Source organism: Arachis ipaensis, chromosome B02 (genome assembly GCF_000816755.2).
Source record: "Arachis ipaensis cultivar K30076 chromosome B02, Araip1.1, whole genome shotgun sequence".
Lineage (NCBI taxonomy): Eukaryota > Viridiplantae > Streptophyta > Magnoliopsida > Fabales > Fabaceae > Arachis > Arachis ipaensis.
Window position 1 is genome coordinate 55,292,412 of NC_029786.2, and position 60,445 is coordinate 55,352,856.

General features: G+C 38.9%; 1 protein-coding gene across 1 annotated transcript; it reads left to right on the plus strand.

Moving 5' to 3' along the window:
- LOC107627260 lies at positions 26,539-27,000 on the plus strand. The gene has a single exon (XM_016330110.1). It carries the CDS (start codon positions 26,539-26,541, stop codon positions 26,998-27,000), a length of 462 nt encoding a protein of 153 aa, XP_016185596.1.

The following is a 60,445-nucleotide window of genomic DNA, read 5'->3' on the forward strand; positions in this document are numbered from 1 at the left end:
GATTGAATGACTGTGACGAGCTTCAAACTCCTGAAGGTTGGGCGTTAGTGACAGATGCAAAAGGATATTAAATCCTATTCCAACCGGATCGAGAACCAACTGGTGATTAGCCGTGCTGTGACAGAGCGCGTCAGCGTAGTTTTCACTGGAAGGATGGAAGGTAGCCATTGACAACGGTGATCCATCAACACATAGCTTGCCATAGGAGGACGTGCGTGCGTGAATCAGAAGACAGAGGAAAGCAGAGATTCAGAGGACAAGGCATCTCCAAAACTCCAACATATTCTCCATTACTGCACAACAAGTAACTTTTAATTTATGCTCTACTGGTTATTCACAATTCAACTGATAAACATAATTGACTTCCTGACTAAGATTTACAAGATAACCATAAATTGCTTCAAACCAACAATCTCCGTGGGATTCGACCCTTACTCACGTAAGGTATTACTTGGAAGGATAGTAAATCCTATTCCAACCGGATCGAGAACCAACCTGTGATTAGCCGTGCTGTGACAGAGCGCGTCAGCGTAGTTTTCACTGGAAGGATGGAAGGTAGCCATTGACAACGGTGATCCATCAACACATAGCTTGCCATAGGAGGACGTGCGTGCGTGAATCAGAAGACAGAGGAAAGCAGAGATTCAGAGGACAAGGCATCTCCAAAACTCCAACATATTCTCCATTACTGCACAACAAGTAACTTTTAATTTATGCTCTACTGGTTATTCACAATTCAACTGATAAACATAATTGACTTCCTGACTAAGATTTACAAGATAACCATAAATTGCTTCAAACCAACAATCTCCGTGGGATTCGACCCTTACTCACGTAAGGTATTACTTGGACGACCCAGTGCACTTGCTGGTTAGTGGTACGCGTTGTGAAAAGTGTGATTCACAATTCGTGCACCAGTTGTATATTTTGGGATTTTGGGTAAGAAACAAGAAAAGTAAATTGCAATGAAAATTAAATGGTAAAAAGGGGTCTTGGCAAGGTTTGGTGGTAAAGGATCTCTATCCTTATCACTAACCACAACATGATAATTGCAAGGATCAATCCCATTAAGTCATCCTCTAACAAGTAAAGAAAAGTTAAATGAGTTATATCAATCCAAGTCCATAAGTCCTAGCCACTCACTAATTGAATTAATGCAAGCTAGCGTCAATGGTTACCAATGATCAATCACTTGGATATTAGTGACTCAAGAATTCCTAAGTTACCTTTCCAAGCCAAGAGCACAAAAATCTACTCTAACATCCTTCCAAGCATTTAATCAAACACTCTAAAGGCATAAAAGCAAAACAAGATAGAATTGCAAGAAAAGTAAATCTACACTACTCAATTGCAAGGAATTAAACAACAACAATTCAATTAAGCAATAAAGGAAATCAAAACATGAATTGCATTAGCAGGAAAATAGGAGAAACAAAAGTGCATCAACATAAAAGTAAAGAATTACAAAGATTAAAGTACAAAACTAGAGAGAGGAGAGATAGAGGAACAAGAATTGATAAAGGAAAAGTAAATCAAAGCATGAAATTAACCTAGATCTAAGAAATCCTAATCTAGATCTAACCTAATCCTAATTCTAGAGAGAAGAGAGAGCTTCTCTCTCTAAAAACTAACTTTCTCTCCAAAACTAAACTAAACTAGTTCCTAGTAATGTAATGTGTTGATTCCCCTTCAATCCTTGGGTTAAATAGCATCAGAGATGAGTTGAATTTGGGCCCAGGAAGCCCAGAATTCGCCCACTGCATTTTGCCTTTAAGTGAGTCACGTGCGAGCATCGACGCGTACGCGTGGCTCATGCGTACGCATCACTTGACAATTTGCGTTCCACGCGTACGCGCCGCCATGCAACTCCACAATCCACGCGTGCGCGTGCGCGTCGATCTCAACATCCCAAATCCTTGTTTCTTTATGAGTTCTCCACTTGCATGCTTTTCCTCTCCATCCCTTTGATCCTTTCCTAGCCTTTCCAATCTGAATTCACTAACAAATATATCAAGGCATCTAGTGGAATCAAAGGTGAATCAAAATTAGCAATTAAGGGCCTAAAAAGCATGTTTTCACACTTAAGCACAAATTAAGAGACAATCATGAAACCATACTATTTCCTTGGATAAATGTGAGAAAAGGTGATAAAATCCCCTAAATTGAGCACAAGATAAACCCTAAAAATGGGGTTTATCAACCTCCCCACACTTAAACCATAGCATGTCCTCATGCTAAAATCAAGAAGGAAACAAAGGGTATCAACATTTATTCAATGTAACAACTAACTAAATGCATCCTATCTAAATGCAATTGTCTATATGAATACAACTACTTGGTCAAAATAAATCAATTCTCAAGAGAACATATATAGGCACAAGGGCCAAGGGCTAGCAAATCTAATCCACAATTGAATTGAGTTATTAAATATTTTTACAAACTTGCAAGAAAATTGATGATCATAGGTGGAAACATGTAATTGAGCAATCGAACCCTCATCGGAAGTGTTTGCACTCTAGTCGCTCAAGTGTTTAGGGTCGATCCACTCAATTCTCTCCTAATCATGCTTTCCAAGATTTGTTTTTCATCTAACAATTAACAGTTATTTCATGCATACATACATATATCATGAGGTCTTTTCATAGGTTGTAATGGGGCTAGGGTCAAGGTAGGATGCATATTTGGTCAAGTGGACTTGAAATTTGAATCTTTGATAAGCTTAGACTTCCCACCTAACCTATATAGCAACCTATACAATTTCAAAGCTAACCTTACTACCCATTCTTCACTTTTTCACATACTCATGCATTCTTTTCTTGATCACAACTCATATGCATTGATTTTTTTTATTGAACTTCACTTTGGGGTATTTTTGTCCCCTTTTTATTGCTTTGCTATTTTTTTCTTTTTCTATAACTTTTTTCTTTTGGTATATATATTTTTTTCTTTTTTTTATTTTCTTTTTTTTCTTTTTTACAATAAAGCATATACAAAAGTGTCAATGCATATGGTTATACATTTAATTAACACATGAGCATGTAACCCAATTCCCAATATTTGCAACAAAAATACAACACACACCTTTTACTCAACCAATGTCCCAAGTTTTTCCACACTTGAATGTTACACACTCACTAGCCTAAGCTAATCAAAGATCCAAATAAATGACATTTATTGTTTTTTGCTTTAAGGCTTGTAATGTGCTAAAATTAGAGAACAAGTGGGTTAATCGTAGGCTTAAAGTTGGCTAACAAAGGATGATAAAAGGTAAGGCTATTTGGGTAAGTGAGCTAAATGAAATGATGGCCTCAATCATATAAATGCATGAATATACAAAATAATGGACATAGAGAATTAAACAAATCAAAGATTACATTCATAGAAAGAGAACAATGCACACAAGAAGGAAAATAAGTGGTTATAAGATGTAACCATACAATTAAGGCTCAAGTCTCACAAGCTTGTGTTCTTAGCTCAAAACATGTTCCACAATATATATATAATTCAAGCAAGTTCTATGAAAAGTTTTTACTCAAATCGATTGGAATGTTAATGCCCTATTAAGAATGTTTTTCTTGGAAAATATCATGATTTTGACTAAGCTTATTATACATATATGCAAATAAGAATCCTAAAAGACCTAAAAAAATGAAATGCACAAGTGTTGGGATTAGAAACTTATCACCCAAGAACGCCGAACGGTCGGATGACCTCCCCACACTTAAAAGTTTGCACCGTCCTTGGTGCATTCAAAGATGAGCAAGGGGGTACAACGACTCTCCAGATTACCACCTTTAGCTGGTGGATCAACTGGTTGCTGCGTGTTCTATCTTCTGCTTCCATTTTAGCTTATATTGACTCATCTTGAAATTAGAAGACAGGATAGTGAGAAAAGTAAATGCAAAAGCAAGGAAGCATCCATTGTTGGAATGAGGTAAATCACTAGAATGAAGTGAGTGAATTAGTGTGACATTAATGGAAAAAAGGTGTGTGGGTCCTAAATTGCATGCGGTAAAGAACACACACTAGCATAAAAAGCTATGTCACCAAAGAAGAATGCACTTCACTCATTCTAGTGTGCATGAGATGCTCTAAACTTGTAGTGAAGACAACCAAACAAGCAATAAAGAAGCGCGAAAGCATTCAAGCTAAAAACATATGGATGCATATGATCAAGAAACACAATGCATTAAGGTAAATGCACATCATCCATCAAGAATTGCCTAATCCAAGAATAGGATTCAAATCACATGGTGGCCAAATCATGCAATTCAAAAAAAAAAGATTTAAAGTGCATTGAAGGCAATTCTCATTCACTTGGTATTCACAAAAGTTAAGCATGAAAAATCCAAAGCCAAGTAATGAAGTATGACCTCAACAAGAGAGTCTAACAATGAAAATTAACAACAATGATGTTAAAATAATATCTTATCAGTGATTAGCAGCAGTAACAGTAAACAAGATTAGTAATCCAACACTTATAATAAAAAATAGAAATTTAAATGAAAATTAAACAAACTAACTAACTACCTAAATGGTTATACATGGTGTTTGAAAGTGTTGGATGAGGGTTAGGAGAAGGGAAGAAGAAAGGAGAAGGAAAGAAATGGAAAGAAGAAAAGAAAAGAAGATGATGAAGGAATGCAATCCACGCGTACACGTAAGTGACGCGTGCGCGTGGGTGGTGGCGAAATGGGTGCGACGCATATGCGTGGGTCACGCGTACGCGTGCGTGGCAAACCAGAGAGGCGATGCGTACACATGACGCACGCGTACGCGTAGGTTGGTTTTGTGCTTCAGGCACAATGTTCGCGCGGTGTAGGCGCAACTCTCGAGTTTTTTGGCTGGGAGGTGAAAATTTGGTATCCACACGTGCGCGTTCATGACGCGTGCGCGTGGATGGTTGAAAATACTTGGGTTATGCGTACGCGTGGGTGACGCGTACGCGTGGGTTGGTGCTCTATTTTTCAAACTTTTTCATATTTTTGCACCAAACCAAGCATTCCAAACCTCTATACAGCTACCAAAACACCACAAACCTTATCTAAAATACTAGACTACTAACTAAACTCAACAAACTAATAAAAACATGAAATTAAACTACTTTTACAAATATTTACAAAAGAGAAAAAGGAAAGATTTTACCATGGTGGGGTGTCTCCCACCTAGCACTTTTGTTTATTGTCATTAAGTTGGACTTACGGGGAGCTCCTCATCAAGGTGGCTTGTGCTTAAATTCATCTTGGAACATCCACCAATGCTTGAATCTCCGATAAGCTCCATTCTTCAAAATTAATTCTTCCAAGCTTTGATGGAGTTCTTCACAAACCATGGGCTTCCAAAGTGGATCCTCATGTATTCCCGGATCCCATATCTTGTTTCTACACCCATCTTCAAGTTGACTATCATTAATCCATGTGGGTGGTAAGCAAGGTGAATTCTCAATGAAGTAACCAAACATCATCCTAGACCCAAGCAATCTAGTCCTACACTAACCCTTGCAATTAAGCTTTGAACATTTAACCATAATGAACCTTGATTTACGATGCCAACCACTAACCATCTCCCTTTTGCTCTTAAAGCCACAAATATGTCTAAGTTGACCATCCGTCTCAAGCAAACTGTATTCAAGGGGAATCTTGAAGCTTAAGTATAAGGAATTTACCCACTTGAATGAAAGAATGGATGGTGATGGCTTGGGGAGAGGTATTTCTAATGTTCTTGCAAGCTCTACTCCCTTGTGTTCTTCCTTGGTTACCTCCACCTCTTCATAAACTTCTTCACTTTCAATCCTTTGTTCATCAATTTCATCTAACTCTTCTCCCTCACTCAAATCATAAATGGGAGGGTGAGAGAAATCTACCTCCACATCGCTTCCTATCTCATCGGGAGAAGGTTCTTCCAACTCAAAAGATTCACCACCAAGGAGGTTTGATGCATGATCTTCATCACCATGGGAACTCAACTCTTGCTTCATTCCTTCCAAGTCTTCATTCAACAATTGTTTTGGAGGTCGTACACTCTCCTCCTCAACATCAAATTCAATCTTCTTGGAGGTATGTTCTATGGTTCTAGATTCCCATGGAGGTTCCGCAACCCCTAAGTCTTCAACCACTTCTTCCATTTCTTTAACAAGCATAGGTTCCTCTAATTATTCTAATACAAAGTGGCATTCCTTATCACCCACCGGAGTTTCCAATCTCTCCTTCATGCTATGCTCTTCAATTGATTTTCCACATGTGGCCATGGGAGTGCTTTGAGTGCTCAAGCATTGGGAGGTTAACCGGCTTACTACCTCGGTCAAGGTAGCCACAAATTCTAGTGTCTCCCTTTGCATTTCTCTTTGCCCTTGAAGTAACAAAGTGAGAGAATCATCATTGAGGCTTGAGGTGGATAGGATGGTTCATCATTTTGGAGAAAGGGTTTGATGAGCAGATATTTTATACCCTTTTTGGCATTGTTTTTATATAGTTTTTAGTATGTTTTAGTTACTTTTTATTATATTTTTATTAGTTCTTATGAAAAAATCATATTTCTGAACTTTACTATGAGTTTTTGTGTTTTTCTATAATTTCAGGTATTTTCTGGCTGAAATTGAGGAACCTGAGCAAAAGTCTGATTCAGAGGCTGAGAAAAGACTGCAGATGCTGTTGGATTCTGACTCTCCTACACTCGAAGTGGATTTTCTGGAGCTACAGAAGCCTAATTGGCACGCTCTCAATTGCGTTGAAAAGTAGACATTATGGGCTTTCCAGAAATATATAATAGTCCATACTTTGCCCGAGATTTGATGGGCCAAGCTGGTGTTAAACGCCAGCCAGAGACCCTTTTTCTGGCGTAAATTGCCATAACTGGCACAAGAACTGGAGTTAAACGCCCAAACTGGAACCCAAGCTGGTGTTTAACTCTAGAAATGGCCTATGCACGTGTAAAGCTCAATGCTCAGCCCAAGCACACACCAAGTGAGCCCCGGGAGTGGATTTCTGCACTATCTGCACTTAGTTACTTATTTTCTGTAAACCCTAGTAACTAGTTTAGTATAAATAGCACTTTTTACTATTGTATTCGCATCCTTTATCATCTCTGGATGTTTAGTCCTTAGACATTTGAGGCTGGCCACACGGCCATGCTTAGACTACCTTCTCTTATGTATTTTCTACGGTGGAGTTTCTACACCTCATAGATTAAGGTGCGGAGCTCTACTGTTCTTCATGAATTAATGCAAGTACTATTGTTTCTCTTTCAATTCATGCTTACTTCTTCTCCAAGATATACTCTCATACTTAATTCAGTTAAGTCAGAATGAAGGGGTGACTTGTGACAATCACCCATTATCTTCGTTACTCGCTTAGCCAAGATCCGCGTGCCTGACAACCACAAGCGGTCTATCTGATGTTCAACGTAGTCATTGGACGACAGCCGGAGTATATTCTCTTGGGTCTCTAATACAAGGACCGAGTCCGTGAGATTAGAACCTTCGTGGTATAGGCTAGAACTAATTGGCAGCATTCCTGAGATCCGAAAAGTCTAAACCTTATCTGTGGTATTTCGAGTAGGATCTGGGAAGGGATGACTATGACGAGATTCAAACTCGCGAATGTTGGGCGCAGTGACAGTGTACAAAAAGATAGAGAGATCTTATTCTGACGCTAGTGAGAACCGACAGATGATTAGCCGTGCGGTAGCCGTACCTGGTATTTTTAATCCGAGACGAGAAATCCGACAGTTGATTAGCTGTACAGAAACCGTACCTGGTATTTTTCATCCGAGAGGATCATACAACTTGCCATGGAAGGGAGCACGCATGATTGGATGAAGACAGTAGGAAAGTAGAGGTTCAGAAGCAACAAAGCATCTCCAAGCGCTTATCTGAAATTCCCACCAATGAATTACATAAGTATCTTTATCTTATTTTATGTTTTATTTATCTTTTAATTATCAAAACCTCATAACCACTTGAATCTGCCTGACTAAGATTTACAGAATGACTGATGAGCGGATAATTTATACGCTTTTTGGCATTGTTTTTACTTAGTTTTTAGTATGATTTAGTTGGTTTTTAGTATATTTTTATTAGTTTTTAATTAAAAATCACATTTCTGGACTTTACTATGAGTTTGTGTGTTTTTCTGTGATTTCAGATATTTTCTAGCTGAAATTGAGGGAGCTGAGCAAAAATCTGATTCAGGCTGAAAAAGGACTGCTGATGCTGTTGGATTCTGACCTCTCTGCACTATAAGTGGATTTTCTGGAGCTACATAACTCCAAATGGCGCACTCTTAATTGCGTTGGAAAGTAGACATCCAGGGCTTTCCCGCAATATATAATAGTCCATACTTTGCTCAAGGATAGATGACGTAAACTGGCGTTCAACGCCAGTTCCATGTTGCAGTCTGGCGTCCAGCGCCAGAAACAAGTTACAAGTTGGAGTTCAACGCCAGAAACAGGTTACAACCTGGCGTTGAACGCCCAAAACAGCCCAGGCACGTGAGAAGCTTAAGTCTCAGCCCCAGCACACACCGAGTGGGCCCCAGAAGTGGATTTCTGCACTATCTATCTTAGTTTATTCATTTTCTGTAAACCTAGGTTACTAGTTTAGTATTAATCAACTTTTAGAGATTTATTTTGTACCTCATGACATTTTAGATCTGAACTTTGTACTCTTTGACGGCATGAGTCTCTAAACTCCATTGTTGGGGGTGAGGAGCTCTACAGCGTCTTGATGAATTAATGCAATTGTCTCTGTTTTCCATTCAAACACGCTTGTTCCTATCTAAGATGTTCATTCGCGCTTCACTATGAAGAAGGTGATGATCCGTGACACTCATCACCTTTCTCAATCCACGAACGTGTGCCTGACAACCACCTCCGTTCTACATCAGATTGAATGAGTATCTCTTAGATTTCTTAATCAGAATCTTCGTGGTATAAGCTAGAATTGATGGCGGCATTCATGAGAATCCGGAAAGTCTAAACCTTGTCTGTGGTATTTCGAGTAGGATTCAAGGATTGAATGGCTGTGACGATCTTCAAACTCGCGATTGTTGGGCGTAGTGACAGACGCAAAAGAATCAAGGGATTCTATTCCGACATGATCGAGAACCAACAGATGATTAGCCGTGCTGTGACAAAGCATTTGGACCATTTTCACTGAGAGGACGGGAAGTAGCATGGTGCACGAATTGTGAATCACACTTTTCACAATGCGTACCACTAACCAGCAAGTGCACTGGGTCGTCCAAGTAATACCTTACGTGAGTAAGGGTCGAATCCCACGGAGATTGTTGGTTTGAAGCAATCTATGGTTATCTTGTAATTCTTAGTTAGGAAGTCAATTATATTTATTAGTTGAATTGCTAATAAACAAGAGAGCATGGATTAAAGGTTACTTGTTGTGCAATAATGGAGAATATGTTGGAGTTTTGGAGATGCTTTGTGTTCTGAATCTCTGCTTTCCTCTGTCTTCTGATTCAAGCATGCACGTCCTCCTATGGCAAGCTGTGTGTTGGTGGATCACCGTTGTCAATGGCTACCATCCATCCTTCCAGTGAAAATGGTCCAGGTGCGCTGTCACCGCACGGCTAATCATCTGTAGGTTCTCAATCGTACAGGAATAGGATTTACTATCCTTTTGCGTCTGTCACTACACCCAGCACTCACGAGTTTGAAGCACGTCACAGTCATTCAATCCCAGAGTCCTACTCGGAATACCACAGACAAGGTTTAGACTTTCCGGACTCTCATGAATGCCGCCATCAATCTAGCTTATACCACAAAGATTCTGGTTGAGAGATCTAAGAGATACTCATTCAATCTAAAGTAGAACGGAAGTGGTTGTCAGGCATGCGTTCATAGGGAATGATGATGATTGTCACGTTCATCACATTCAGGTTGAGGTGCGAATGAGTATCTTAGATAGGAACACGCATGTTGAATAGAAAACAGAAATACTTGCATTAATTCATCGAGGTACAGCAGAGCTCCTCACCCCCAACAATGGAGTTTAGAGACTCATGCCGTCAAAGAGTACAAAGTTCAGATCTGAAATGTTCATGAGATGGGACTAGTAGCTTTTTGCTTCCGAACAGTTTTGGCATCTCATTTTATCCATTGAAGCTCAGAGTGATTGGCATCTATAAGAACTTAGAATTCAGATAGTGTTATTGATTCTCCTATTTCAGTATGATGATTCTTGAACACAGCTATTTCATGAGTCTTGGCTGTGGCCCTAAGCACTTTATTTTCCAGTATGACCACCGGATACATAAATGCCACAGACACATAATTGGGTGAACCCTTTGGATTGTGACTCAGCTTTGCTAAAGTCCCCAATTAGAGGTGTCCAGAGTTCTTAAGCACACTCTTCTTTCTGCTTTGGACCTTGACTTTAACCGCTCAGTCTCAAGTTTTCACTTGACACCTTCACGCCACAAGCACATGGTTAGGGACAGTTCGGTTTAGCCGCTTAGGCCAGGATTTTATTCCCTTAGGCCCTCCTATCCACTGATGCTCAAAGCCTTGGGATCCTTTTTATTACCCTTGCCTTTTGATTTTAAGGGCTATTGGCTTTGTCTGCTTTTTTTTTTTTGCTGCTTTTTCTTGCTTCAAGAATCATTTTTATGATTTTTCAAATTATCAATAACATGTCTCATGTTCACCATTCTTTCAAGAGCCAACATATTTAACAGTCTTAAACAACAAATTCAAAAGACATATGCACTGTTCAAGCATTCATTCAGAAGACAGAAAGCATTGCCACCACATTTAATTAATTAGAATTTTTCTTATTAAAACTCAAAATTTTATTGCCTCTTATTCAAAAGATCTACTACTTTATTCATGTTTGCTGATGATGAGAAAAATAAACTATAGCTTAATTGGAGAAAAAAAATCAAAATAGACACTTCTTACTCTAGCATCCTTGCAGAGCAGCGATATCACGCTTGGATAAGCCAACCTGGCTTCTTTAGAATTTTTGTTAGCAATTTTGTAGAGTTCGGCTGAGATTAGTTGATGAACTTCCACTTCTTTTCCCATCATAATGCAATGGATCATCACTGCTCTTTTAACTGTGACTTCAGAACGGTTGCTGGTAGGCAACAGAGAATGCCCAATGAAGTCCAGCCATCCTCTGGCGACTGGTTTGAGATCTTCTCTCTTGAGTTGATTTGGGACACCCTTTGTGTTGGTGGTCTACCTGGCTCCAGGGATACATATGTCCTCTAGAATCTTATCCAGGCCCTTGTCTGTTCTCATCATTCTCCTGTTGAAGGAGTCTGGATCATCTTTAAGCTGAGGTAGCTTTAAGATCTCTCTGATCTTGTCAGGGGTGGTATGAACAATCTTTCCTCTGACCATGGTCCGATATTCATAGAAAGCAGTTCCAGATAGTTTTTGCTTGTCAGTCTGCCACATATTAGCATAAAACTCCTGGATCATATTCCTTCCCACTTTCGTTTCAGGATTAGCTAGGACTTCCCAGTTCCTGATTCGAATTTGCTCCTGGATCTCCGGATATTCATCTTCCTTCAGATCGAATCTAACTTCCGGGATCATTGATCTCAGACCCATTATTTTATTATAATGGTCTGAATGTTCTTTAGATAAGAACTTCCCTTGATTCTAAAGTGGTTTTGGAACACTCTCTTTCTTGCCTCTTGGAGTGGGTTGTTTTCCTTTGGGAGCCATGATCTTAGTGATCGCGGATAAACACACCAAACTTAGAGGTTTGCTTGTCCTCAAGCAAAAGAAAAGAAAGGAGAGGGAGAGAAGGAGAGCTAGGTGCAATTGTTGATGGGAGGGGAGGGAGGCCGAACTCAAATTTATAGGGAGGGAGGGTGGGTTTTTCGAAAAAGAAGAGATAAAGATATGATAAAAGATTTATTTGGAAAAGATAAGATAGAAGATATGATAAGAGAAGATATAGTTTAAAATTGAGAGGATATGAAAGATTTTTGAAAAAGATAGATTTAGATTTTGAAAAAGATGAAGTGGAGGTTTTGAAAAAGATATTGATGAGTTGAAAAGATAGATTTGTAAAAAAAAAGTTTTGAAAAGAGTTGGATTGAATTTGCAAAGAGGCCTGGTGCTTATGGATTAAAATACATTTGATATTTTTAGGGTAGGGTTTTTAGAAATTATGGAATTTAGAAATCAAGGTTCTTAACATGTTTATGTAAGAAATCATGAATTGAAGTATGAAAATCAAGATTTAGAATGAAAAAATTTGAATAAAAATGAGTTTTGTCTCCTCCCTGCCATCCTGGCGTTTGAACGCCCAAACACTGCTTGTTTTGGGCGTTCAACGCCCAAATGCTGCTCTCCTGGGTGTTCAATGCCCAGCTACTGCCATTACTGGCGTTCAACGCCCAGTGGGTGCCCATTTCTGGCGTTGAACACCCAGATTGCTACCATTACTGGCATTCAACGCCCAGTGGATGCCCATTTTGGGCGTTGAACGCCCAAAATACACTTTTACTGGCGTTTTCTTGCCAGTGAGCTCTAAATTCTTTTTCTGTGGTTGTGTAATTTTTTTGGGCATCATTTAAAATATGACTAGCATAATAAATGACATGCAGAAGCTTGTCATGCCTCTGTCCCAATACTGCACCAATGGCGTGATCACTGGCATCACACATTAGCTCAAATGGTAACGTCCAGTCTGGTGCAGAAATAACAGGTACTGTGACCAGCTTAGCTTTCAGCGTTTCAAACGCCTGCAGGCACTCTGTGTCAAACACAAATGGCGTGTCAGCAGCTAGCAGATTGCTTAGAGGTTTTGCGATTTTTGAAAAATCCTTTATAAACCTCCTATAGAATCCTGCATGCCCCAGAAAGCTTCTGATTGCCTTAACATTGGCAGGTGGTGGTAATTTTTCAATTACCTCTATTTTTGCTTGGTCCACCTCTATTCCCTTGTTTGAGATTTTATGCCCAAGAACAATTCCTTCAGTCACCATGAAGTGACACTTTTCCCAGTTTAAAACTAGGTTGGTCTCTTGGCATCTTTTCAGAACAAGTTTTAGGTGATCAAGACAGGACCTGAATGAGTCTCCATATATTGAGAAGTCATCCATGAAGACTTCCAGAAAATTTTCCACCATATCAGAGAAAATAGAGAGCATGCATCTCTGGAAGGTTGCAGGCGCATTACATAGCCCAAATGGCATCCTCCTATAAGCAAATACGCCAGAGGGACATGTGAATGCTGTTTTCTCTTAATCAGGTATCTTGGCTTTATATTCTTCAACCTTAGTTGTTGTAGGTTTATTGCCTACAGAAGTGGTTGAAGAAGTCTTTTTAGAGGGGTTGCTTTCAGCATTTGTGTGTGTCTGATCCCTCACTGGCAATTGAGTGCCAGAGTTAGAGACTAGAGTAATGTTAGATGCCAACTCCTTCTCTGTTCCTGGCGTCTGAACGCCAGAATTGTGCCTATTTTGGGAGTTCAGCGCCAGATCCTGCCCATTTTGGGCGTTCAACGCCAGATCCTTGCCCATTTCTGGCGTTGAACGCCAGTTTTGGCCATGGTCTGGGCGTTCAGCGCCAGCCTTCCACCAATTTTCTGGCGGTTTAGCGCCAGAATTATTTTTCCCTGGGCTCTTACTGTCCTCAGGTGAATCTTGGGTGGTTTGCTCATTTCTTGGTTTTTTGCTGCCTTGAGGTGGGGTATTTAATGTTTTCCCACTTCTTAGTTGAACTGCTTGGCATTCTTCTGTTATTTGCCTTGACAGCTGCTGCTTTGTTTGCTTAAACTGTTCGTCCATATATATATTAGCCATCCTTGTCTCTTGTAGTCTATCTTTGAATTCGGCTAACTGCTTTGTTAGAAAGTCCAATTGCTGATTGAATTCAGCAGCTTGTTTTACAGGACTGAGTTCAGCAGTTGCTGTTTTAACCTCTTCTTTCATGGAAGGGTCACTGCTTAGGTACAGATGCTGATTCCTGGCAACTGTATCAATGAGCTCTTGAGCCTCTTCAATTGTCTTTCTCATGTGGATAGATCCATCAGCTGAGTAATCTAGAGACATCTGAGCTCCTTCAGCAAGCCCAAAATAGAAGATGTCTAACTGAACCCACTCTGAAACCATTTCAGAGGGGCATTTTCTTAGCATCTCTCTGTATCTCTCCCAAGCATCATAAAGAGATTCATTATCTCCTTGTTTAAAGCCTTGGATGTCCAGCCTTAGCTGTGTCATCCGTTTTGGGAGAAAGTATTGATTCAGGAATTTTTCTGTCAGCTGTTTCCATGTCTTTATGCTGGCCTTAGGTTGGTTATTTAACCACCTCTTAGCTTGATGTTTCACAGCAAATGGAAACAGTAATAGTCTGTAGACATCTTGATCTATTTCCTTATCATGTACTGTGTCAGCAATTTGTAAAAACTGTGCCAGAAACTCTGTAGGTTCTTCCTGTGGAAGACCGGAATACTGGCAATTTTGCTGCACCATGATAATGAGCTGAGGATTCAACTCAAAGCTACTGACTCCAATGGAGGGTATGCAGATACTACTCCCATATGAAGCAGTAGAGGGGTTAGAATATGACCCCAGAGTCCTCCTGGACTGTTCATTTCCGCTTATGTCCATGATGGAGAAAGGGATATGATGTAAAATAGAGAAAATATTTTTATTTATTTATTTATTTATTTCAAAAATGAAATAAATTAAAATAAAATAAATAAAAAATTGAGTGAAGAATTTCGAAAAACTGAGGAGAGAGAAAGTGGTTAGGAAGTTTTGAAAAGGATATGATGATTTTTTTTAAAAAGGTTTTAAATTTTGAAATAAAAATCTGAATTTTAGAAATAGATTTCGAAAATTTGCTTTTAAAACAGAGAGAAAAGATATTTTTGAATTTAAAGAGGAGAGAGAAAACAATAAGATAGCACAAGATTTAAAATTTTTAGATCTGATGCTCCTTGTTTTCAAAAATTTTTAAGGGAAAAACACTAAGGAACACCAAACTTAAAAATTTTAAGATCAAGACACAAGAAAAACTCAAGAACACTAAGGAAGAACACCAAACTTAAAATTTTTAGAAAACCAAACTAAAATTTTCGAAAAACACAGAGAAATCAACAAGAAAACACCAAACTTAAAATTTGGCATAGGATTTAATAGAAAAATTATTTTTGAAAAAGATTTTAACAAGAAAATAAGGATTCTAAAGTTTTAGCACGACAATAATATGAGACTCTAAACAAAAAGAGAAATTTTTCCTAATCTAAGCAACAAAATAAACCGTTAGTTGTCCAAACCCGAACAATCCCCGGCAACGGCGCCAAAAACTTGGTGCACGAATTGTGAATCACACTTTTCACAACGCGTACCACTAACCAGCAAGTGCACTGGGTCGTCCAAGTAATACCTTACGTGAGTAAGGGTCGAATCCCACGGAGATTGTTGGTTTGAAGCAATCTATGGTTATCTTGTAATTCTTAGTCAGGAAGTCAATTATATTTATCAGTTGAATTGCGAATAAACAAGAGAGCATGGATTAAAGGTTACTTGTTGTGCAATAATAGAGAATATGTTGAAGTTTTGGAGATGCTTTGTGTTCTGAATCTCTGCTTTCCTCTGTCTTCTGATTCAAGCATGCACGTCCTCCTATGGCAAGCTGTGTGTTGGTGGATCACCGTTGTCAATGGCTACCATCCATCCTTCCAGTGAAAACGGTCCAGGTGCGCTGGCACTGCACGGCTAATCATCTGCAGGTTCTCAATCGTACAGGAATAGGATTTACTATCCTTTTGCGTCTGTCACTATGCCCAGCACTCACGAGTTTGAAGCACGTCACAGTCATTCAATCCCAGAGTCCTACTCGGAATACCACAGACAAGGTTTAGACTTTCTGGACTCTCATGAATGGCGCCATCAATCTAGCTTATACCACGAAGATTCTAGTTGAGAGATCTAAGAGATACTCATTCAATCTAAAGTAGAACAGAAGTGGTTGTCAGGCACGCGTTCATAGGGAATGATGATGATTGTCACGTTCATCACATTCAGATTGAGGTGCGAATGAGTATCTTAGATAGGAACACGCATGTTGAATAGAAAACAGAAATACTTGCATTAATTCATCGAGGCACAGCAGAGCTCCTCACCCCCAACAATGGAGTTTAGAGACTCATGCCGTTAAAGAGTACAAAGTTCAGATCTGAAATGTCATGAGATACAAAATAAATCTCTAAAGGTTGTTTAAATACTAAACTAGTAGCCTAGGTTTACAGAAAATGAGTAAACCATAACAGATGGTATAGAGATCCACTTCTGGGGCCCACTTGGTGTGTGCTGGGGCTGAGACTTAAGCAATTCACGTGCATAAGGCCATTTTGGGCGTTCAACGCAAGGTTTGGATCCATTTTGGGCTGAGACTTAAGCAATTCTCCGGGGGATTTGACCCTTACTCACGTAAGGTATTACTTGGACGACCCAGTGCACTTGCTGGTTATTTGTGCGGAATTACATAGTGTGAAGTAATTTTTGTGCACCAAGTTTTTGGCGCCGTTGCCGGGGATTGTTCGAGTTTGAACAACTGACGGTTCATCCTGTTGCTTAGATTAGGAAGATTTTGTCTTTTGGGTCAGAGTCTTTTATTATTGCTCTTGTTAAAATTTTAGAATCCTTATTTTCTTTTTCAAAATTTTTTTTCGAAACTTTATTTTTTTATTTATTTTATTTTATTTTATTTTTATTTTTACTAATAATTGAGTTCTTCTGTTTGAGTTTAGTGTCATGTTTTAAGTTTGGTGTCAACTGCATGTTTTTATTTCCCTTTAAATTTTCGAATTGCATGTTCTTTGTTCTTTCTTAATCTTCAAGTTGTTCTTGTTTATTTTCCTCGTTTGATCTTTAGTTTTTCTTGTTTTGTGATATTTCTTGTTTTTCTTGTGCATTTTCGAATTATTAGCATCTAAAAAAAAGATTTATTTATACCTTGTTAAAACACTTTAAATTTATAGCTCAATTGGCTAGAGCATGGTGCTTATGTTCTTGGTAACTGGCTATCTTCTTTTTAAAACTTTTTCAAAAATAATTTTTCTTTGAATAATTCTTGTGCCAAACTTTAAGCTTGGTGTTCTCCTGTTAACTTTTCTTTAGTTTTCAAAAATTTTATTTTGGTTTTCTAAAAATTTTAAGTTTGGTGTTCTTTCTTCATGTTCTTGTGTTCTTGTGAGTCTTCAAAGTGTTCTTAAGTCTTCCTTGTTTTGATCTTAAAATTTTTAAGTTTGGTGTTCCTTGGTGTTTTCTCTCCAAAATTTTCGAAAACAAGGAGCATTAGATCTAAAAATTTTAAGTTGTGTGTCTTTTGTGTGTTTTTCTCTTTCATCATAAAATTCAAAATCAAAAAAATATCTTTTCTAACTATTTTTAAGCAAATATTTCGAAATTTTTATAAAAATTCAGATTTCAATTTCAAAATTTTAACTTATCTTAGTTTTAAAATTTCAAAATTCAAATCTTTTTCAAAAAAAAAAATCATATCTTTTTCAAAATCTTATCTTATCTTATTTCAAATTCAAATTTCAATTTTCAACTTCCAAAATTCAAAATTCAAAATTCAAATTTCAAAATTTAATTTTCAAACTTAAAAATCAAATCTTTTCAAAATTTAAATCTCTTTCAAATCCTTATCTTATATTGTTGACTTTTTCAAAATTCAAAATTCAAATTTCAAAATTCGAATTTCAAATTTCAAAAATTTAAAAATTCAAATTTTAATTTTCAAATCTAAAATTTAAATTTCAAAACTTCCTAACCACTTTCTCTCTCTTCATTTTTCGAAAATCCTTATCCCTTATTTTTCAAATCTTTTTAATTAATTAAGTATTTCAGTTTTCAATTTCCTTTTAATTTTTGAACTTATATTCAAATTTTCACTTATTTTATTTTATTTTATTTTATTTTATTTTATTTTCGGTTTCCAAAAAAAATAATAAAAAATAAAAAAATAACAAGTATTTACAATCCACATCATCTCCCTTTCTCCATCATGGACCTAAGTGGAAATGAACAGTCCAGAAGGACTCTAGGGTCATATGCTAACCCCACTACTGCTTCATATGGGGGTAATATCTGTATACCCCCCATCGGAGTCAGTAGCTTTGAGTTGAATCCTCAACTCATTATCATGGTGCAGCAAAGTTACCAGTATTCCGGTCTTCCACAGGAAGAACCTACAGAGTTTCTGGCACAGTTTTTACAAATTGCTGAAACAGTACATGATAAAGAAGTAGATCAAGATGTCTACAGATTATTACTATTTCCATTTGCTGTAAAAGACCAAGCTAAGAGGTGGTTAAATAACCAACCTAAGGCTAGCATAAGGACATGGAAACAGCTGTCAGAAAAATTCCTGAATCAATACTTCCTTCCAAAACGGATGACACAGCTAAGGCTGGACATCCAAGGCTTTAAACAAGGAGATAATGAATCTCTTTATGATTCCTGGGAGAGATACAGAGAGATGCTAAAAAAATGCCCCTCTGAAATGTTTTCAGAATGGGTGCAGTTAGACATCTTCTATTATGGGCTTACAGAGAAAGTTCAGATTTCTCTAGACCACTCAGCTGGTGGATCTATACATATGAGAAAAATAATTGAAGAATCTCAAGAGCTCATTGATACAGTTGCCAGAAATCAGCATCTGTACCTAAGCAGTGAATCTTCCATGAAAGAAGAGGCTAAAACAGTAACTGCTGAACTCAGTCCTGTAGAACAAATTATAGAATTCAATCAGCAATTAGACTTTCTAACAAAACAACTGGCCGAATTCAAGGAGATACTACAAGACACAAGAATGGCTAATCTGAATATGGAAGTATAGTTGAAGCAAACAGAACAGCAGTTATCAAAATAAATAACAGAAGAGTGCCAAGCAGTTCAATTAAGAAGTGGAAAAACATTAAATACCTCACTTCAAGGCAGCAGGATGCCAAGAAATGAACAACCGGCAATCCAAAATCCCTCTGAGGACAGTAAGAGCCCAGAGAGGAATAACTCTGGCGTTCAAACGCCAGAAACAGGCAAGGAGTTGGCGTCAAACGCCCAATGGAAGCTCAGTTCTGGCGTTCAAACGCCAGGAACAAGTAAGGAGTTGGTGTCCAACGCCACTCCAGCTTCCAGCCCTGGCTTCCGAATGCCAGTGAGGGATCAGACACCTGCAAGTGCTGATAATAAATCCCTTAAGAAGGCTTCTCAACCTACCTCTGTAGGAAATAAACCTGCAGCAACTAAGATTGAGGAATACAAAGCCAAGATGCCTTATCCTCAAAAACTCCACAAAGAGGAGCAGGATAAGCAATTTGCCCGCTTTGCAGATCAACTTGCTGATGGCTCCATTAAATACCCATCAGGCATAATTGAGGACATGATTGTCAAGGTTGGGTCATTTGCCTTCCCTACTGACTTTGTAGTTCTAAAAATGGAGGAGCACAAGAGTGCAACTCTCATTCTAGGAAGACCATTCCTAGTAATTGGACGAACCCTCATTGACGTCCAAAAAGGGGAGATAACCCTGAGAGTCAATGATGATGAGTTTAAGTTGAATGTTGTCAAAGCTATGCAACATCTAGACACATCAGACGACTGCTTGGGCGTTGATATTATTGACTCCCTGGTGGAAGAGGTCAATATGACTGAGAGTCTCGAATCAGAGCTAGAGGACATTTTTAAAGATGTTCAGCCTGATCTGGAGGAACCAGAGGAAATAAAAGAACCTCTGAAAAGTCCTCAGAAAGAGGAGAAACCTCCTAAACCCGAGCTCAAACCACTACCACCATCCCTGAAATATGTATTTCCGGGAGAAGGTGACACTTTTCCTGTAATCATAAGCTCTGCTTTAGGGCCACAGGAAGAGAAAGCACTAATTCAGGTGCTAAGGACACACAAGACAGCTCTTGGGTGGTCCATAAGTGATCTTAAGGGCATTAGCCCAGTCAGATGCATGCACAAGATACTATTGGAGGATGATGCTAAGCTAGTGGTTCAACGACAGAGGCGGCTAAATCCCGCCATGAAGGAGGTGGTGCAGAAAGAGGTCACTAAGTTACTAGAGGCTGGGATTATCTATTTTATTTTTGATAGCCCCTGGGTTAGCCCTGTCCATGTTGTCCCTAAGAAGGGAGGAATGATAGTGGTTCATAATGAAAAGAATGAACTGGTTCCTACAAGAACAGTTATAGGGTGGCGTATGTATATTGACTACAGAAGGCTCAATACAGCCACCAGGAAGGATCATTTTCCTTTACCATTAATAGACCAGATGCTAGAGAGACTAGCAGGTCATGAATATTACTGCTTTTTGGATGGCTATTCAGGTTATAACCAAATTGCAGTAGATCCTCAGGACCAAGAGAAAACAGCATTCACATGTCCTTCTGGAGTGTTTGCCTACAGAAGGATGCCTTTTGGTCTGTGTAATGCACCTGCAACCTTTCAGAGGTGCATGCTCTCTATCTTCTCTGATATGGTAGAGAAGTTTCTAGAAGTCTTCATGGATGACTTTTCAGTATTTGGAGACTCATTCAGCTCCTGCCTTAACCATTTAGCACTTGTTCTGAAAAGATGCTAAGAGACCAGCCTAGTTTTAAACTGGGAAAATGTCACTTTATGGTGACTGAAGGGATTGTCCTTGGGCATAAAATTTCAAACAAGGGAATAGAGGTGGATCAAGCTAAAGTTGAAGTAATTGAAAAATCACCACCACCTGCCAATGTTAAGGCAATCAGAAGCTTTCTGGGGCATGCAGGATTCTATAGGAGGTTTATAAAGGATTTTTCAAAATTTGCAAAACCTCTGAGTAATCTGCTAGCTGCTGACACGCCATTTGTGTTTGACACAAAGTATCTGCAGGTGTTTGAGACCCTGAAAGCTAAGTTGGTCACAGCACCAGTTATTTCTGCACCAGACTGGACATTACCATTCGAACTAATGTGTGATGCCAGTGACTATACCATTGGTGCAGTATTGGGACAGAGGCATAACAAGCTTCTGCATGTCATTTATTATGCTAGCGCATCCCTCCCTCCTACTGAGATCTCTGAAACCTTTCCGGATGAGCAATTGTTTGCTATTCAGGATGCTCTGTGGTTTGCAGACATTGCAAACTATAAGACACAAGGTTCTCCTTCTGTAACCATGGAGAGGAAGCATGAAAAGCTTCTCTCACTGTAGAGTCAACCAAAGCCCCCACAACCAAACTCTAAGTTTAGTGTTGAACCCCCACATTCAAACTCTAAGTTTGGTGTTGGGAGGTCCCAACCTTGCTCTGATTATCTGTGAGGTTCCATGAGAGCTCACTATCAAGCTATTGACATTAAAGAAGTGCTTGTTGGGAGGCAATCCAATGTTATTTAATTATATCTATTTATTTTCCATTACTATTTTATGTTTTCTTTAGGTTGATGATCATGTGAAGTCACAAAAACAAATGGAAAATCAAAAACAGAATAAAAAATAGCACACCCTGGAGGAAGATCATTTTGGCGTTTAAACGCTAGAAACAAGCATCAGTCTGGCGTTACACGCCAGAAACAGGCTACATTTGGGTGTTTAACACGAGAAACAGGCAGCAGTCTGGCGTTAAACGCCAGGATTGCACAGTAAGGGCATTTTGTACGCCTAATTGGAGCAGGGATGCTAAATCCTTGACCCCACTGGATCTGTGGACCCCACAGGATCCCCACCTACCTCACCATTCAAATTCAAACCATTTCCCTCCCAAACCCACCCATTCACACACTTCCATCTCCTCCATCTTCTCCACTTCTTTCTTCTTTTGCTCGAGGACGAGCAAACCTTTTAAGTTTGGTGTGGTAAAAGCACTGCTTTTATTTTTCCATAATTCAGTGGTAGAGCAATTGACTGCAGATCAAAGAGCTATGAGGAAAGAGCAACAAAGGCAAGAAAGAGACATAGAGGAGCTCAAGAGCACCATTGGTTCTTCAAGTAGAGGAAGACGCCACCCTTAGGAAGGTGGACCCATTCCTTAATCTCCTTGTTCTTATTTTCCTGTTTTTCGTTTACTATGCTTCATGTTTAATTATGTTTGTGTCTTTACTATATGATCACTAGTATCTAAGTATCTATGTCTTAAAGATATGAATGTCCTATGAATCCATCACCTTTCTTAAATGAAAATTGTTTTCTGAAAAAGAAAAAGAAGTACATGAATTTCGAATTTTAAAATAGTTTAATTATTTTGATGTGGTGGCAATACTTTTTGTTTTCTGAATGAATGCTTGAACAGTGCATATGTCTTTTGAATTTGTTGTTTATGAATGTTGAAATTGTTGGCTCTTGAAAGAATGATGAAAAAGGAGTAATGTTATTTGATAATATGAAAAATCATAAAAATGATTCTTGAAGCAAGAAAACGCAGTGAAGAACAAAGCTTGCAGAAAAAAAAAATGCGAAAAAAAAGAGAGAGCAAGAAAAAGAAAAAGCAAGCAGAAAAAGCCAAAAGCTCTTTAAACCAAAAGGCAAGAGCAAAAAGCCAATAGCCCTTAAAACTAAAAGGAAATGGTAATAAAAAGGATCCAAGGCTTTGAGCATCAGTGGATAGGAGGGCCTAAAGGAATAAAATCCTGGCCTTAGCGGCTAAACCAAGCTGTCCCTAACCATGTGCTTGTGGCGTGAAGGTGTCAAGTGAAAACTTGAGACTGAGATTTCAGGTATTTTCTGGCTGAAATTGAGGGAGCTGAGCAAAAATCTTATTCAGGCTGAAAAAGGACAGATGCTGTTGGATTCTGACCTCCCTGCACTCAAAGTGAATTTTCTGGAGCTACAGAACTCCAAATGGCGCGCTCTCAATTGCGTTGGAAAGTAGACATCCAGGGATTTCCCGCAATATATAATAGTCCATACTTTGCTCAAGGATAGACGATGTAAACTGGCGTTCAACGCCAGTTCCATGTTGCAGTCTGGCATCCAGCGCCAGAAACAAGTTACAAGTTAGAGTTCAACGCCAGAAACAGGTTACAACCTGGCGTTGAACGCCCAAAACAGCCCAGGTACGTGAGAAGCTTAAGTCTCTGCCCCAGCACACACCGAGTAAGCCCCAGAAGTGGATTTCTGAACTATCTATCTTAGTTTATTCATTTTCTGTAAACCTAGGTTACTAGTTTAGTATTTAAACAACTTTTAGAGATTTATTTTGTACCTCATGACATTTTAGATCTGAACTTTTTACTCTTTGACGACATGAGTCTCTAAACTCCATTGTTGGGGGTGAGGAGCTCTGCAGCGTCTTGATGAATTAATGCAATTGTCTCTGTTTTCCATTCAAACACGCTTGTTCCTATCTAAGATGTTCATTCGCGCTTCACTATGAAGAAGGTGATGATCCGTGACACTCATCACCTTCCTCAATCCATGAACGTGTGCCTGACAACCACCTCCGTTCTACATCAGATTGAATGAGTATCTGTTAGATTTCTTAATCAGAATCTTCGTGGTATAAGCTAGAATTGATGGCGGCATTCATGAGAATTCGGAAAGTCTAAACCTTGTCTGTGGTATTCTGAGTAGGATTCAAGGATTGAATGGATGTGACGATCTTCAAACTCGCGATTGTTAGGCGTAGTGACAGATGCAAAAGAATCAAGGGATTCTATTCCGACATGATCGAGAACCAACAGATGATTAGCCATGCTGTGACAGAGCATTTGGACCATTTTCATTGAGAGGACGGGAAGTAGCCATTGACAACGGTGACACCTTACATACAGCTTGCCATAGAAGGAGCCTTGCGTGTGTGGAGAGGAGTACAAGAGAAAAGCTGAAATAAAGAGGACAAAGCATCTCCAAAACCCCAATATATTCTCCATTATTGAGTAACAAGTATTTATTTTATGCCTCTTGACTTTTACAATTAAAACTAAGAATTATTATTGATATTATATCCTGACTAAGAGTTACAAGATAACCATAGCTTGCTTCAAGCCAATAATCTCCGTAGGATTCGACCCTTACTCACGTAAGGTATTACTTGGACGACCCAGTGCACTTGCTGGTTAGTTGTGCGAAATTACATAGTGTGAAGTAATTTTCGTGCACCAATGACCATAGCTTGCTTCAAGCCGACAATCTCCGTGGGATCGACCCTACTCACGTAAGGTATTACTTGGACGACCCAGTGCACTTGCTGGTTAGTTGTGCGGAGTTGTGAAAAGTGTGATCACAATTTCGTGCACCAGGGTTCATGGTAGGAAAGTGATTCATTATGATAAGGATGTGGTGGTGTATATTGAGGTGGTTTTTGGGAGTATTGATATTGGAATGGTGGTTCCATGTATGGCTCATATGGTTCAAAAGGTGGTTGGTATGGTGGATATGGGTCAAGGTCATATGGAGGTGTTTGGTGAAAAGAGGCTTGTGAGTATGGTAGATGGCTATGTTGAGGATATGGCTCATAAGCAAATGGTGGCGGTTCTTGAAAGTCACAAGGGGATTCACCATAGCCATTTGATTGGTATGCATCATATAATGGCTCTTGTTCATAGTGTATTGGTGGAAGTTGTTGCCATGAAGATTGATCATATACATATGGCTCCTCCCACCTTTGATTTTTCCATCCTTGATACATATCCACATTGTAGCCCTCATTTCCTACAACATAGTTAGAACCAAACTCATAGCCAAAGTGAGAATTCAAAATGAAAAGAGAAAATAAGAAACAAAAGCTAATAAGAAATAATGAAACAAAGTCCTAAAGCTAGCAACAACTAACAAGCAATCAAAAATCAAGCTATTCACAATATTCACATATATACAATAACCAATAACATATCACCATTGCAATTCTCCGACAACGGCGCCATTTTGATGAATGGATTTTTGACGGTTTAGAATTTCACAAAGAAGTTCTCGTTGCAAGTATAGTTCCTAAACCAACAAAGAATCCTCTCATACAAAAAATTGTTTGTCACAAGTACAAACCCCTAAAAATAACTGAAGTATTCAAACCTCAGGTCGTTCTCCCTAGGAATTGCAATAAAGTGTTCTTGTTATTTGTTATGAGTTGTATATTTTGGGGTTTTGGGTAAGAAACAAGAAAAGTAAATTGCAATGATGGTAAAAAGAGGTCTTGGCAAGGTTTGGTGGTCAAAGATCTCTATCCTTATCACTAACCACAACATGATAATTGCAAGACTCAATCCCATTAAGTCATCCTCTAACAAGTAAAGGAAAGTCAAATGAGTTATATCAATCTAAGTCCATAAGTCCTAGCCACTCATTAATTGAATTAATGCAACCTAGAGTCAATGGTTACCAATTATCAATAACTTGGACATTAGTGACTCAAGAATTTTGAAGTTACCTTCCCAAGCCAAGAGCAGAAAAATCTACTCTAAGATCCTTCCAAGCATTTAATCAAACACTTGGAAGGCATAAAAGCAAAGCAAGATAGAATTGCAAGAAAAGTAAATCTACACTACTCAATTGAAAGGAATTAAACAACAACAATTCAATTAAGCAATAAAGGAAATAAAAACATGAATTGCATTAGAAGAAAAATAGGATAAACAAAAGTGCATTAACATAAAAGTAAAGAATTACAAAGATTAAAGTAAAAAACTAGAGAGAGGAGAGATAGAGGAACAAGAATTGATAAAGGAAAAGTAAATCAAAGCTTGAAATTAACCTAGATCAAAGAAATCCTAATCTAGATCTAACATAATCCTAATTCTAGAGAGAAGAGAGAGCTTCTCTCTCTAGAAACTAACTTTCCCTCCAAAACTAAACTAAACTAGTTCCTAGTGATGTGTTAATTTCCTTTCAATCCTTGGGTTAAATAGCATCAGAGATGAATTGGATTTAGGCCTGGGAAGCCCAGATTTTGCCCTTAGCGTTTTGTCTTTAAGTGAGTCACGTGCGAGCATCGACGCATACGCGTGGGTCACGCGCATGTGTCGCTTGACAATTTGCGTTCCACGCGTACGCGTCGCCCTGCGACTCCACAATCCATGCGTGCACGTCTGTTGCGCGTGCGCGTCGATCTCAGCATCCTAAATCCTTGTTTCTTCATGAGTTCTCCACTTGCATGCTTTTCCTCTCCATCCCTTTGATCCATTCCTAGCCTTTCCAATCTGAATTCACTAACAAACATATCAAGGCATCTATTGGAATCAAAGGTGAATCAAAACTAGCAATTAAGGGCTTAAAAAGCATGTTTTCACACTTAAGCACAAATTAGGAGACAATTATGAAACCATGCTATTTACTTGGATAAATGTGAGAAAAGGTGATAAAATTCCCTAAATTGAGCACAAGATAAACCCTAAAAACGGGGTTTATCAGTAATGGAAGGACTCACTTTTGCAATAAGCAACTTGAGATAATCCTCCTTAAATATGGTGTGAAACACAAAGTGGCAACCCCATACTATCCACAAACCAATGGTCAAGCTGAAATCTCAAATAGAGAGCTCAAGAGAGTCCTTGAGAAGACCATTGGAAACTCAAGAAAAGATTGGTCCAAGAAGCTGGATGATGCATTGTGGGCCTATAAGACAGCTTTCAAGACACCCATTAGCATGTCTTCATACCAATTGGTGTTTGGAAAAGCTTGTCACCTACCAGTGGAACTTGAATATAGAGCATTTTGGGCTCTAAAGATGTTGAACTTTGATAGTCAAGCTACTGGGGAAAGAAGGCTACTACAACTCAATAAGCTGGAAGAATTCAGAAATCAAGCTTATGAGAATGCTAAGATTTACAAGGAAAAGACAAAGAAATGGCATGATCAAAAGCTAGCAAGAAGAGAGTTTGTAGAAGGCCAAAAAGTGCTACTATACAACTCAAGGCTCAAGTTTTTCCCAGGAAAACTTAAGTCAAGATGGTCTGACCCCTTTACAATCCTCAAGGTGTCTCCTTATGGTCATGTAGAGCTTATGGAGGATAAAACACAGAGGATTTTCACTGTCAATGGCCACAGGCTCAAGCACTACTTGGGAGACTCATTGGATAAGCAGAGAGTGAGCTATAACCTCAACTGAGGTGGAAAGAACGTGAAGTTAGTGACGTTAAAGAAGCGCTAGTTGGGAGGCACCCCAACACTCATATCCTTTCATGCTTTTCTATTTTCTAAGAGTAGTTATGATTATGAAATTAGGTAATTTTAATTTCAGTCTATTAGTTGATAGTTCTTTAGCTTATTTTCTTTTGTTTACTGGAAGTGCAAGGTTGCATAATTACTTAATTGAGGTTGGTTGAATGGGTTGAGAAACTAGCTAAACAGCTAAGTTTGGTGTGGCCACTAACCCACTTAATTAAGGCTTACAACTTATTGATTGAATTAACTTTGGAAGTAAGCCCAAAAATTAAGTTTGGTGTGGCCACCACCATAAGAAATTCACACAACAAGCCCAAACATGGTCTATGTTTGAAAGCATTTAGTGAATTGGTGGGAGCATAAATATGTACTTCATTACATACGTATGAATCGGAAAGTGGAAAGATGAATAGATTTATTCCAATTATAATGCATATAATAAAGTCCAATGATGAAACCAATTCACCTATGCAATGGATTTAAGTTTGGTGTCCCAAGGGACACTCATCAATTGTGTTTTAATTGTATTTAAATTGGGGGAATGTGGAGAAATTTCTTTCTCATTACTAATGGGCGGTTTTCGGATTGAATTTTCAGGAAAAGGTGGGGCCCACATGATTGATGGCTCATTAAAATAAGGAGTCAAAGAGTACTTGCACTTTGGAACTCAACATCTGAAGAAAGCAAAAAGGCAAGGATTGGCGCCTCTCCCCACGTTAGGCGCCACTCCCAAGTGGGAAAACATTCAATTGCTTTTTACTTCCCACCCATCTTTCCATACCCCCTTCCTCATCCCTATAAAAGCCACTAACACTCACACTTTCCTCACACTTCAAAACACAACCTCACATCCGAAACAAACCTCTGCACTCCCTTCTTTACTATTCTCTTCTACTTGATTAGGGACAATCAAGTTCTAAGTTTGGTGTTGTGGAGCAAACCCTTGCTTTGCTCTCCTTTCTTTACTTCTTTCTTCAACTCTTCTTCAACCTTCCAAACCTCTTTTCTCACCCCAATGGCACCACCAAGAGCCTCCTCATCAAAGAAGAGAAAGACCAAAGAAGTGACCTCTGGATCCTCAAGCTTCAATGAATACAAGTTCCTCTAATCATTCAACCAAAACCAATTCTATGGTTGGGTGAGTGAGAGGCAAATTATTTCGGAAGTGGGCTTCCAACTGGGAAGGAATGAGCACCCAGAGATTAACAGAGAGATCAATAACAGAGGATGGGCACTCTTGTGCAACCCACCAAGGAAGGTGGTGGAGAACTTGGTTAGGGAGTTCTACGCCAATGCCATGCCACAACCTGGGCAACCCTATGGCTACCTAAGCTATGTGAAGGGGAAGAATATTGACTATAGCCCTTCTAACATAGATAGGATGCTGATGGTAAAGCAAACAAACTCCACCCGGAGCTTTGAAGAAAGGGTGAAGGAACAAGACCCAGGATTTGAGGAGATCCTCAATGAAATATGTGTCATCAATGTGCAGTGGATAAATGACAAAGATGGAAGGCCTAATCAACTAAGGAGAAGGGATTTGAGCCCCCAAGCTAGAGGGTGGCTGGATTTTGTGAGAAGGTCTCTCAACCCCACATCCAACACTTCAGAGGTAACATTAGAAAGGGCTGTGCTCATATACAGCATAATGAAGGGAGAAAAGATCAATGTTGGGGAGATGATAGCCAACAACATCAATAGGGTACTGAAAAGCACCAAGGATGGCACAAGGTTGGCCTTCCCAAGTATCATCCAAAGACTATGTGATGAGGCTGGGGTGGAGAACATCATAGATGAAGTTTTGGTGGAACAAGAGAAGCCTATAACTGCTAAGAAGATGGCCAAAGTTGTGCCTGTCAACCCACTTCAGAGAGCAAGGGAGCACAGAGCTCGTGCTCATGAGCCATAAGGGAAACCACAATAAGAAGAAGAGGCTGAAGATCAACCATAATACCTACCACTTCCACCACCACCATACCCATAATTTCCTGAAGGTTTCAACTGGGAGCAATGATGAACGGATTTTTGCTAGTAAAGAATTCACAATAAATTCTTGTTGCAAGTATAGTTTCTAAACTAACAATAATCCTTTTATACAAAAATTTGGTTGTCACTAAAGCAAACCCAATAAAAATAATAACTGAAGTATTTAAACCTCGGGTCGTCTCTCAAGGAATTGCAGGGAGGTGTAGTTATTATTGGTTATGAAAAAGTATCCTTTTTTTTGGGTTTTGGAATAAGGAACAAGTAACGTAAAATAACAAGGAATTAAAATAAAAATTATGAAAAGTCCAAGCAAGGATTGATAATTAGAATTCCTATCCTTATTATCAATGTCGATTGTGAATGGTAATTACCTTTTGCTATCACTTAGTTAACCTCTAGCTATGAAAGAAAGTCAAGTGGATAAATCAATTTGATTCCTCAAGTCCTAGTCAACTCCTAAGGAAATACTAGAGTTAGTGGAATTCAAATCAACTAGCTAGTTTCAATCACCAACCAACAAGAGACTTTGATGATTCAAGAGTCTCCAATTAATCAATTCAAGATAAGAATATAAAAAGCTAATTTAGAATCCAACCAAGCATTTTATCAAATACTTGGTGGGCGCAAAATAAAAGCATAGGAAAACAATAAAGAATGTAAAATCTAAAACCAACAATTGCAAAATCAATGATAACAAATAAAGGAAGAAGCAATAAATATGAAATACCTCAAATTGCATTAAATAACAAAATTCAAATCTAACATGAGAATTCATAAACCAAATTGGGGAAATAAACAAATCAACAAGGGAAATAAGTAAACTAAAGGACTAGAACAAATTAGAGTAGAAGAAAAATAAATTAAATTAGAGTAGAAATCTAAAATTGAAAATAGCAAAACCTAAAATCCTAAAACCTAATGTTTTTTTGTGAATGAATGTTGTGTCAATGAATGAATGTGATTCCCCCATTTTGCAGCTTCTATCCTATGTTTTTCGGGCTTGGAACTGGGCCAAAAGGAGCCCAGAAATTGCCCCCAGCGCTTTCTGCAAGTTCTGCACGTGGCGCATGTCACGTGTATGCGTCATCCATGCGTACGCATCTCTTGGGAAAAATCCTTGTCACGCGTACGCGTCAGTCACGCGTACACATCGCTGTCAGCTTCTCAAAACTTTATTTCTTGCGTTCCTTCCACTTTTGCATGCTTCCTTTCCATTCTCTAAGTCATTTCTGCCCTATAAATTCTGAAAACACTTAACACACAGATCATGACATCAAATGATAATAAAGGATAACTAAAATTGACAATTTAAAGACCTAGGAAACATGTTTTCAACTATGTCCAGAATTAAGAAGGAAAATATAAAACACGCGATTTATATGCATTAGTGTGAGAATAATGGATAAAATTTACTCAACTAAGCATAAGATAAACCGTAAAATAGCGGTTTATCAATATCCCCACACTTAAACATTAGCATGTCCTCATGCTAAGCTCAAGAGAACCAAAAGGGTGAAGTTAGAATGGTGGAACTTATGCAATGCAATCTATTTAGATGTGAGCTACCTACATGCATCATGCTATTCAAATTTCCCAGAAATCATATATGCACAATCAAGGGCTAAATCAATCATATCAAAACACATTCACAATTGAGTTGAATTAATCAGAAGAGTTTACAACCTTGCAAAACAAACAATGATCAAATATGGACATATGAAAATGAGCAATTGAACCCTCACTGGATTTATATATGCACTCTAATCACTCAAGTGTTTGGGGTTAAGCCACTCAAACCTCCTCTAATCATGCTTTCTAAAACTTTGTTCTTCATCTAACCAATCAACAATTATCAAGTGTACAAATGCAAATATCATGAGGACTTTTCAAGGTTGTAATGGGGCTAAGGTAAGGATGAGGGTATATATATATATATGGCCAAGTGAGCTATCATATGAATCTTTGACTAACCTAAGTTCTCACCTAACACATACACATACTCTATACAATTCTAAAATTAAGCATAGCTACCCAAAATCTCACATTTTACATATTTTCACACACTCATGTATCAATTTTTAATTTCATTACATACGCATTGATCTTTTTATTGAACTTAATATTGGGGTGATTTTATTCCCCTATTCATTTATTCCTCTTCTTTTTTTTTATGAAAGCATATTATACCAATGCATATGTTTCTCTAATTTCACATGAGTAGGCACCCAAATTCCCAATATTTGTCAATATAAGCAAAAGCACATTCTCATTAACCATAGGTCCCACATTTCCCCACACTTAGTTGACACACAATCTCTATCTTAAGCTAACCAAAGATTCAAATGGAATAATTAATTGTTTTTCTGCTTAAGGCTAGTGATGTGATAATATAAAGAACAAAAAGGGAGTTAAGAAGGCTCAATGTGGCAAACAAAGATAAATGGGATGGTAAGCTATTTGGGATAAGTGAGCTAATAACAAATGATGGCCTCAATCACATATAAGCATGAACATACACTAAATAATGGACATATAGAATGGAACAAACCAAAGATTGCAATCATAGAGAAGAGAAAACACACAAGTCAATCAAACCAATTTCTCATATGTTAAAGGGTAAACTAAACTTAATAATCCATATTTTTCCACATCACAACTAATAGACTAAAAGTGCAATTCAAGCTAAATATCCAAGATATATACAAGCCCAAAGTGCAAAATGCAACAAAGAAAAAATAAACAGAAGTACAATAAAATAGAAATGTACAAGTACTATACGAAAAATAAAACAAAATAAAGCAAAATACAAAATAAAGCAAAATAGGATAAAAGTCTAAAATGGTTCACCAAAATATACTCCGCCGGAGACGGCGACCTCCCCACACTTATAGCACAGCATCGTCCTCGATGCTCACAGTCAAGCTGGGTGTGAAGGATCATCGCCTGCAGCTCTGTCATTGCCGGTCGAAGGATGTGCTGCTGGCTATGTCATCTCTGGCTCTGTAGGTGGTGGCTGTGCAAGTTCCTGTGGCGCTGCAGGCTACTCCGGCTGAGGCTCCTCGTGCTGTGCCTGCTGCTGGTCCTCCTCCTATGCCACCTCCTCATCATCTTCCTCCTCATCAGAGGGCTCCGAGGGTGTGTTAGGCTCAGAGAGGATGTTAGTGCACCCAGTAGTCACAATTAGCTTCAGATGGGCATAGCGTCGCTTATTGCGACGCTCAGACTGCTCATAACGCCGCTGATTGCGGTGTTCTATCTGATTAAGGCACTCAAAGAGGCAGTGCAAAAGGTGATAGACTGGCTGGGAAGCAGATGATGGTGCTGCGGAAGCAGGTGATGCTGCAGGTGCTGAAGGTGCTGCTGAGGATGTGGCTGCATCAGTAGAAGTAGCAGAAGTAGGGAGTCTGTGGCCTATAGGTCCGAACCGCTTATCGTGCGGAATGACCTTCTTGCAGTCAGCAATCGGTGGCTTCTCATCCTCTAGCGTCCAAGGTACCTCAGCTCGACGAGCCAACTGGGTGATCAGATAAGGAAATGGCAGGGTGCCTCTGACATGAACTTGAGACATGTACTTTCTGATGAACCGTGGAAGGTATAGGTCCTTTCCTTCCATAACGCACCAAATAAGGATGGTCATGGCAGCCGACACCTCTGACTCGTGAGTACTAGGCATAACATAATTTCTCAATATTTGCTGCCACAGCCTAGCCTCATCATTGAGATAAATAATCTTAATACCCTTGGGAGTTACCTTTGACTTACCCATAGCCCATGGAACAGCAGGATCAATGGCTATGGTACGCTTGACAGCATCCCAATCAAAACTCATGAATCTAATAGACTCCTCAGCCTTCTGATAACCATCTGTATCATCTGTTTTAGGCTGGAAGTGAGGGATATCCTCTATTGCCTCCTCTGTGACTAAGATATGCTTTCCTCTAAGCTGCACCGCATCAAGGGTCATCTTATAATAGTTACAATAGAACTCATGGACCCATGATGTGTTTACCTCTGCCAGATCTCTCTCCAGAAATATCCAACCTCTCTGTTTGATCTGATCTTCAGTATACTTCTTTAATTCGGTTGGTATTTTGAGCGTCCTTTCCAGGTAGAGGTGCCGTTTCTCCACAAAGACCGGAAACTTGAGTTTACAGTAGAGATTGGCAAATTTAACTAGGTCATTAACCGGCACAATTTGATCAGCTTTTCTTGCTCAGTAAAGTTCTTTTCACGCCAAGATTCATCCGAGAGAATATCCGACAGAGCGACGGACGACTGTCCTCTCTTCCTCTTACTGGAGCTGGCCATAGCCTTGCCTTTTCCTTTCCTGTCAGACATCCTAAAAAATAGAATTCCCAAGATACAGATTATCAAATAAAGCAGAGGAAAGAAAAGCAGGTAAGAAGCGAGCAGACAGGAGGCTAGGAACAAAAGAAGATTGAGACACACTCATGAGTTTCCTTAAAGAAGCAAACTCTTGGAATGCAAGAAAACAGAACTCAGAGACAATCATAACAAAAATCAAGAATTCTTGCAATAATAGTGAGAAGCTTATTTGTTAAGTAGCAACAATTAACATGCCTTAAAAGGAACCTAAAAAAGTTAGTTTAAAACTAAGAGAAAAGTTAGAAAGTCAATGAAGTCAAGAGTTAGAAAAGTGTGAAGAAGTTAGTGGCATGGAAATGTTGTTCTTAACCAAAATGAATGCACAAAGTTAAAGAACAAGCAATCTCACTCTCATGAGAGTAAAGCAAATCATTGATGAGAGATGTAATGTAAGAAGCACAAAGGATAACATAAGGTATCATCAATGTATTTCATCACTTCAAGTAAAAAGGCACCAGGAATAGCAACTTCAAAGAGTCTCAGCAGAAATAGACAGGATGTAAATCCGTCAACTAGTTCAAAATTCATTAGTCAGCAAGGCTCTAATTGACACAGAAATCCGTCAACTAGTTCCTTGTTGTCTGCAATGATGTAAATTGAACAAACAGCAAAATCAGTCCATATGAATTCAAAATAATTCAGACAAATTCAACAGCCATATTTCACATGAACTAAGGTGCATTTTCAAATAGGGGCTGCAATTTCAATTGAACAAATTAACTTACCTATGAATGCATGAACACTTAAATTCACAAAAACCATATGCATAGTTTCATAGGAAATCAAAAAGTGAGCCAAAAATTCAGCAAGAGTAGAAATAAAGAACCATAATGGCAGACAGGGATGAAAATAGTGGACTCAATTAGTATTTGCTTCATGGAATTCAACTTGCAATGATCATTTCTAAACAACAACTATTATACTTGCAGCAGCAATATCTCATCAAAACAGCAGGAGAACAACAATTTATCCACCAATTGAACAGAAAATCAACTGAGCCAAACTAAATGAGTTCAACAGCAGATTTATCAATAAAATCAATCTCAGTGTAGCAACCATCATCTATTCAAACACAAATAGTGATAACTCAGCAATTTCAGATAAGACTCAACTGCGTCAATAAACCAGTTTAGCACCAAAGTAAATCAATGAAACAATAACATAGCAGTAATAGCAATTGAAACCCATATAACAGCATCAAGCAAAGCAATTTAGCACAGGGTCAAATTATCAGCACAAACAAGGAAGGATTAACCATTCCCAAACAGCAAGAATAGGGCAATTATCAGACCTAAATCCACTAACCACATCCTAACTACCTAACTACCTAAAATCCACTAAGAACATGCATCTCTAACTATTTTAATTCTAACAAAATCTAAACTAAGCTAACTAACGCAATGGAACAGAAGAAGAGTTGAAAGGCAGAGATGGAAGCAGGGAAACCTGGGGTGAGTAGAAACGGTAGGAGTGGTGAATTGAGGGGTAGAGCGAAGTAATGCCGGCCTGGAGGTGGCAGCGGCACAGTGGCACAGTGGGGTCTGTGGCAGTGCGTGATGAAGCTGGGAAGGAGGAGAAGAGAAGAAGAAGAAGAAGAAGAAGAAGAAGAAGAAGAAGAAGAAGAAGAAGAAGAAGAAGAAAGGAGGGAGAGGGAGGGGTGGTCGGCCGCGGTTCGTGGTTGCCAGACTGAGCAGTGATGGGACGTTGGTGGTGGTGAGGGTGGCAATGGAGGGAAGAGAAGAAATTGGAACGTTGAGGGAGAAGAGATTGGGTGACGCGAATGGGTTAGGGTTCTCGCGTCAGGGGTTAATGAAATCAAATCCACGCGTATGCGTGGATCACGCTTGAGCGTGGTGGATACAAAAATGCGTCGACGCGTACGCGTCATAGACACAAACGCGTGAAGGGGGATAAATGAAGACGATGCGTACGCGTGAAGCACGCGTACGCGTCGGCCGAAATTGTGCTAAACGCACAATTCCAGCGTCGTTTTGGCGCAACTCTTTGTTCAGCTTGAAGGGGAAAAATGTACATGCGACGCGTGCGCGTTGCACACGCCCACGCGTGGTGTGCTAGAAATGAAATTAATGTGTACGCATGAGGGACGCATACGCGTAGCTCGAATTGTGCCTCTAGCACACTAGCCGCACGATTCCATCACAACTTTCGGTTCGTTGGATGGGAAAGTCAAATTGCTATCGACGCCCACGTGTGACCTACGCGCACGCGTGGGTTGTCCTCCTTTTTTTTATGGAGAATGCAGGTGATGATGCAGAAATTATGAATGAACACTGATAAAAATAAAATAAAATAAAACTAAGAATAAAAATGGATGATCATACCAAGGTGGGTTGTCTCCCACCCAGCACTTTTAGTTATTGTCCTTAAGTTGGACAATCGGCGAGCTCTTTGTCATGGTGGCTTGTGCTTGAACTCATCCTAAAACTTCCACCAACGCTTGGACTTCCAATAATCCTCATCATTCTCAAGTGAATTTGCCAAGGCTTGAGGGGGTTCTTCACAAGCTTTGAGCTCCCAAAGTCGATCCTCTTGTATGCCCGGATCCCAAATCCTGTTCCAATACCCGTTTGTAAGTTGCTCATCATTGCCCTAACCGGGTGGCAAGCAGTCTGAATTCTCAATGCGATACCAAACTCTTATCTTAGATCCAACCAAATGATCACTAGTCCAACCCTTGCATTTAGCTCTTGAAGTATCAACCTTGATGAGCCTTGATTTGCAACTCCAACCACTAACATCCTTATCTTACGCTTAATGCGATAAAGCTTCCTAAGTTGTCCATCCATTTCAAGAATACCATATTCAAGTGGGATAGTGAAGCGAATAGAAATAAGTTTTACCCACTCAAGTGACAGAGTAGACGGCAACCTAGGTAGAGAAGTCTCTAACGTTCTTGACAAAGCAAGTTCAACTCCCGTCTAACCTTTTCGAAGGACTTCCACTTCCACATCATTCTCAGACTCAATCAGAGAAGGGTCATCATGTTCAAGGAGTTCAATTGTGGATGTAGATTCATCACTAGGAAGACTTTATTCACGATCATCATCAACAAGGGAACTCACTTCTTGATCTATTCCATCCAATTCTTCATAAGGAATATGCCATGGAGGTTGTGCACTAGCCTCTTTGACATCAATTTCAATCTTCTTGGAGGAATACTCTACAACTCTAGATTCCCATGGAGATTCAGCATCTCCTAAGTCTTTAACCACTTCTTTCTCTTCAACTATTGCAGCTTCCTCCACTTGTTCTAATACAAAATCACGTTCCTCATTGTTCACTGGAGTTTCTAGTGTCTCCTTCATGTTACGCTCTTCTATTGATTCTCCACATGTAGCCATGGGAGTTTCTTGAGTGCTCAGATATTGGGAAGCTAATCGATTTACTACCTCGGTCAAGGCAGCCATGAATTCTAGTACTTCCCTTTTCATCTCTCTTTGTCCTTGAAGAAGAACACCAAGAGTGTCATGCATTGAAGGTTGAGGTGGATATGAGGGATCATTACTTGGGAGGAAAGGTTCATGATAAGAAGGTGGTTCATCATAATAAGGGTGTGGTGGTTCATCACTCTCCATCTTTTCCACTTGTTGCACAACACACTTTAATTCCTTGTTCTCAAGTTGAGATTCTTTGGCCACGAGAGCTTCGGGTGCTGTTCGGCTTATCACTCAGTCCAATTGATGAAGGGTTGCATGAAATCGATCCATTGTTTCCTTGAGACGATCCTTTGATTCTTGTTCCGCTCGGATTGCATGATTAGGATCATATGGCTTTGGGGTTGATGGATATGGACATGGTGTATATGGAGGTGGTAGTTCCTGGGAGTAATTGGGTTGAAAGTAGGGTGGTTTTATATATGGTTCATATGGCTCATAGGGTGGTTGATATGATGGATATGGGTTAGGATTATATGAGGGTGTTTGGTAGTAAGGGGCTTGTGAGTATGGTGGTTCAAGGCTATATTGAGGAGGAGGTTCATAGGCATATGGTGGGGCTTGTTGGTAACTACAAGGGGGTCTACCATATCTATCGTCTTGGTACGCACCCTGGAATGGCTCTTGACCATAGTAATTTGGTGGAGGTTGTTGTCACAAAAAGGTCCACCATAGCTATTGTCCTGGTATGCATCATAAAACGGTTGTTGGTCATAGTGCATTGGAAGGGGGTTGTTGCCAAGAGGGTTGATCAAATCCTTGTGCCTCCTCCCATCTTTGATTGTTCCAACCTTGATGCATGTTCTCATTATAGCTTCCATTCCCTATAACATAATTTGAACCAAACTCGTAGTCAAAGGGGTGAGAATTCATAGTAGCAAATAAAAAACAAAAACTAATAAAAATAAGCAACTAAGTCCTAAAACTAACAAAAACTAACAAATAAGCAAAAAGTAAATATTTACAATAACCAATAATAAGGCACACGTTTGCAACTTGCCGGCAACGGCGCCATTTTGATGAACGGATTTTTGCTAGTAAAGAATTCACAATAAATTCTCGTTGCAAGTATAGTTTCTAAACTAACAATAATTCTTTCATACAAAAATTTGGTTGTCACTAAAGCAAACCCAATAAAAATAATAACCAAAGTATTTAAACCTCGGGTCGTCTCTCAAGGAATTGCAGGGAGGTGTAGTTATTATTGGTTATGAAAAAGTATCCTTTTTTTGGGTTTTGGAATAAGGAACAAGTAATGTAAAATAACAAGGAATTAAAATAATGATTATGAAAAGTCCTAGCAAGGCTTGATAATTAGAATTCCTATCCTTATTATCAATGTCAATTGTGAATGGTAATTGCCTTTTGCTATCACTTATTTAACCTCTAGCTATGAAGGAAAGTCAAGTGGATAAATCAATTTGATTCCTCAAGTCCTATTCAACTCCTAAGGAAAGACTAGAGTTATTGGAATTCAAATCAACTAGCTAGTTTCAATCACCAACCAACAAGAGACTTTGATGATTCAAGAGTATCCAATTAATTAATTCAAGCTAAGAATATAAAAATCTAATTTAGAATCCAACCAAGCATTTTATGAAACACTTGGTGGGCGCAAAATAAAAGCATGGGAAAACAATAAAGAATATAAAATCTAAAACGAACAATTGCAAAATCAATGATAACAAATAATGGAAGAAGCAATAAATATGAAATACCTCAAATTGCATTAAATAAGAAATTCAAATCTAACATGAGAATTCATAAACCAAATTGGGGAAATAAACAAATCAACAAGGAAAATAAGTAAACTAAAGGATTAGAACAAATAAGAGTAGAAGAAAACTAAATTAAAATAGAGTAGAAATCTAAAATTGAAAATAGCTAAACCTAAAATCCTAAAACCTAAGAGAGAGGAGAGAGCGTCTCTCTCTAGAAAACTACATCTAAAACCTAAAATTTTTTTGTGAATGAATGTTGTGTCAATGAATGAATGTGATTCCCCCACTCTGCAGCTTCTATCCGGTGTTTTTTGGGCTTGGAACTGGGCCCAAAGGAGCCAAGAAATCGCCCCCAGCGCTTTTTGCAATTTCTGCACGTGGTGCATGTCACGCGTACGCGTCTCTTGGGAAAAATCCTTGTCATGCATACGCGTCAGTCACGCGTACGCGTCGCCCACGTGTACGCGTCGCTGCCAGCTTCTCAAAACTTCATTTTCTTGCGTTCCTTCCACTTTTGCATGCTTCCTTTCCATCCTCTAAGTCATTCCTGCCCTATAAAGCCTGAAAACACTTAACATACAGATCACGGCATCGAATGATAATAAAGGATAATTAAAATTGACAATTTAAAGGCCTAGGAAACATGTTTTCAACTATGTCCAGAATTAGGAAGGAAAATGTAAAACACGCGATTTATATGCATAAGTGTGAGAATAATGGATAAAATCTGCTCAATTAAGCACAAGATAAACTGTAAAATAGTGGTTTATCAAGCAAATGCAAGGAGACATTCACCAAATGAAGGGAGATATACACCACCTGAGAGAAGATGTCAACCAACTCAAGGTACAATAATAGAATTGGGACTAAGTGCAAGAGAACATACAACAACTCCAAGGAAGCATGGAGCACATGAGAGAACAGCAAGGTCAATTCAACTGGGGAGAAATGCAAAATAGCCTCAACACAATCATGGAGCAACAGCAAGTTCAACATAGGAATCTTGCTGAATTCATAGCCCTTTTTGAGGCCAGAACTTTAGCAAGAAGGCAATATGACTACTATGCACAAGCAAAATTAAACCACTTATGTAATGCAGTGGCGAATATGAACACCATGTACCCAACATACATGCAAAAGATGGAGGAACTCAGTGCAAGGCAGGAGGAAATTGCAGACAAATATAAAGAAAGTGAAATGAATTACATGAGAAGGCTGGGATTCTGAAAACCCAAGAACACTAAGGCACAGGAAGGATCATCCAAAAGAAAGAAAGATGGTGATGACTCCTTCTCCAAAAAAAAGACAAAGGAAAAGGGCCAATGAATTGAAGCTGTTCCAAGAATCAAAGGTTGTTGAGTCCCATGGTTGATAATCTCAAGTTTTTTTGTTTTAAATTCTGAATTTCTGTTAATAGTTGATAGTAGTTGCAATAGTTGTTGCTTTAATTTCCTTATGCTTAAAGTGTTTTATGAGTCCTTTATATTTTCATTTAAAGAAAGAAAATACAATATTGTTCAAGTTTCAATAACATCAAATAAAAAGTAGTTGATTTCCCTGTGAGTCAATCGTGAGTTGTGGCAAAAACAAGAGTAAAAGAGACTAAGGCCAAGTAAGAAAATTTAGGACTAAGAGGTAAGGAGCTAAGTATAGAACCTTGAATGAATCTGAAAGAAAATAAGTCATAATGAACAATTAGGCCTAGAGGATATGACAAGTAGATGCTAAGGATGCCCTTTGAATATCCATAGAACCAAGAAGTAGTAAGCAAAAAAAAAAAAACCCAAGGCTTTGAGCATCAACTATTAGGATAAAAGAAAGAAGTAAAAAAGCTCAAAGGATCCTAGTAGATGCTTGTGGTGAAGATGTGTCAAGAAGAGAGACCTGGGCAAGTAAATTTTTAGGGTTGTTTCAACACCTAGTACCCTAAAGCCAACTGGTTTGGGAGTGCTAGTTGAAAGCCTAACCTAAAAGGTCGTCTTGAGAAAAAACACTTAGAGTCCTGGTCAATTGAAAAGAAAAATGAAAAGAAAAAGGAACCATTCTTGCTACTTCAAGGTAACAATCAATAGAAAAGGCTCCTAAGGAAAACATTGGAAAAAATCCTCAAGAGTCTAAGAATTCTTTGCGATATGAAAAACAATAAGATTCATGCATGTGTTAACACTTAATCCATACTCTTAGTTATGAATGCATTTCTTTTGAGGTCAAGTCTCAGCCCATTTAAGCATAACTCATATTGATTTGCTTGAAGACAAGCAAAGCTTAAGTTTGGTGTTGTGATGACTTGCATCATCTACCCTTTTTTCTTATCTAAAAAGGACCATAACAGAGCATAATCTCATTAAATCATTGCAATTCATGAATAAATGATAAATATTATAGTACATTGCTTTGAAATGGGTTTGTGCCGAATTTCAGGTGAAAAGAGCAACAAAAAGGGAAGAAAACAACAAATAAAGATGGGTGTGTGGAACTGGGTATGCCACTTGGAACAAATGCCATGAAAGTGTATGGGCGTGGCACACCAGGAGCCAGGCGTGGCACACCAGTTGTATTTTCCAGAAAGGGTTCTCAAAGCTTTAACATGGGCATGGCACGCTAGGAGCCAAGCGTGGCACGCCAGTTACATTTTCCAGAGAGCAAAGTTGAAGGCCACAAAAGGGGGCATGGCACGTCAGGCTGGGTGTGGCATGCCAACTCTATTGTACACCATGGGCGTGCCACTTGAACTTGTGGGTGTGGCTCGCCAGACGAAGACACACACTGGGCGTGCCATTTGGTATCGAAGGCGTGGCATGCCAACTCTAACCCAACACTTGGGCGTGCCACTTGAGGTTCTAGGCGTGGCACACCAAGCTTGAAGGAGACACACCAATATGGGCGTGCCACATGAATATTAGGGCGTGGCACGCCAGTACAAGTTTCCAGAGGAGGAGGTAAAGGGCCAAACACTTGGGCATGCCACTTGGTATTGAAAGCGTGGCACACCAACTATCACTCTTCACATGGGCGTGCCATTTGAGTCTCAGGTGTGGCACGCCAATGCTAAACCACTCACTGGGCGTGCTTCGAAGGTGTGGCACGCCAGCCTCATTACTCAACAAGAAGAAGATTGGGCGTGCCACTTGAATTCTGGGCGTAGAACGCCAACCAAGGAACCAAGCACACACAATGGGCATGGCACGCCAGACCCAGAGCGTGCCACGCTAGTTCAATTTTCCAGAGAAGAAAATGGTGCACACACAGTGGGCGTGGCACGCCAGACCCTGGGGGTACCACACTAGTTCAACTTTCCAGAGAAGAAGATGAAGCACAAAGTGGGCGTGGCACGTCAGACCCTGGGCGTGCCACGCCAGTTCACTTTTCCAATGAGGAGAAGAAGAAGAAAAGGCCTGGGCGTGTCACTTGGGATCGAAGGCGTGCCACGCCAGGCTAACCAATGGTTGAAAAAGACCCTGGGCGTGCCACTTGGGCTCGAAGGCGTGGCACGCCAGGGAAGATGGTTCAAAGGGCATGCCACTTGAGGAGCTGGGAGTGGCGCGCCAAGCCAAACTTAGTGGCTAGGCGTGGCACGCCACTCAAACGCCAGCCACACGCCAAGCTTGAGAAGTCACGTTTATTGAGTTTTTCTTTCCCTCCAGTTATAATTTTCTTTTTCCTTTTGTATTTTCTTAATTCTAGTGATAGGAGTAGTATAAATAACCCCTGAAAGTATTGAAAAAGGGGTTGTTGAGTAGTTGGGTCGTTGGCAAGTAGTGTAGTTAACTTTTCACTTTATCTCTTCCATCCCTTGTACTTTTCTCTAAGCTATGAGTAGCTAAATTCCCTCTCATTGGGAGAGGGAGCTCTGTTGTATTTGATGGATTAATGATAGTGAATTTCTTCTTCTCTTCATCTTCTCTTTGATTTGCTAGAAGGAATTTCGTTTTAATGCTAGTGTTCAATCATCTTGGGAAAGAGGTTGAATGCAAAATGGGTTTCATGGGAACCTTGGAAAAGGAAACATGAAACCATGCTTGAAATCCCTTCTCACAATTGAGTAGATCTGGGTTTTGGTGATTGGATATGGTGACATATAATCCACCCACTATTTGGATCTATGAGGATGTGTGGTATAATCAGGGACCAAGAATATCTCTCTTCATGAGCAATTAGACTAAAGAATTAGCTGATTATCAAGATTTGAGAGATTGAATCACCAAGGGATTGGGGTTCAATCAATCATGATTGCCAAAAGGTCAATGAGCTGCATGATTGAAGATGAGATGAGCTGGATTTAATCCAAAGAGAATAATATCTCCTGACCCCAATGAATTTTCCCTATTCTTACCTTCCATATTCTTTATAGCTTTATCTATATTATGTTATTTCCCTATTCCCATTTATAATTCAGTCATTTATGTTTTAGCACTTTACATTCTCGCCATTTACTTTTCTGCATTTTACTGCTTCTCTTTACTTTTGAGTCATTTACAATTCTGCTCATTTAAATTTCTGCAATCACAATCTATATTGCTCATCTTGACTAATTCACCCATTGATTAAAATTGCTCAAATCTACCAATCTCTGTGGATTCGACCCCACTCTTAGTGGGTTATTTTTTTGGTGCGCTTGCCAAAAGAACGAATTTATTATTTTATATGGGGAGTGAATTCCGGTCATCAAGTTTTATGGCGCCGTTGCCGGGGATTGGTTTGAATTTGACAATGATTAAATTAATGGGTAGCTAGATTAAGCACTTTTAATTGCCTTGTTAATTCCTTTAATTTCAGTTCTTTAATTTTCTCATTTTTTTTTCATTTGATCGTTTCAGCTGTTCATTGTTTATACTTCCATTTCTTTACTGCTCTATGAACTGTTTGATTAATTGCACCAACCAAACTAACCACCAGTCTTAACAAGAGTGATTCCTTCACTTGTCCTCTATTTGCTGTTTGTTGAATGTATGACGGTAGAAGAGGAAAAACTTCAGCCTTTTTTGATAGTGAACCTGAGAGGACCTTCCTTAGATTAAGGAGGAAAGCAAGAGGCAAAGGAATACTTGGAGAGGAAGTAGTGGAGGAAGATCTGGGAGTTACTATGGAGGAAGAGGTGCATAACCATATTGGAGAGGATGCTGGCAATCATGTTGGGCAAGAGAGGAGAGTTCTAGGCTCTTACATCAACCCAAATCCAAGAAACTGTGGTAGCAGCATTTTAAAGCCAACAATTCATGCTAACAACTTTGAGTTGAAGCCTCAACTCATCACACTTGTCCAGAATAATTGCTCATTTAGAGGGAGTGCCCAAGAGGACCCCAACCAACATCTGACTACATTCTTGAGGATTTGTGATACTGTAAAGTCAAATGGTGTACACCCTGACACCTACAAACTACTTTTGTTTCCCTTTTCTCTCAGAGATAAGGCAGCAAAGTAGTTGGAAGCATTTCTCAAGGAGAGCTTGACAACTTGGGATGATGTTGTGAACAAGCTTTTAGCAAGATTCTACCCTCTGGTTAATTCTTTAATTTTGTGTTTTGAATATTGCATTTTAGGAATATGTTGTGATAATTATGTTAGGTGCATGTAAATATGTGATATGAGGCAATTGGATATGTTGGAAGTTGAATTGGAAGTTTGGTGAGAGTTCTAGTTGCTGAATTTTTGGTGGTTGAGGCTTACAACTTTTCTTTGTGGGTTACCTTGTATAAATACGTGGAAATTGACCAAGGTATGGTTTAGGATAAGTTGGAATGATCATGTAAACTGGAGGCTTAGCATTAATTATGTTGATTGATGATATAAGTATATTGTGTTGGTAACCATAATCCTTGGTATGTGAATATTATTGGCAAGTTGATGAAATTGATTGTAAATGTATGTATGGAAAAATGTTGATGGTTATGTAGATGGAGGTAAAAGAACTAAGGTATGGACTTGGTAAAAATTTGATGTTTTGATGGGTTTTGAATTGGCAAGTGGAGTGTAAAGTTGTACGGACATGCTTTGATAGGTGTTGTCTTGAATATATGTATAGAAAATGGATATTGAAATTGATGTTAAAGAAAATTGAGGTTTGAAGTTTTGAATGAAAACTTGATTTTAATGAACTTTGGTAGTCTATAACTCGAGCATCAAATTTTGGATGAAGATTAGATTTATTTCAAATCAAAGAGGGTTTTATAAGCTTGAGAACGATATAAATTTTGTAGAAAACCGAAATTCTGTAAAGGAAGTTATGGACGCCGGAAATCCTGTGCAAAACTGAAATCTTTTAAGTATAGCAAGAGCAGAATTTCTGGTTTGTGTGCAAACGCACACTCATGTGTGCACGCACCCAGCAGTAGCAATAATTTCATTTGTGCGTACGCACAGCTTTGTGTGCACCCACACCTTATGTTTTATAGAAAATGTGCGTACGCACGCCGTGGTGCGCACGCACACGCAGGGGTATGCTTACTGCTGGTAGCGCTCGCATATGTAAGGCGCACGCACACTGAGTAGTTTCTAGTTGGTGTGTGCACACACATTCATGCGCACGCACACGCTCTGCTTTTCACAAATCGTGCGCACGCACACTTGTGTGCGTCCGCACACACTTTGTTTTATTCAGCACTTGTATTTTTGTGATTCAGACAAGGTTTCGAACCTCTATTTTTATCCTTTTAAACCTAGATCTTATTAGTAAGCTTAGTAATTAGTTAAAGCTAGGAAATTGAGGTAACTTGGGAATGAAGAAAAGAGGTAAACATGATGAATTATAAGAGAATGATGTAAAGGTTAAAAGATGTTATGATGCCATGGCTATGATGAATGATTACATGATGAATATGAATGGTTATGAATATTATGCGGCTCATGAAATTAATGATATCTGAGATATGAGTTTTCCTGGGTAACAGAACCGTGGCTTGCCACCACGTGTTCCAGGTTGAAACTCGATACTCTATTGACCCTACGTCGTAAGGGTGACCAAGCACATATAAATCCCCGGGAATGGATATCCCCCATTGAGTAAGTTATATATGAATGAATGAATGTATGAATTATGAATGAAATGAGAAAATCTATGCATAGACTCATGAGGATGCGCGACGAGGGATAGTCTAAGGGTTTCGGACTTGTCGGGTTGGCTGGATAACTGACAGATGAGCCTCATCAACCATAGGACAGGCATACATCATGTGCATTCTGTTTATCTTGTTTGCTATGCATTACTTGAGATTGCCTAACTGGTGCGCAGAAATCGTGACGGTTCCTTCCTTGGTAACGGCGCTAAAAACTTAATACGCACGTTCATAATCTTAGTTCTTTGTCACAACTTCGCACAACTAACCAGCAAGTGCACTGGGTCGTCCAAGTAATAAACCTTACGTGAGTAAGGGTCGATCCCACGGAGATTGTCGGCTTGAAGCAAACTATGGTTACCTTGTAAATCTCAGTCAGGCGGATTCAATTGATTATAGAGATTTAATAATTAAAAAGATAAACAAAATGTAAAATAAAGATAGTGATACTTATGTAATTTATTGGTGAGAATTTCAGATAAGCGTATAGAGATGCGTTCGTTCCTCCTGAACCTCTGCTTTCCTATTGTCTTCATCCAATCATTCATACTCCTTTCTATGGCAAGCTGTATGTTAGGCATCACTGTTGTCAATGGCTACATCCTGTCCTCTCAGTGAAAATGGTCCAATGCGCTGTCACTGCATGGCTAATCATCTGTCGGTTCTCGATCATACTGGAATAGGATCCATTGATCCTTTTGCGTCTGTCACTACGCCCAGCACTCGCGAGTTTGAAGCTCGTCGCAGCCATCCCTTCCCAGATCCTACTCGGAATACCACAGACAAGGTTTAGACTTTTCGGATCTCACGAATGGCCGTCCATGGATTCTAACTTATACCACAAAGACTCTGATTAAGGAATCCCAGAGATATTCATTCAATCTAAGATAGAACGGAAGTGGTTGTTAGGCACGCGTTCATAGTTGAGAATGATGATGACTGTCACGATCATCACATTCATATTGAGGTATGAATGAATATCTTAGAATCGGAATAAGCTTGAATTGAATAGAAAAACAATAGTACTTTGTATTAATTCGTGAGAAACAACAGAGCTCCACACCTTAATCTATGGTGTGAAGAAACTCTACCGTTGAAAATACAGAAGTGATGAAGGTTCAGGCATGGCCGAATGGCCAGCCCCCAAACATGATCAAAGGATCAAAAGACAATCCAAAGATATCCAAAGATGATCCGAAGATGTAAATACAATAGTAAAAGTCCTATTTATGCTAAACTAGTTACTAGGGTTTACAGAAATGAGTAAATGATGCAGAAATCCACTTCTGGGGCCCACTTGGTGTGTGCTTGGGCTGAGCATTGAGCTTTACACGTGTAGAGGCTTTTCTTGGAGTTGAACGCCAGTTTGTAACCTGTTTCTGGCGTTTAACTACACTTTGCAACCTGTTTCTGGCGTTTAACTCCAGAATGCAGCATGGAACTGGCGTTGGACGCCAGTTTGCGTCGTCTAAACTCGGGCAATGTGATGCCAGGGCATCATGGCCTGTTTTTCTATACTTTTTCAGTAGATTTTAATTCAGTTTTCATGCAATTTCTGTTGATAAAGGAGCAAAAGCATGAAAAATCTCTGCATGAAACAAAATCTCAAGCATAGGTGAATTTTTAGTTAATATACATGGTAAATATGATAAAATAGATCACACTAAGTGAAGTTTTGATTTTGAGTATTATTAGCACACTTAGTATATAAAGATCATCTTGTATGTTACCTTGATACACTTTGTTTGTTTGATCTCAGGCCAAAAGAAGCAGAGAAGAGCCACGTTAGTGGCTACATTAGTTAAACTAATGTGGGCACTAACGTGGAAGGAAGGAAAGTTGGAACGTTAGTGGAAACGTTAATGGCATCAACTTTGAAGAAGGAGCAGCGTTCGTGGCAAAAGTGAGTGCCAATAACGCTAGCGAAGGTGCAAGAAGACCCACGTTAGTCTCCACGTTAGTTACATTAACGTGGGAACTAACGTGGAAGGAAAAGGAAACGCCAACGTTAGTGGAAAAAGTGAGTGCCACTAACGTTTGCGAAGCAAAAAGACCCACGTTAACTTCCACGTTAACTACATTCACGTGGGAACTAACATGGAAGGAAAGGGATATGCCAACGTTAGTGGAAAAGGTGATCTCCACTAACGTTTGCGAAGCAAAAAGACCCACGTTAGCTTCCACGTTAACTACATTAACGTGGTAGTTAACGTGGGCAAAAGTCTCACCCGGCAGCCTGCCCATGCCTTCTTCAAACAAGAATAACTTGAGCCACAAAAATCCAAATGAGGTGATTCCAGTGGCATTGAAAAGTAGGATTCCAGAGCTTTCCAAGAATATATGGCATTACATGGTGGACACTGAATTTGAGGTAGAAAACCTGCCTTGAAAGTGCAAAGATGAACATGGTATCAACCTGTAGTAAGGCCAGCTGATCTCTTCACCTTCCAAGAAGTGTAACTCGAGCTGTAGAGCTCCAAATGATGCGCTTCCAAAAGCATTGGAAAGTAGACATCCAGGGCTTTCCAACAATATATAATAGTATGGGGTGGATAGTAAGTTTGAACTTCAGAACCTGGCAATATTCATCCCCTGATCGCTAATGTTATTGCGACTCACGTTTTCCAGTAACGCTAGCAACTATGCCAGCAACCTTGTCCACTTCAAAGGAGCATAACTTGAGCTACAGAGGTCCAATTGAGGTGATTCCAGTTGCGTTAGAAAGCTAACATTCAGAGCTTTCCAACAACATATAATACTTTATAGTGGGCATGAAATTGGAGCACAAACCAGAGGCATCTTTTAAGCCCCAAAACACCAGCTGGGTAGAAAGTGTGACGTTAGCCACACTAACTTTAGCACTAACGCCACACTTGTAGCGTTAGTATGGCTGATGGCAGCAATAACGCCAAGTCACCCTGGACCTCAATTTGATTCACTTCTCTCTCAAGTCCACTTCAAAGCTCAAGCAAGCAAGCCCACAAGTGTCAACCAATCAAAGCCACAAGAAGCATCTAGAATAGGAATTTTCATTTAGTTGTAATTTGCTTTTAATTTCATTTTGTAATTTAGGAGAGCCTATATAAGGGCCTTAGCTTTTACATTCAAGGGGGGAAGGAAATTCGGGAATGGGGGATTGAAGAGGGGTCTTCGGACTCCCTCCCCTCACACACTTTTTCTTTTCTTTCTTTTCTTTGTACTTTTCATTTATGAATTTTGAAGTTTTAATTTTAGTTTTAATCTTCATCTTTACTTTTCTGCACTTTCTTTCTTTTCTATTTTTGTAGAGCAATGATCAACTAACTCTTTTCATTGGGTTAGAGAGCTCTGTTGTAATTTGATGGATCACTAATAGTTTTCATTATTCTTCTTCTTTCTTTTCTCTTGATTTTACTTGAAAGCTTTCAATCTTCATCTAATTGGATAGTTGTCTTAGAAAAGAAACTATTTATACTTGGATCTCTTTTGAACCTTGAAAGAGGAATAAAGAGATCATGCTAGAAATGCTTTCTCATGTTGGACCGAATTGGGGTTTGGGCGGATATGGTGACATATAATTCTCCCAATACTTTGATTTGGAAATACATATGGTATAATCAGTGACCGCACCTCATCTCTTCTCATGACCAATTAGACCAAGGAATTGGCTATTGATCAAGATTTGAGAGATTGAGTTACCAAGGAATTGGAATCCAATCACTTAAGATTGCCAAGGAGATCAATGAATGCATTGATTGAGGAAGAGATGAGAATGAACTTGATCCAGAGGATTACAATATCTCTTGATCCCAATGTTCATTTTATTTTTAGTTCTTACATTTACTCTTCTTGCCATTTTACTTTTCTGCACTGTATTGCTTTCTTTACTTTTATGCCATGTACAATTCCTGCTACTTATCACTCCAATATGATTCGTCTAACTAGAATAATCAGTTAACCATTGATTGCTTAATCCGTTAATCTCTGTGGGATTCGACCTCACTCTTTTGTGAGTTATTACTTGACGACAATTCGGTATACTTGCCGAAGGGAAATTTGTTGAGAGACAAAGTTTTCCGTGTATCAAGTTTATGCCATAAACTTGATGCACGGAAAACTTTGTCTCTCAACAATTTTCCTTCGGCAACTATACCGAATTGTCGTCAAGTAAAAACTCACAATAGAGTGAGGTTGAATCCCACAGGAATTGATTGGTCAAGCAACTTTAATTAGAGGAATGTTCTAGTTGAACTAAGCAGAATTAGATTTGAGATTTGCAGAAAATTATATGGCAGAAAAGTAAATAGCAGAAAACGTAAATGCTGGAAATAAAGAGCTGAATGTAACTAGCGGAAAGTAAATTGCAGAATCTTAAATGGGAATGGGGAAGATGCTCATAAAAGTAGATTGCAGAATTTATAGAGAATGGGTAAGATCATAAATGGAGAATTCATTGGGCTTAGGAGATGTTGCATTCTCCGGATCAAGTTCATTTTTATCTCTTCCTCAATCAATGCATTCATTGATCTCCTTGGCAATCTTAAGTGATCGAATTCCAATTTCTTGGTAATTCAATCTCTCAAATCTTGATCAATAGCCAATTCCTTGGTCAATTGCTCATGACAAGAGATGAAGTATGGTCACTGATTATACCACATGTATTTCCAAATCAAAGTGTTGGTAGGATTATATGTCACTATATCCATCCAAACCCCAATTTGGTCCAACATGAGAAAGCATTTCTAGCATGATCTCTTCATTCCTCTTCTAAAGTTCCGAAGAGATCCAAGTATGAATAGCTTCTTTTCCAAGATAACTACCCAATTGAATGAAGATTGAAAGCTTTCTAGTAAAACCAAGAGAAAAGATAGAAGAAGAATAATGAAAACTAATATTGATCCATCAAATTACAACAGAGCTCCCTAACCCAATGAAAGGGGTTTAGTTGTTCATAGCTCTAGAAATGAAAAGCATAGATGGAGAGTACATTCTGAGAATTAAACTAAAAGTTGCAGAGAAAGTAAAATACAGAGAGTAGTTCTCCAATTTCCAACCCCCTTTTTTATTCAAAACTACACCTATATATACTACTCTTCTGATCTTCTAGTTGGTTCTTCAAATCTTGGATATGGGCCTTTGGATCTTGAGTTTGAAGTAGTTATCCTCTTCAGTGGGCTTAGCTTTACTTGCAGAGAGAAAGTATGAAGTATGCAGGGACTTTTAGCTTAGGACGTTAGTGGCGTTAACGTTAAGTGAAAGTGTGGGTTCGAGAACGTTAGTGGCAGTCACCTTTTTCACTAACGTTCCTAACCCAATGGTGACCCACATTAACTTCAACATTAGTGGCACCAACGTGACCACTAACGTTGCCTCTTGATCTTTCACACATGTTATTGGGACTTACCTTTTCCAACAACGTTGAGAATCCTCCCTTCCCTACGTTAGAGTTCATGTTAGTGTGGCTAACGTGACCTTTAACATAGGCTTGCCAAATCTTCGAAAACGTTAGTGACACTTACCTTTGTCACTAACGTTTCAAAACGCCCCTACTACCCACGTTAGAGTTCACGTTAACTAGGTTAACGTGGCTTCTAATGTGGTAGCGATAGCCATCTCCAACATTAGTGACAAAGGTGAGTGTCACTAACGTTGGCTCATCATTCTTTCATCCACGTTAGCTTCCACGTTAACTAAGTTAACGTGGGAGTTAACGTTGCTCATAGTGGCTCATTCTAACGTTAGTGACAAAGGTGAGTGTCACTAACGTTCTATAAAAATCACAATGTTTGCTTGAATCAAGATGTAAGTGAAATTCTACCCAAAACTTGCTTATTTCCTAAGAAAGTGCATGAAACTACCCTAAAACCATAAAGAAAAGGTCAGTGAAACTGGCCAAAATGCCCTAGCATCACAAAGTATGGACTATTATATATTGCTGGAAAGCCCTGGATGTCTACTTTCCAACACAATTAAGATCATGCCATTTGGAGTTTTGTAGCTCCAGAAAATCCACTTTGAGTGCAGGGAGGTCAGAATCTAACAGCATCTGCAGTCCTTCTTCAACCTCTGAATCTGATTTTTTCTCAAGTCCCTCAATTTCAGCCAGAAATTACCTGAAATCATAGAAAAATACACAAACTCATAGTAAAGTCCAGAAATGTGAATTTTATTTAAAAACTAATAAAAACATACTAAAAACTAACTAAATCATACTAAAAACTATGCAAAAACAATGCCAAAAAGCATATAAATTATCCGCTCATCACAACACCAAACTTAAATTGTTGCTTGTCCCCAAGCAATTGAAAATCAAATAGGATAAAAAGAAGAGAATATACTATAAATTCCAAAATAACAATGAAATTTAGCTCCAATCAAATGAGCGGGACTTGTAGTTTTTTGCCTCTTAAATAGTTTTGGCATCTCACTTTCTCCATTGAAGTTCAGAATGATTGGCATCTATAGGAACTCAGAGTTCAGATAGTGTTATTAATTCTCCTAGTTCAGTATGTTGATTCTTGAACACAGCTACTTTATGAGTCTTGGCCGTGGCCCTAAGCACTTTGTTTTCCAGTATTACCACTGGATACATAAATGCCACAGACACATAATTGGGTGAACCTTTTCAGATTGTGACTCAGCTTTGCTAAAGTCCCCAATTAGAGGTGTCCAAGGTTCTTAAGCACACTCTTTTTTTTTTTGCTTTGGACCTTGACTTTAACCGCTCAGTCTCAAGTTTTCACTTGACACCTTCACGCCACAAGCACATGGTTAGGGACAGCTTGGTTTAGCCGCTTAGGCCAGGATTTTATTCCTTTAGGCCCTCCTATCCACTGATGCTCAAATCCTTGGATCCTTTTTATTTACCCTTGTCTTTTGGTTTTAAGGGCTATTGGCTTTTTGCTCTTGCCTTTTGGTTTAAAGAGCTTTTGGCTTTTTCTGCTTGCTTTTTCTTTTTCTTTCTTTTCTTTTTTTGCTATTTTTTTTTCTGCAAGCGTTTGTATTCACTGCTTTTTCTTGCTTCAAGAATCATTTTTATGATATTTCAGATTATAAAATAACATTTCTCCTTTTTCCTTATTCTTCAAGAGCCAACATATTTAACATTCATAAACATCAAATTCAAAAGACATATGCACTGTTCAAGCATTCATTCAGAAAACAAAAAGTATTGTCACCACATCAAAATAACTAAACTAGTTTCAAGGATGAATTCGAAACCATGTACTTCTTGTTCTTTTGTTTTTAGAACATTTTTTTCATTTAAGAGAGGTGATGGATTCATAGGACATTCATAACTTCAAGGCATAGACACGTAGACACTAGTGATCATATAGTAAAGACACAAACATAAATAAAACATAAAGCTCAAAAATCGAAAAATAGTAAAATAAATAGACAAGGAGATTAAGGAATGAGTCCACATTAGTGACGGTGGCATCTTCCTCTTCTTGAAGAACCAATGGTGCTTTTGAGCTCCTCTATGTCTCTTCCTTGTCTTTGTTGCTCCTCCCTCATAGCTCTTTGATCTTCTCTAATTTCATGGAGGATGATGGAATGCTCTTGGTGCTCCACCCTTAGTTGTCCCATATTGGAACTTAATTCTCCTAGGGAGGTATTGATTTGCTCCCAATAGTTTTGTGGAGGAAAGTGCATCCCTTGAGGCATCTCAGGGATTTCATGGTGAGGAATTTCCTCATTCTCTTGTTGAGGTCCATGATCTCTTGTTTGCTCCATCCTTTTCTTAGTGATGGGCTTGTCCTCTTCAATGAGGATGTCCCCCTCTATGTCAATTCCAGCCGAATTGCAGAGGTGGCATATGAGGTGAGAAAAGGCTAACCTTGCCCAAGTGGAGGACTTGTCAGCCACCTTGTAAAGTTCTTGAGGTATAATCTCATGAACTTCCACCTCCTCTCCAATCATGATACTATGGATCATGATGGCCTGGTCTATAGTTACTTCAGACCAGTTACTAGTAAGAATGATTGAGCGTTGAATGAACTCTAGCCATCTCCTAGCCACTGATTTGAGGTCATGCCTTCTTAATTGAACTGGCTTGCCTCTTGAGTCAATTTTCCATTGAGCTCCTTCCTCACATATGTCTATGAGGACTTGGTCCAACCTTTGATTAAAGTTGACCCTTCTTGTGTAGGGGCATGCATTCTCTTCCATCATTGGCAAGTTGAACGCTAGCTTTACATTTTTCGGACTGAAACCTAAGTATCTCCCCTGAACCATGGTGAGCCAATGCTTTGGATTCGGGTTCACACTTCGATCATGGTTCCTAGTGCTCCATGCATTTGCATAAAACTCTTGAACCATTAGGATCCCGACTTGTTGAATGGGCTTGGTGAGAGCTTCCCAACCTCTTCTTTGGATCTCAAGTCGGATCTCCGGATACTCATTCTTTTTGAGCTTGAAAGGAACCTCAGGGATCACTTTCTTCTTGGACACAACTTCATAGAAGTGGTCTTGATGGACCTTTGAGATGAATCTCTCCATCTCCCATGACTCAGAGGTGGAAGCAATTGCCTTCCCTTTCCTCTTTCTAGAGGTTTCTCTGGCCTTAGGTGCCATAAATGGTTATTGAAAAACAAAAAGCTATGCTTTTACCACACCAAACTTAAAATATTTGCTCGTTCCCAAGCAAAAGAAGAAAGAAAGTAGTAGAAGAAGAAGAAAATGGAGGAGATGGGGGAAGAAGATGTATTCGGCTAAGGAGAAGAAGAGAGGGTTGTGTTGTGTGAAAATGAAGAAGGAGTGAGGGGTTTATATAGGAGTGGAGGGGTGTAGGGTTCGGCCATTAGGGTTGGGTTTGGGAGGGAAATTAGTTTGAATTTTGAAGGTAGGTGGGGTTTATGGGGAAGAGATGGATGGATGTGAGTAGTGAAGAGGGGATGGGGAAGAGAGATTCAGGTGATTGGTGAAGGGTATTTGGGGAAGAGAGTTATGAAAAGGTATAAAGAGGAGAGAAGAAAAAGTGGGGATCCTGTGGGGTCCAAAGATCAAGTGGGGTCAAGGACTTAACATCCCTGCTGCAATTAGGCGTGTAAAACGCCTTTGCTGTGCAATCCTGGCGTTTAACGCCAGACTGCTGCCTGTTTTTGGCGTTAAACGCCCAAATGTAGCCTGTTTCTGGCGTTTAACGCCAGGCAGATGCTTGTTTCTAGCGTTAAACGCCAGCTTGGTGCCTGTTTCTGGCGTTAAACGCCAGACAGATGCTTGTTTCTGGCGTTTAAACGGCAGACTGCTCTCCTCCAGGGTGAGCTGTTTGCAATACTTTTTTTCATTCTGTTTTTGATTTTTCAGTAGATTTTGTGACTTCACATGATCATCAACCTAATAAAACACGAAATAACAAAAAGAAAATAAAATAGATATGATTAAATAATATTGGGTTGCCTCCCAACAAGCGCTTTTTTAGTGTCAATAGCCTGACAGTGAGCTCTCATGGAGCCTCACAGATAATCAGAGCAAGGTTGGAACCTCCCAACACCAAACTTAGAGTTTAAATGTGGGGATTCAACACCAAACTTAGAGTTTGGTTGTGGCCTCCCAACACCAAACTTAGAGTTTGACTGTGGGGGCTTTGGTTGACTCTACAGTGAGAGAAGCTTTTCATGCTTCCTCTCCATGGTTACAGAAGGAGATCCTTGAGTCTTAAACACAAGGTTGTCCTCATTCAATTGGAGGACCAATTCTCCTCTGCCCACATCAATCACACCTCTTGCTGTGGCTAGGAAGGGTCTTCCAAGGATGATGGATTCATCCTCATCCTTCCCAGTGTCTAGGATTATGAAATCAGCAGGGATGTAAAGGCCTTCAACCTTTACTAACACGCCCTCTACTTGTCCATAAGCCTATTTTCTTGAGTTGTCTGCCATCTCTAATGAGATTCTGGCAGCTTGCACCTCAAAGATCCCAAGTTTCTCCATTACAGAGAGTGGCATTAAGTTTATTCCTGACCCCAAGTCACACAGAGCCTTCTCAAAGGTCATGGTGCCTATGGTACAGGGTATTAAGAATTTGCCAGGATCCTATTTCTTTTGAGGTAATTTCTGCCTATCCAATGCATTTAGTTCATTGGTGAGCGAGGGCGGTTCATCTTCCCAAGTCTCATTACCAAATAATTTGGCATTCAGCGTCATGATTATACCAAGGTACTTAGCAACTTACTCTTCAGTAATTTCTTCATCCTTTTCAAAAGAAGAATATTCATCAGAGCTCATAAAGGGCAGAAGGAGGTTTAATGGAATCTCTGTGGTCTCTAGATGAGCCTCAGATTCCTTTGTTTCCTCAAAGGGATACTCCTTATTAGTCACTGAACGTCCCAGGAGGTCTTCCTCACTGGGATTCACGTCCTCCTCCTCCTCTTTGGGTTCGGCCACACTAAGCAAGGTAATGGCCTTGCACTCTCTTTTTGGATTCTCTTCTGTATTGCTTGGGAGAGTACTAGGAGGAGTTTTCATGACCCTTTTACTCAGCTGGCCCACTTGTGCCTCCAAATTTCTAATGGAGGACCTTGTTTCATTCATGAAACTTAGAGTGGCCTTAGATAGATCAGAGACTATATTTGCTAAGCTAGATGGACTCTGCTCAGAATTCTATGTCTGTTGCTGAGTGGATGATGGAAAAGGTTTGCTATTGCTAAACCTGTTTCTTCCACCATTATTAAAGCCTTGTTGAGGCTTTTGTTGATCCTTCCATGAGAAATTTGGATGATTTCTCCATGAGGGATTATAGGTGTTTCCATAGGGTTCACCTATGTAATTCACCTCTGTTATTGCAGGGTTCTCAGGATCATAAGCTTCTTCTTCAGAAGATGCATCTTTAGTACTGTTGGATGATTTCTTCAACCCATTCAGACTCTGAGAGATCATATTGACTTGCTGAGTCAATATTTTGTTCTGAGCCAATATGGCATTCAGAGTATCAATTTCAAGAACTCCTTTCCTCTGAGGCGTCCCATTACTCACAGGATTCCTTTCAGAAGTGTACATGAACTGGTTATTTGTAACCATGTCAATGAGTTCTTGAGCTTCTGCAGGCATTTTATTTAGGAGAATGGATCCACCTGCAGAATGGTCCAATGACATCTTTGATAATTCAGACATATCATCATAGAATATATCCAGGATGGTCCATTCTAAAAGCATGTCAGAAGGACACTTTTTGGTCAGTTCCTTGTATCTCTCCCAAGCTTCATAGAGGGATTCACCTTCCTTTTGTCTGAAGGTCTGAACATCCACTCTAAGCTTGCTAAGCTTTTGAGGAGGAAAGAACTTGGTTGAGAAAGCTGTGACGAGCTTATCCCAAGAGTTCAGGCTATCCTTAGGTTGAGAGTCCAACCATATTCTAGCTCTATCTCTTACAGCAAACGGGAAAAGCATGAGCCTGTAGACCTCGGGATCAACCCTATTGGTCTTAACAGTATCACAGATCTGCAAGAATTCAGTTAAGAACTGAAAGACATCTTCAGATGGAAGTCCATAAAACTTGCAATTCTGTTGCATCAAAGAAACTAGTTGAGGTTTCAGCTCAAAATTGTTTTCTCCAATGGCAGGGATTGAGATGCTTCTTCCATGTAAATTGGAATTAGCTGCAGTAAAGTCACCAAGCATCTTCCTAGCATTGTTATTATTTTCGGCCATGTCTCCTTCTTTTTCGAAAATTTCTGTCAGATTTTCTCCAGAGAGTTGTGCTTTAGCTTCCCTTAGCTTCCTCTTCAGAGTTCTTTCAGGTTCGGGATCAGCTTCAACAAGAATGTCCTTATCCTTGTTCCTGCTCATATGAAAAAGAAGAAAATAGAAAATATGAAATCCTCTATGTCACAGTATAGAGATTCCTTTATGTGAGTAGAAGAAGATATGAATAGAAGAAGGATAATCCAAACACAAGGGTGAGGAGTAGGTTCGAATTCTTAGATGAAGAGGGGTGTTAGTAAATAAATAAATAAATAGAAGGAGGTGAGGGAGAAGAATTTTCGAAAATTAGATAAAATAAAATAAAAGTATTTTTGTTTTTAAATTAGAATTAAAATTAAAAATTTGAAAATTAAGAAAGGAAAAATTAAACTAAATTAAATTAAATTGAAAACAATTAGTTAATTTAAAAAGGAATTTTGAAAAAGATGAATGTGATTTTCGAAAATTAGAGATAGAATTAGTTACGTAGTTTTGAAGAAAAGATTAGAATCAAACAAAAAGATAGGATTAGTTTGAAAAAAGATTTGAAAATCAATTTTTGAAAAGATAAGAGGTTAGAAAAGAAGTTAGAAAAAATTTTGAAATTGATTTTGAAAAGATGTGATTGAAACTTATTTTGAAAAAGATTTGAAAAAGAAATTTAAAAAGATTTGAATTTGAAATTAAAGTTGATTACTTGACTAAAAAGATATGAGTCTAGAGTTTAAAGATTGAACCTTTCTTACTAGGCAAGTAACAAACTTAAAAATTTTGAATCAATCACATTAATTGTTAGCATTAATTTCGAAAATATGAAATAAAAATAAGAAAAAGATTTTGAAAATAATTTTGAAAGGTTCGAAATTATGAAAGGAAAAAAATTGAAAAAGATTTGATTTTTGAAAAAGTTTGAAAAAGATAAAATTTTTAAATTGAAAATTTGATTTGACTCATAAGAAACAACTAGATTTTTAAAAATTTTTGAAAAAGTCAACTCAAATTTTCGAATTTGATGAGAAGAAAAAGGGAAATATATTTTTTTTTATTTTTGAATTTTTAATGATGAAAGAGAAAATATCAAAAAGACTCAAAACATCAAAATTATGAATCAAAACAAGAAAAATATGCAAGAACACTTTGAATGCAAAGATGAACACCAAGAACACTTTGAAGATCATGATGAACATCAAGTATGTATTTTTGAAAAATTTTCAATAAAAGAAAACATGCAAGACACCAAACTTAGAAATTTTTAATATTTAGACACTAAGAAATTAAAAATGAATATGAAATACAAAAAAAGACACAAAACAAGAAAATTTTAAAGATCAAACAAGAAGACTTATCAAGAACAACTTGAAGATCATGAAGAACAAGAAAGAAACTCAATGCATGTGTTCTTCAAAAATTTAAGAAAAGTTAAAAGCATGCAATTGACACCAAACTTACAATTAGACACTAGACTCAAACAAGAAACATCAAATTATTTTTGATTTTATGATTTTGTAAATTTTTTTGTTTTTTTTTTCGAAAATTATTTTGGGAAAAATAAAAAAGAAATAATTTTTTTTGTATTATTTTCGAAAATAAGAAATAAAAAGCTTAAAAATAAAATAAAATTACCTAATCTAAGCAACAAGATGAACCGTCAGTTGTCCAAACTCGAACAATCCCTGGCAACGGCGCCAAAAACTTGGTGCGTAGAAATCGTGACGGTTCCTTCCTCGGTAACGGCGCTAAAAACTTAATATGCACGTTCATAATCTTAGTTCCTTGTCACAACTTCGCACAACTAACCAGCAAGTGCACTGGGTCGTCCAAGTAATAAACCTTACGTGAGTAAGGGTCGATGCCACGGAGATTGTCGGCTTGAAGTCAAGAGGATTCAATTGATTATAGAGATTTTATAATTAAAAAGATAAATAAAATGTAAAATAAAGATAGTGATACTTATGTAATTCATTGGTGAGAATTTCAGATAAGCGTATAGAGATGCGTTCGTTCCTCCTGAACCTCTGCTTTCCTATTGTCTTCATCCAATCATTCATACTCCTTTCTATGGCAAGCTGTATGTTAGGCATCACCGTTGTCAATGGCTACATCCTGTCCTCTCAGTGAAAATGGTCCAATGCACTGTCACTACATGGCTAATCATCTATCGGTTCTCGATCATACTGGAATAGGATCCATTGATCCTTTTGCGTCTGTCACTACTACCAGCACTCGCGAGTTTGAAGCTCGTCGCAGCCATCCCTTCCCAGATCCTACTCGGAATACCACAGACAAGGTTTAGACTTTTCGGATCTCACGAAAGGCCGTCCATGGATTCTAACTTATACCACAAATACTCTGATTAAGGAATCCCAGAGATATTCATTCAATCTAAGGTAGAACGGAAGTGGTTGTCAGGCACGCGTTCATAGTTGAGAATGATGATGACTGTCACGATCATCACATTCATATTGAGGTACGAATGAATATCTTAGAATCGGAATAAGCTTGAATTGAATAGAAAAACAATAGTACTTTGTATTAATTCATGAGGAACAGCAGAGCTCCACACCTTAATCTATGGTGTGTAGAAACTCTACCATTGAAAATACATAAATGATGAAGGTTCAGGCATGGCCAAATGGCCAGCCCCCAAACGTGATCAAAGGATCAAAAGACAATCCAAAGATATCTAAAGATGATCCGAAGATGTAAATACAATAGTAAAAAGTCCTATTTATGCTAAACTAGTTACTAGGGTTTACAGAAATGAGTAAATAATGCAGAAATCCACTTCTGGGGCCCACTTGGTGTGTGCTTGGGCTGAGCATTGAGCTTTACACGTGTAGAGGCTTCTCTTGGAGTTGAACGCCAGTTTGTAACCTGTTTCTGGCGTTTAACTCCACTTTGCAACCTGTTTCTGGCGTTTAACTCCAGAATGCAGCATGGAACTGGCGTTGGATGCCCGTTTGTGTCATCTAAACTCAAGAAAAGTATGGACTATTATATATTGCTGTAAAGCCCTGGATGTATACTTTCCAACGCAATTGAAATCGCGCCATTTGGAGTTCTGTAGCTCTAGAAAATCCACTTTGAGTGCAGGGAGGTCAGAATCCAACAGCATCTGCAGTCCTT

Coding starts and splice junctions, on each gene's coding strand:
- LOC107627260 (XM_016330110.1), top strand. CDS start 26,539: ATGTCTTCATACCAATTGGTGTTTGGAAAAGCTTGTCACCTACCAGTG.